General features: G+C 46.6%; 1 protein-coding gene across 1 annotated transcript; it reads right to left on the reverse strand.

Annotated features, from left to right (window-relative positions):
• Nucleotides 1-7,082: 7,082 nt before the first annotated feature.
• On the reverse strand, nt 7,083-19,848 carry LOC146759692 (obscurin-like). The gene is made up of 3 exons (XM_085509846.1): nt 19,600-19,848; nt 19,199-19,389; nt 7,083-7,265 (listed from the first exon to the last, which is right to left on the reverse strand). Exons 1-3 carry the CDS (start codon nt 19,784-19,786, stop codon nt 7,083-7,085), a joined length of 561 nt encoding a protein of 186 aa, XP_085365972.1. The 5' UTR covers nt 19,787-19,848.
• Nucleotides 19,849-72,089: the final 52,241 nt, after the last annotated feature.

Consider the following 72,089-nt stretch of genomic DNA (forward strand, 5'->3'; position numbering starts at 1 on the left):
TCCACAAGAGCAGAGTTACATTCAGTGCAGAGTGTGAGAGTCAGGTTGGTGTGGAAAAGCACTGACACGCTGGGGATGATGCAGTGCTCACATGTCTAACACTCACAGACATTACTGTCAGAAGGATGGTGCTGTGTTGTGCTTCTGCCTTTGGCAGCCCCTGGAGAAATGCTATGGCACACAGAACACCTTTGTATTGCACTGACTGCTGCCATGCAGCATGGATTTAACACACCAAATCCAGAGGAGCATGACTGCATCTAACTGCCCTGAGAAAAACTACTGTAGCTGAAGAGATGAGGAGGCAGCTGCTCATCTGCAGAACAAGCAGTACTGCCAGACATTGGGCCAGGTGAGCACCTCCTGCTGCAGCGTGATGATGACAGGGCTGGAGATGATCTGCAAAGCCAGCTTAAAAGTGGGAGACGTGAGTCAACATGGCAGGAGGACAGAGGTGTTAGGGAGCAGCCAAGGCATCAAAGAGTATCAGAAGGCTTTGAAAAGTATCACAAAGTGACAGCCAGGAAGACTGGGATATATCATGAGCAGCAACCTGGATGCTAGAGATTATTTGCTCCCATACAAAATGGTAGAGATCTTGCTGCAGACATCCCAAAGCCAGGCAAAATGGGAACCCAGAGCTCTGCCTGCACGAACCCCACAGCCATAGCATTGCAAGCTGAGCTGCCTTGCTGTTTGTTGCATTCATCCCAATCCCTGTGATTGAAGACTCAGAATGCAGTCGAGGCGATGACTGAGCATGAGAGTGACTTTATTCAATAAAAGACAGGAGGGCTTGAGAGGTCAAGGGTGAAGATGGGACTCCTCTTGTCAAGATGAGAGTGGCTCAGAGCTGGTGCTGCTGCCTGGTGCCTGGGACTGGCAGCCTGACTCTAAGTCCCCATCTAAGATGCTCAGCTTCACCTCACTGATGCTGCCCTGCTCCTGCATGGTGGTGCTGCTGCTGGGACACTCGGGCTGTGCTTGGGATGGGCAGCACTGCAAAGGCGCTGGGTCACAATCCAGGCAGGTGACTGCTGTGTCTGGCAGGCTCAGGTCAGGAGCTTCAGCAGAGCCAGGAGATATGAGAGCATGAACGTGGATGAGCCCCTTGTGTCCATCACTGTTACCATGTGGAAGGCTGTCATCCGAATTGCAGCGATTCATGCTTAATAAGAACTCTCCATTGATGGAAAGACACTGCTTGGTTTGGATCTTTGGGGTTGACAAGGGCTCGAATCACCTAGGAAGGCATAGAAACACAAGGGTTAGTTTCAAACATTTGCAAGTTGAATCATGAAAGGTTGTTGATACTTGGTAATAGAGTGGCGGCAGGAAGAAGCAAGTAGGCTTGAAGCAGCATAGCCACTGTCTTGAAAGTGATCCTCATTCAGGTCCAGCTCGTGTGTTGTTTCACTGTAATCTGCTTCTTTGGGTCTACCTAGTGGGCAGCAACACTCGAGCTGTTACTGATATCATTGAAAAGAACTGGAGACAATTGTTCTATTCCTAAGAGCTTCAAGGTGCCTAGAAGCACAAATAGAAACCAGCAGTATTTCATCACTTCACCAAAAGGAAGGTCAAACACCTGAGCTGTGAAGAGCAGTTACAGAACCTATGCATAAGATCACACCAGACATACTTTGTTCTAACAACAGTTATGGCACATAGTCCATTTCCTTCAATATTCCCAAAATGAAATGATGTGGAGCATTACAGGGAAAGAAACACTGCACACAGACACTATGACCCTGATTAGACTCAAGCAGCAGACTTAAAACAAGTCAGAGTTTTTGATTCCAGGATATTTCAGGACCTATCGTGTGAAATTCAGTTACACAACAGTGCCTAGGTGCCTGCGTTTCAAGCAACTTTCAGATCACAGCCATGTAAAATAAAAACAAATTCAGTGCAGAAATAGCAAGCCTGTACCTTAATACTCATGAGATTATCCATTTTTTACAGCACTCTGACTAAGTTCTAAAACTTGCTCATCCCAGTTCACTTCAGCAAGTTCCACCAATTCAAGCAACGCAGTTCTGAGATCCTGTGTATGTTGTGCAGATAGAATTGAACAGTGCAGAAATAATCTCTGACAGCTTTAAGAGCTCTGTTCTGCTTACAAACTCTCAGTCCAAAACTATTCTCAGTTTTAAGGAAATGAACACCTGAAGCAGTTGGATCATCTGCCATTTGCCGCATTCTGCTTCTTAGCATCATGATTAGCACAAAGGATTTTCTGCTGTCCTGCAGAGATGGACAAAGTCCTGCTTACAAATGGACCAAGTTTCAGTGTACAGCAGAGTTTGTACCAGACTAAAAAGCCACGCCATTCAATTCATGTGCTCAGGTTGTTATGCACTCCGAAAGGAAACAGAACTAACTGTTGGATTCTGAAGGCAATCTGTGGGGTCCTACATTACCTCCTGATTCTGGAAGAGGAAATTCTAATAGCAAATGCAGAACTTTGATCTTTGTAGACATGAGAAGAGCTGGCATTTAGGAACATTCATTTCAGGGAAATCAAATGATGTGTCTATATTTTTACTACAGATAGTATAGGGAGCAGCCAGTTGAAGAACCAGATACAAAAAATCCAGACCATTGGCAAGAAAATACTTCTCCTTAAATTCTGTATGCTATCATGGTACAGAATTAGGCTACAGTGCCACATAGGCCAACCAAGCGTAGAACCAATTCCACTAAATACTGGTAGACAAAGCAGCAAAAACAGGGACAATATTCAGCAGACAGGCCTTTCTACTCACAGCTCAGCATGTTCTGCCATCCGAAAAGTGTTACCAGTGGTCCCTTTCATGCCAGGATTCAAGGGTTAAGCCTCCGCGAATCCGGCCTCCTCCAGCCGGGGCCCATTTAACTACACGTTCACACCAATATGGTGAATAGCTAAATGGCGTTTTATTGTGCGTGTTAGCGGTTTAAATAAGCCGCTATCTACTTCGTCTACACCCCTTCTACATATGCATAAATCCTTCTACATATGCATAACCGAGCAGGGGAGGGCCTATCGCGTTACATCCCGAGTGTTCGTGCACGCCTAATGCAACATTTCCCCCCCCCCATGCTTAACAAAACCATGCCCCGTTACAACGCAAGCGCCGATCCTAATCCTAATATATAAAAGTGTTAGTCCTTATACAATTTAAACTTTGTTACATATTAACTATAAAGTGAGGTATACAGGTTACAAAACATGCAGAGATAAGTGGTGCAATGTCTAACAATGTTAGTGGTGTTCTAATCAGTATGTCCAAGGCATCTTTGGTTATATTATACAGTTCATCCTTCTGCGCAAAGCTTCTTGTATATCCGCTGGAACTCCATTCTCTCATTAAGCACTCTTTCCATCGTAAGTTGTAAGCAACCCCTCAAAGTCCTTGCACTTGTGCCCTTTAGAGGAAATCTATTGCAGCTCTATTCTGTAAAACAGTATGCCTGAAAGAAAAGTTCTCAGCTTTCAATTAGTTTTCCGTTTCTTCCAGACCGCCCTTTTGGGTGATGACTGCATCAGGTTTTATTCTTCTTGACGGGACCCATAAAATTTTTCCTGATTCTCTATCCTTTACTGTGGCATAACCTCTTCGTTCAAAATGATTGATTGCATAATGTGCTACGCCAATACATCCACCTGCTGGGCTACCGAGATCCTACCTCTGTGACCTTCCCCCTCCCCAAGGACACGTATCTTGTCCTTCAGGAGACAGTTGGCCCTTTCCACAATTGCTTGTCCCTGGGAATTCCCAGCGATGCCTGTTGAATGAGATATTCCCCAGTGCTCCTTGAGTAGATCTCGAGATGAAGCACGAGCCATTGTCTGTCTTGATATGTCACGGCACACCAAGGACCGCGATGGCAGTGGCCCAGTGTCGCTGAGCTGCAGGGGACTTAAATGTTAACATAATCATCATCACTCAATCAAAACCTTGACTGACAATGCACTAAACATAAGGTTACATGTAAGGTCATAATTTTTTGAGTTGACATATACACACTCATTCAAGCATTCATTTTAGACAATTCTATAAATGGAAATTTCTAAGCTAATGTATTATTACTTATCGACAACTATGAGGTGCTAAACCACCAAAAGGAGAGAGAAGGAACACAATAGTGGTGAATGTGATAGGCAGTGCCTGCAGGGCATCCCCTGCTTCAAAGTGCACTTTGCCTTTCTCACCCATCTCAGATTCTCTCCTGTTTTAATTCTTGCTAACAAACCACTATATTAGATCTCTCTACAATACAGACTACTCAGAGAAAGTTATTTACAGCTATAGTTACTTATTCCTATTGTTACTTGTTTTACCCTTAACTTTCTTCTTTTTGTTTTATTTAATTGGTAAGCTTTTCTTGTTGACCTACTCCTACTATAGTTACAAAAATCATCTATGGGTAATAATTCTTGATGCAGTATAGAGTGAGATGCACCTGTAACTGTCAGAAAACAAATATCTTTGCACTGCTGTGTGCACGTTGCATTCAGCCCACTGGGGGCAAAACTCATCCTGGGATCTTCAGGTCCTGCTCTAGTACAGCTGCCACCGTTCCTCCCAACTCCACCACCACAATTCCCCCTCCATACAATTTCCAAGCTCCATCAACAAATTTGTCCAAGTCCTCTACCCTAGTTCCCTAAATGAGTATATTATTGGGAGAAAATGAAGACATTCTTGCTGGCACTAGCAAGAGACCTTCAGAGGTGCAAACAGCTCTGCAGACATAGAGGAAGAAAACCGAAAGATTGTAACAATTCCTGCCAGACAGACCATCTTGGCATGATCACGGGATATCTAGCTTGTGCACCTGGCATGGGTGTGAGCAGATACTATATAGGCCATTGGCAAAACCCACCAAAACTGAGGCGGTTTGGAGTGAGTGGCAAGAGACCATGGGTTCATGTATGACCAAAGCTCAATCAGCTGAGCTGTCTGTGTTACTCTGAATGCAATTGGTGCTGCATTCTTATCCCTGTCTCGGGCCTCTACTACCCACACCAAATTATCACTTACTTTGTAATTCAGGTCCCAGCAGGGGTAGTGATTAACAGTAAACTAGGGGCACGTGCACTCCCAATGTTTTGCTTTTGTCCCCATTCGGAAGTAACGATTTGTTTACTTTCACAAGCAGCGGAGGAGGGGGGTAGGCAGTGGGGGGGGGCAGTGCGGGGGTTTGCGTTCTCTTGCTGGCACTTAAACTTCTCTGGCTAGAGCAGGTCACATTCGATATTTTAACTCACTGTTCTTCTGTAGCCTTTTTCCTGTTTTTTGTTTTTCACAATTCCACTATTCGTACCCTCAATTACAGTTGCACATAACATTAATAATTCCACTTCCATATAGCATTCATGTTTACACATCCCTGTAACATTAAGATTTTCATATACCATTTGCATTTAACAATCACAAAGACAGTGACAATAACCAATACAGTTTATCCTAAGCATTCTTGCTCTCCTCCAAGTTATCAGCAGGAATGGGCCTTCCCATTAACCTGATTCCAAATTCTTTAATATTATCATATTTTTTCCATGACTTTTCACTCTTTCCTTGTTAACTGAAATGAAGTGAGGGCTACAGGTTGTTGCCCATCATCACATCCTTGATTTAAAAGTTCAATACATATGTCATTTTAGCAAGCCTTCCTGCTGGAAGTGCCATGATTATTGTCCACTGATACCATTGGGCTGGAACTGACACTGAAAAACATCAGTGCAAAGGTGTTTATGATAGATTTCTTTTGTAACCACAACTAACAGATATTAGATAGGTCCCTTGGCTCATTTCATTTGGAAACACTATGGAGGAGTTACATGTGAATCATAATCAGTTTGACAAAAAGAGGTGAAAGAAAGGAATGATTATCACTGTGAAGGAAGTACCAGAAATCCAGGATAACCTGAAAAAAGGTCTGCAAACATTTCTAGGTTTTTCAAAAGCAATAAACTTCTTGGAGAAGCACAAACATCGAAAAATTACTTTCTCACTTCCCCAAGAGGTGCACACACAAAACTTTCCAAATTCCAAGATACGTTACAAGTTACTTAAACCACCAATCTTCAAGCCATAACCAAATTATGTAGTTTTAACACATCCAAGGACTGATACAACCACAACCACAACAAACAAAAGCATAGATGAAAAAAGACTTCTCAAAGTTGTTAACAGCAGTTTAACCGACTCCGACTGCCGTGGCTCTCTCATCAGCTGGTCTTGTTTCAGCTTCAGAGACTCCACTCGAGCCCAGGGCCCCCTGACAGGACCCCCCATTAACGACAAGAAGGAATGCCTCCCTTATCTTTGACCAATCCGTGACTTGGTCGCTCTTCTTCTCCCTTCCCCCTCCTCCCAGGTAGAGGCGGACCAGCAGCCCACCCTCTTGGGGAAGGGTTATGATGACTAGGAACGCCTCCGCCTCCGCCCCCGCTGATGTGGATTGGCTTCCATCTTGGTTACGCCTATCCACCCAGCCCCCCGGGGCGGAGCCACACCCACAACCCATCCCATCTCGAGGAAGGGACCCATCCTCTCGCCCCTGCTCACTCCCCTTCCCCACCCCCAAGGATGGGCGAAGGAATGCAGGTTGCTTTGGATACCGTGATGGGGCCTCCGAGGAAGGCTTCTGCTGGTCAAGAGATAAGGATGTGGAATGTGTGGAATGCTGCTGGACAGGGCCATCTGGTTGTTGTTCAGCCGGAGTGATGGCTGCGGTCGGGATGGCGCGCTCCACCTTGTCTTTGTCTTTCAGATCCTCACATCTGCAAGAGAAAAGGCTTCCCGACCCACATTCCGCAGCCCCAACCTGAATATCAGTCTTCCCCTCTTTCCGAGCCGCTTTCAGCGCCCCAAGCACCAACCCCCACGTTTTGAGCTCAGCATCTTTCTGCTCGTTCATTGTGCGTTCACAGAGCGAAAAAGTTAAAGAGTCCCACTTATTGTGGTCCAAAATCTCCCAAGGAGAGGAAAGCTCTCTCTCCTTTTCTAGGCATCTAATGACGGCCACGATGTCCTTCTTAGAAGGAACACGCTTGCCACCACGGTCTTTACAAAATTGAAGCAATACCTTTACGACTTGCTCCATAGTCGATCCGAGACGAAGAAGTTCGCTCGGCCCCGAAACCACGGTCCTACCGCCGGTAGCCTGCCGCCGACCTCACAGACTCTCTCAATCCGACGGGCATGCAGAGGATGTCCAACGCCTTGAATCCCAACGTCCTCACACGGGGCACCACTTGTTACCAGTGGTCCCTTTCACGCCAGGATTCAAGGGTTAAGCCTCCGTGAATCCGGCCTCCTCCAGCCGGGGCCCATTTAACTACACGTTCACACCAATATGGTGAATAGCTAAATGGCGTTTTATTGTGCGTGTTAGCGGTTTAAATAAGCCGCTATCTACTTCGTCTACACCCCTTCTACATATGCATAAATCCTTCTACATATGCATAACCGAGCAGGGGAGGGCCTATCGCGTTACATCCCGAGTGTTCGTGCACGCCTAATGCAACAGAAAAGCAAGGCCTCTTGTCAAGCTCAGCTATTTCCCTTCTCAGTGTATTCTAGCACCACTGATACCCACTGGTATCCTCCTGTAGAGTGCCATCATATTGTCATCATCCAAAGGGAAAACCCACACAGCAGAGCATACAGCACTACACCCATGCTCCAAATATCCGCCTGAAAAACAAAAAGACAAGCTTACAAACCTGAAGCACCTCAAATGGCTTCCTGACAGACTGGATTGTCTGCCCTTGCCAAAGCCCACATATAGCCCATGAAAAGCTGGCTCTTTCCCTCAGGAAAAAGAGCCTTATCGTCCCAGAGAAAGCATATAACCCTCATTCAATTGCCCTTTCACTCAGCTTAGAGCACTACTAAAACCAGCATCTTCACCTTAGCTCATCACACTGCTGCACTTCCTTTTACAAGGATTTCACTGGCAAAAATGAAATCAAAGCCGTCACAAGGGATTTAGCACAGTTACGTGTTACTGGCTACGAGAGCTGTCAGCACAGTCACCTGTCTGGCTTTGCTGCTGTTCTATTTATGTACAGGCACAACAAGGTTCAGACACCTCACAGTGCAGTTCTCACTTTGACTGTAAAGAAAAAGGAGGCTTGAAAAGCAGCGTGTGGAAAACAAAGAAACAAGAATTAGAACAACAGTGGGGCCATGGCACTTGTAGGAATTGCTCCGCCTTTAACAGCGATTCAAGAAGGATGAGGGCATTCCAAACCAGACCAGTTTGGACAGATTAACAACTGCAAGTAGTGGGTTCCAAAATTCCAGACATGAAATCAAAGCTGGAAAAACTCTTCACATTTTCATCTCTCAATTTTTAGTACATTGTGCATTACAACGGAAACAATTCTTCACATACAACTTGGAAGCTAAAGACAAGTCTGACAAAACAGACTGCACAGAAATGATGAATAATTAACAGAGCAAATTGCTCTTTCAAACACTTAGTAATAGAAAGAGATCTCTGAAGTTGCTGTTCTGTAGAGCACCAAAGCAGTCGCTTGAGGCAGTTCAGGATTAGCCTGAGACGAACCAGCCAGCTGTGTGAACTGAGACCAATTGCACTTTTCTAGTCTGTGGCCACTGACAGCTTCTGAGAGCTACCAAGCGATGCAACCTAGCAGAATTCAGAAGGGAAACCAAGAGAGCCTACCTGAGCTCCACTGCCTTTAAATGCTCTGTGGAGAGGGAAGGGAAAGAGGGGAAAACAAACACCGCTCTACATCCCTCTGAGCCAATAGACACTTTGCCCTGGATTAGCTCTGGTGCTGCATAAGCTGGGCTTCCACAGCATGTGTTCAGGCGGTAATCAAGGCCTGCCTGGAATAACACAAAAAATAGAGAGAAACGTTTGCTTTAACAGAGTTTATGTCTTCTGGTCATAACACTTGAGAAGCCTCAGAGGCTTCTTCTCCTGTGCATATTTTCATTCATCTTAGAGTTTGCTTTCATTCAATGTGACCTCTCTAGGCAAATATTGTCTAAGACCATGAGCATCACATAAATGTGCAGATCTCAAGCTGCTCACTTATCTAGTACCCTTCGCATGATGCTTTATTTTCCTCAGCTGATCATCTAGATTGTGTCTGTTGATTGTGCAACAACAGCCTGTTGATCTCGATTACCTGTGAGAGGCTCTAACTTTGGCCAGGAAAAATCATTTGAGGATAAGTAATTATCTGGGACTCAGTAAGTCTTCCCATGCTTTCATAACAGCAGAGATACACACACACACAAACTCGTGGAACCCCACTGCTTTGCACAATCCTGTGCACACTCACGTGTGTCATGCATTGATTTCCCAGCCAGTCCTCATAGGGTCTCTTACTTAGGACGGGAGTGTAGGGGAGCAGCCAGAAGCTGTTTGCATTCCCTGCTGTCTGCTGGGCAGCTTTGCTGGAGATGCTTGGGTTGCTTTGTTTTTCCTTGGGAGGTGGGAAGGAGCTTTGGGTTGGAGGCACATCCCGTGCCAGAGCATCCCAATGGCACGTGTGGGGCACTGATCTGCAGCAGATGAAGGGGAGGAGGTCCCAGCACAGCTCTGCACCATGCTCTGCCACACTGGGCAGCTTGTTCCTGGCTCAGCAGCGTCATCAGACAAGAAGCAGGGAAGGAAATCAAGGATGGGGGGTACCATCAAACGCAGTTAGTGCATGCCTGTGCAAGACAAACAGACCCAGAGCTTGCAGGTTGTTCCTGCTTTTGTAGCATTTGTGTGCTGTAGCTGAGCAAAAGGTTCTGCTGCTTGAATCTTCTTCTGCAAGAGCCACCTACCGGTAAATGTCTGCGGGGATGTACTCGGTGTGCACGTCTGAAGCCATTTGAGAACCTAGTCGTTCTTGCTGCAGGACCCCTGTCTTCTGTTAAAAGCTGAACGGTCCCCAGAGCACCTGTTTCCATCAGCTACCACCATCCAAAGCAGCCAGCCTTCTTACAGTCACCTGGCCCAAACATCCCTTTTGCTCTACACTTGATTCCTGCAAGAGATGGGAGCTCGGCACGCACACCATCCTTCCAACACCCCATCCCTGCAGCAAGGGATCACAGCGCTGGCACAGCTGAAACAAAAAGGGTGTGCGAGTTTCCTGTTAGCACTCAGTGTGAACCAATCTACCACTGAGCAACACCGTGAGTCCCCACTCACCTCAGCACAGGTCAACCTGTAACCCCAACCTTCCCCTATCCATGTGCACACGCACACCCATTCACCACCCTGCCTGCTTTGCACACCCCCATGCACACTCTGCATCGTGTGCCCTCCTTTGCATTCACAGACGTGTGCAAACCATCCCTGGGAACACCTACGTGCCTACACCTTCCACAAACACCCCTTTGTGTGCACCTGTGTGCAACCCAACTCCTCAGCACACGCACGCGTTTGTGCCACCCTGTCCATGCACTCACCACGTGCCCTCCAGCAACCAAGGATTGCAGAGATGCTCCAGACTGTGCCAGAGATGGAATCTCAGAGTGCTGGGACATTATTGATCACTAAGGAAAACACTTGGAAGCATATTCAATCTGCAGAAGCTGTAATTACTGGGCACAGTTAGCTTTCCTATGGCTCAGCTGGAGGAGGCGGGTGCTCTCATACATCTGAGACACTCGCACAATGTTGGGATCATTCTGATGGAAACTATGTCTTCAGATATCATGGTTAAAACCATCCAAGATGATCATGCAGAGCCTTAGCTCTTGAGCAGCACTTCCTCCCCACCCTTCACTACTCCAAGCAGCTCCAACAAACTTCTCAGAAGAAATCCAGGCCAGCACAGACCTGGCAGACCAGAACCAAGTGCAGCTTGTGGGACGGCAGTGCCCACTCCTTGCTTCCACCCTGCTCCAGCAGGTTAAGGAGTCTGAGCCTCACTGGCCTTTGACAACTCAAGACTTTCAGCACCTCATGCCAACATTTCTCACTAAGATACACCTAAGGCATTGAATTCTCTTCTCACTACCTCCTCCCAGTCCTCCCCTAGGAACAGAAACAATTCAGATTCTACAGCAAACTACAGCATCTGCACTGCAAGAGCACACTGAACCACCTGCAACAATGAAACATGGTTTTGGAGAGTGGGTATGAAAACACACCTTTAGACAGCTGTCTCCCTGTAGCCAAAAGGAAACCAAGAAGGAAAAGTCCAGCCTGAAACATGCCCATGCTACTAGCCCAGGTTTTTCACAGTCAATGCAGAATCCATCCTGTTCTTGAGGTAACAAACGACCAGTGAGTCTCCCGTTGCTCCACCCCTTCTCCTTCAAAGCCTGAAAAAGAATGAATAAACAAGCAGAAGAAACCCAGACGTACCTTTCCACACACAGAGCAGAAAGTGGAACAGCAGTTGTCTCCTTCCTGAGACATGGTGGGGAGCATCCCAGAGGAAGCCCAAGTTCTTTGCTTCTCTCCACAGGGACTTCAAGCACTCTTGGCAAGAGCTGCTTTGGTTCTTTCTTCAATTGCTTCCATCACCAGAATCTCCTTTGGAAAAGGAACCCGAATGAAAGAATCAGCAAATGAAAAAGAATGAGCAATAGCCACTTTACCAGCTTTCTTCTGACACTCAATTTAGACTCTTGACTCGGGCAAGGTCTTAAAATCAACTGGTTACAAGAACTGTCCCAAAATATATCCAGCTTCCGTACAGCTGCCATTCTTTCTGACAGCGAGTGTAATCACAGAATCATAGAATGGCCCGGGTTGGAAGGGACCTCAAGGATCATGAAGATCAATCACCTCCCTGTCCCTGCTGGCCATCCCCTCTTCTGATGGAGCCCAGGGGACCATTTGCTCTCTGAGCTGCAAGAGCACGCTGATGGCTCACGTTCTGTTTTTCATCCACCAGGACCCCCAGGTCCTTCTCTGCGGGGCTTCTCTTAAGGACTGCTCCTCCCAGTCTGTAGAAATGCCTGGGATTCCTCCAGCCCAAGTGCAAAACCTTGCACTTTGCTGTGTTCAACCTCATTAGATTCACGTAGGCCAACCTCTCGGTTGAGCTCCCTCTGAATGGCATCCCTTCCTTCCACTGCGTCAGCCGCACCACTCAGCAAACAGCAGAAGGTGCACTCCATTGCATCATTGGTGTCTCTGATAACCATGTAAAAAAGCACTGGTCCCAAGACAGACTCCTGGATGACACCACTTGTTATCGGCCTCCACCTGGACATAGAACCATGAATCACCACCCTCTGTCTGTGGCCTTTCAACCAATCCCTTATCCACCAGGTGGTCCACCTGTCAAATCCACATCCCTCCAGTTTAGAGATAAGGATGTGGTGGAGGGCAATGTCAAAGATCTTGCTCAAGTCCAGGTCAATGACATCTGTTACCTTCCTTTTGTCCACAAATGCCGTCACTCCATCATAGAAGGCCACCAGACTGGTTAGGCATGGCCTTCCCCTGCTAAAGCCACGCTGCCTGTCTTGGATCACATGCTCATTTCTTATGTGATCAAGCATGTCTTTGAGGCAGATCTGTTCTTCACCATCTACATCAGTTACACATTTGAATCAAATAATTGGTGTTCCTGTCACCAAGAAAACCTCTTTGTCTTCTACTCCTGCTGCACTTCTGTGCTTTCATCAGAAGCAAAGGAAGAGACCACCTCCTAGATCCAAATTTTAAGAAACCAACACCCAATAGGTGTCATCTGAAGTAAAATAGCAGAGAAATTAAGATGACTCTTCTGCATCCAGCTTGGATCACTCCCTCACTCAGGCACACCACCATCAGATCAAGGAGATGCTGCCTTCAGCTTAGAGACTGTATGGGAAATCACAGCTTGAACCTCTGATTAATCAGCTGAGGCAAGTATTGGGTCAGCTGCGGGAGCACAGGTGAGAGTAATCTAGCTGTGCTCCCAGAAGGGGTGGACCTCGACTCAACCTCCTCTGAGACCTCATTTAAAGGCTGACCACCACTGAGACAGCATGTCTTAGAGATTGCTCCCTAGTTGAGGCTGCCTCAGCTTTCTAGTCAAGGTATCGATATTGGTGAGTTTCCCTTTGCTAATAACCTTAGGCTATTTACCACCATCTTGGTTAATATCTTTTTATTAACCACCCTTACAGAGACCATAAGGGTTTGGGCTTCCAAACTCTCAGCAAGCATTTGGATCAGCCAGCTTCCTACCGAGGAGACCCCTGCATCACTGCTGCCTATTCTGGTACCAGACCCGCAGATGCTTCAGAGCTCATTAGCATGGACTTCCTTCCTCCCCTCAGCAGCTGCTCCTGCACTCACCTTCATTCCTACTCAGATACCGGCCGCTTCCAGCACCAGCTGACCTGCAAGACACAGAAAGGAAAGGTGGGAGTCATGCAAACGCACAAGCCCAAGGCTGTGTCACCACCACACATGGCAGCCTCGGGAAGTCAGCTGAAACTACAGCCTTTGTCAGAATGGAAACAGGCACCGTCAATTAAGTGTGACCTCTGAACTCATTGCCACCATCAGAAATAGGCACTGAAATCGCTCACTTCACTGCAGCTGGTTAACTCCAAATTCTTTTGCTTTTGGGAAAATGCGGACACGGAATTGAAGGACACCAGAAAAACGACATCTACTTCATTGTAGGTGGTTAAGCTTGGAAGCAGGACTTGAGCAAGAAATGCTTCTCAGCTCCTTGAAAGGCACTAATCCTGACCTCTGCCACAGGTGGCTGAGTGACACAAAAGTTGAGCTGCCCATTCAGAAGCACATGGAGCAGGCCATGGAGCGGTTACATACCAACACATGAACAGGCACTTTCCCATTGGAAGGGAAATCCCTTCTCCCTGCCATGCCATGCCCACATCGCTCCTCAGGGCTGCACTGACAGCACAGACAGAATTGAAACATCTTTTGTCATCATTGTGGTTTTTCACAGACCCAGACAATGAGATACTGGGTTGCTGTGTGGGTTCCCAGGTGGCACTGCCATTTCCAAGCCATTGCTTCCTAGGGGCACAGAAAGGAAAACGCCTGAACAAAATTTCACCCAGAGATTGCTATTTTACCATTCTTCCATGCAAAACAGGAGGACAGTACAGCGGATTTGTGCAGCTGCATCAACACCCTGGGTGCTAAAGGAATGCAAAGACAGAAATATCAAAACTACAAGGAGGGAAGCTATGTTTAGTAATATCTTTTCTCATTTACAACAGGCAGTTGGCACTACTAAAGGAAAATCCCAGGCCTCAGGTTCTGACAGTGCGACAATCTGTCACGGACTCAGATGTGAGTGATCCAAATGGTTTATTCCAGGTTCTAATACCACTTCTGTGAATTCACACGTTTTCTCTCTTAACTTTCCCACAGCCTTCACATGTCCACAGAACATCCCACAAACTCTCCTTTACGGCGCACGTAGGCACTCATCCCACCAGAGCCATCAGTCATTCCTAGCCATGTGCTTCTCCTCCAGTCACGGACAGTATCACACGGCCATAATGCATCTTAAATGACTTAGTTTTTCTGTTCTTTCTGGAGGTGTCCTTGGTTCCTAGCCTTACCTTCTCATGCCGTTCATCTTCCTCTGCAGCTCCTGCTCTGAAGAGTCTTCTTATGTTCCCACATGACAGGAAGAAAATGAAGACACAACCCCTGCCACCAAGGTCAGCTCTGCAGCACACGTTACCTGAGGAGCACTTGGCTACTCATGCAAACTGCACAGTGCCAGGAAGATTGTTACATGTTGCACTTCTTCTTCTCCTGGCTCAGAAATTAAATTTTCTACCTAGAAAATGGAAAACAAACAAACAAGCAAACAAAAAACAACAACAACAAAAAACACCTCACCTGACATAAAGGAGACATGATTGTTACTATGGAATTCCGGAGGGCAAGGTATTTGCCCTCTCTATGAAGAAGCTGACTGCAAAGGACTAAGAACAGCCACGATCACGTTGAGAACTTGCGGGTAAAATTCGGGACTGAACCAATAATGGGCTTCTGGAGGTGAGGGTCTGCTCCAGGCCGCCTGGTCAAGGGAGCCTGTTGATGGGCCCTGCTTACTGCAGCTACCAGAAGCACCGCGCTCACTGACTCTCAACTTGATGGGGGATTCCAGTCAGGCTGGGAAATCAGCATGGCTGGCTGCAAGCTGTCTGAGAGACTGCTGGACTGCACTGGGAATAACTTTGTGGGCCAAGCATTAAGCACACCAAGCAGAAGGGAAGGTATTGGATAGACCGACCAGAGGTCAAGCGTTGCTGGACCTGCTGCTCACCAACGCTGAGGAGATCATCAAAGGCGTCAAGGTTGGAGGCTGCCTGGGCTCCAGCGATCATGCCCTGGTTGAGTTTGTGATCTCAAGCGATGTGGGCCTGGCAAAGAGCAGGACCAGGATGCTCAACTTTAGAAGAGCAGACTTCAAGCTACTCAATGGAATGCTGGCCAAGATCCCCTGGCGCGCTGCCCTCAAAGATAAGGACGTTGAGGAGAGCTGGCTACTGTTCAAGGATGCCCTCCTGGCAGCACAAGAGGTCTCCATTCCCCTGATTAAGAAAGTGGGCAGGAGAGGTAGAAAACCGGCATGGCTCAGCAAGGACCTGCTAAGAGAACTGAGGGTGAAGAAAGGGGTGTACAAGCTCTGGAAACAAGGCTGTGTCACCCGGGAAGAATACAGGGATGCCGTCCGAACTTGCAGATGTGGGATCAGGAAAGCCAAGGCTCAGGCAGAACTGAACTTGGCGAGGGATGTGAAAAACAACAAGAAAACCTTCTACAGGTAAATTGGCCAGAAGAGACATGCCAAAATGGGCGTGCCTACTCTGGTAAATTTAAAAGGAGAAATGGCTTCAACAGATGAAGAGAAAGCTGAGGTGCTGAATGAGTTCTTCACCTCGGTCTTCACTGGTGGCCAGGATTCTAGTCTTTTTCACGTCCCTAAGTCTTGCACCCCCATACCTCCATGTGGGGACCAAGGAGGTAAATCCCTCCCCACTGTAAGGGTAGAGCAAGTCCGAGAGTGCCTCCTTAGACTGAATGAGTATAAGTCTATGGGGCCAGATGGCGTGCATCCCAGGGTCCTGAAGGAGCTGGCTGAGGTGGTTGCTGAGCCGCTCTCCATCATATTTGAGAAGTCGTGGCTGTCAGGTGAGGTCCCGGATGATTGGAGGAAGGGTCACGTCACTCCCATTTACAAGAAGGGGAGCAGGGACGACCCGGGTAACTACAGGCCGGTGAGTCTCACCTCTGTGCCTGGGAAGATTATGGAACAGATCCTCCTGGACAACATGCTTGATCGCATAAAGAACAAGCATGTGATCCGAGACAGCCAGCATGGCTTCACCAGGGGAAGGTCATGCTTAACTAATCTTGTGGCCTTCTATGATGGAGTGACGGCGTTGGTGGATGAAGGGAAGGCGACCGATGTCATTTACCTGGACCTGAGCAAGGCCTTTGACATGGTCCCCCATCACATCCTCATCTCCAAATTGGAGGGAGGTGGATTTGATGGGTGGACAACTAGATGGATAAGCAATTGGTTGAAAGGCCGCAGACAGAGGGTGGTGGTCAATGGCTCTATGTCCAGGTGGAGGCCGGTAACGAGCGGCGTCCCTCAAGGGTCTGTCTTGGGACCGGTGCTCTTTAACATCTTTACTAATGACATCGATGAGGGAATGGAGTGCACCCTCAGCAAGTTTGCTGATGACACCAAGCTGAGTGGTGCAGTCGATACGGTGGAGGGAACAGATGCCATTCAGAGGGACCTTGACAGGCTGGAAAGCTGGGCTCGGGTGAACCTAATGAGGTTCAACACGGCAAAGTGCAAGGTTTTGCACTTGGGCCGGAAGAACCCCAGGCACCTGTACAGGCTGGGAGGAGTTGTCCTTGAGAGCAGCTCGGCTGAAAAAGACCTAGGGGTCCTGATAGATGAGAAACTTAACATGAGCCAGCAGTGCGCTCTGGCAGCCCGGAAAGCAAATGGGATCCTGGGCTCCATCAGGAGAAGGGTGGTCAGCAGGGATAGGGAGGTGATCGTCCCTCTCTACTCTGCTCTTGTGAGGCCCCATCTGGAGTACTGTGTCCAGGTGTGGAGCCCTCAGTACAAAAAAGATATGGAAATTTTGGAAAGGGTCCAGAGGAGGGCCACAAAGATGATCAGGGGGCTGGAGCACCTCCCCTATGAGGACAGGCTGAGGGAGTTGGGTTTGTTCAGCCTGGAGAAGAGAAGGTTGCGAGGTGACCTCATTGCAGCCTTTCAATACCTGAAGGGAACTTACTCCCAGGAGGGGAGTAAACTCTTCGAAAGGGCTGATAATAGCAGGACTAGGGGAAATGGTTTTAAGTTGAAGGAGGGAAGATTTAGGTTGGATGTTAGGGGAAAGTTCTTTACTAGAAGGGTGGTTAGGTCCTGGAACAGGCTGCCCAGTGAGGTTGTGGATGCCCCGTCCTTGGAGGTGTTCAAGACCAGGTTGGACAGGGCCCTGGGCAACCTGATCTAGTAAATGTGTATGTTTGGTGGCCCGCTAGGCAGGGGGGTTGGAACTACATGATCCTTGAGGTCCCTTCCAACCCGGGTAATTCTGTGATTCTGTGATTCTGTGAAGGGAAGCATTACTGGACATGCTGCACAGCAGGGGTTAAGGCTGGAGGTGGTCAGGGCTGTAGTGACCATGCCCTCCTAGAGTTCCTCATCTCAAGGAATGCGGGCCTGGCAAAAAGCAAAGTCAGGACCCTGAGCTTCAGGAGAGTCAGCTGCAGGCTGTTCAAAGAATTCTTGGACGAGAGACACTGGAAAACTGTTCTTAGGGGCAAAGGGTTCAAACATCCCTTTGTGTGCACCTGTGTGCAGCCCAACTCCTCAGCACAGCCCTGTGCAAGCACACATTTGTGCCACCGCATCCACGCACTATGTGCTCACACACACTCACACAACCACATCCCTTAGTGCAGCCCTGTGCGCACACACACTCACACATGTGTAACCCCTTCCTTTCACTCCCAAAGTGCACGCACACACCGGTACCACAATGTCCTTGTGCAGCTCCAACACTCTGCACACCCCTGTGCACGTACATATATGTGCATGCTCGTCCTTGCACACATACCCACAGACCTACACACACCTGAGCAACACCACTGGTTTGTACACTCATGGACACAAATGTGTGTACAACACCATCCATGCACAAATACACACACACACGGATCCCCACTGCTTTGCACAATGCTGTGCACACTCACGTGTGTCATGCACTGATTTCCCATCCAGTCCTCGAGGGGTCACTTACTTAGGACAGGAGTGCAGGGGAGCAGCCAGAAGCTGTTTGCATTCCCTGCTGTCTGCTGGGCAGCTTTGCTGGAGATGCTTGAGTTGCTTTGCTTTTCCTTGGGAGGTGGGAAGGAGCTTTGAATTTGAGGCACATCCCGTGCCAGAGCATCCCGATGGCACAAGGGGGATCAGGGCCCCTCTATTGGTTACCTCGGTGGCTTGCAGCAACTGGAACTTTTTGCCTATTGAGAAAGCTAAAAAGTGTGAGTTCCTCCTGACCCATATCAACAAAAATCTCAACCATAAAAAAGAGACGTCTTCGTATTCAAGCAAATGACAACAGTAAGACCATGCATGTTGTTTTGTTGTATTTCCTCTGTAATCATGGGGAGGATATGAAGAAGTGGTATAATTCATCCACTCCTGCACTTCAGGCACAAGTTCCTTAGAATTGGAAGAGACCCTTAAAGGCCATCTAGCCCAGCTCCCCTGCAATAAAAAGGGACATTCACAGCTAGATCAGGTTGCTCACAGCCTGGTCATTAGTCATCCCAGAGGCAAAACACACACTGAATGATCTCTTCTTCAGTCATAAATCCTTGGAGACAACAGCATTGACACTGCATGTTACTGAAGCAGTAAAAGAAATTGCTCCTGTAACTCTCCTTGTGTTAAGTAAAATGATGATAAAAAGCAATGGAATGCTTTGGCAGGACACCAAAACCATCCTCCTTCCTTGATATCTGCTGCAATGGAACCTTCCACTGGAAGAAAGCCTCTGATGACTATTCACCCCAGAGAGGTCAGCTTTAGAAGCAGGACTGCTGCACAATAGAATGAACTGGAGCTCCTTAGCATCTCTTACATCCAGGAGGGGTGTGATCAGACCCACCTATCACCTTCAGGTGCGCTTTCTGACACCTTGTCTGACTTCACTGTCACTGTGCCAGCATCCTCAGGCTTAACCTGCTTCATTGTCAGTGTGCAGCAATTGCCAACGTTCTTGATGTCATTGTAATTGTTGGTGTAAAGGAGGTTGCCATTCAGGAACCATTCCACGTCCTCGTCATTATGGGACAGCTCGCAGGAGAAGACAGCAGAGCTCTCTTCTTCAATTTCTACATCCTGCAGGTGCTTCGTTACTTCTACATTGCGGGCTGTGGGGAAACAAGGTGAACTGTTACCACTGTTACTATAAATCATACTGGGATGTGGTAGAATGGTTGGACTAGATGATCTTTGTGTAATCATCTATGTGAAGATAATACATGTATAAAGTTAGCAGGAGAGAACGGCAGAAGTCAACCTCAAGAAGAGAAATCTGAGGTGAAATAGGACATGGAAGAGGCCACCCTCCCTGCTCATACCTTCAGCTGTCAGCATGGCCTCAGTCTCTGCAATTCCTGCCTTGCACTTGTACACACCAGCATCATCGGGCTTCAGCTTCAGAATTCTGAGCTCTACTGAATGCTTATCCCTCTTGATCTTGTACTTCTCAGAGGGCTCGATGGGTGTGCGGCCCTTGAACCATTTCACAACCTTTGGAGAAGGCATGAAGTCACAGGACAGGATGACAGAATGACGTTCCAAAGCTGTCTTGTCCTCCAACTTCCTGGTGATTTCTATATGGTAATCTGCAAAGCAGGGGTGGAAGAGAAGAAAGGATGAGGACAATTGGAAGAAGAGGAAAGTCTCTTGCGTGTATTCCATTCCAATTAATGTCAAGTTCACAATGGTTCTTTGAACGACTCTAAAGATAAAACAAACGATTGTCTATAGGGAATGCCATTGACTACATTTCTATGAAGTAATACTGTACAGTATCTACCAAATGCAAGGTCCAGCTCTTGTTCTGTGCTTATTAAATTGCTCCCAATTGTTGAGGCTTTTATTCAAATAAGAGTGAGTTGAAAATATAACAAGTACTTTAGGATGTGAATGGATAATCTTACGCTGGGGACAACAGCAGATAAAAAGCCTGCAAGTTTCTTTCAGATGAAATCAATGACAAACCGCACCAAATTTAGGTGCTACCAAACTTAAACTTGTCTAGTTCAGAAATACAATTAATTTCACCTGATTTGACTTCTTTGCTATAGCCAAGGACAAAACCTCAGCTCTGTAAATCTGAATAGTAAGCACATCACAGCTATTCAAACACATCTTTTACTGAGATGCAGCTGTCTCATCTAGTGTCCAACGACTTTGAACTGGAAATGGAGCAGACCAAAGCAGAATCTAAACATGGCTTCTACAAGGACTGATCAAATGCGGCCACCGTCAAATTCAAAGTATCTGATACAGAAGGATCACACTCACAGTCAGACAATACCTCTTTGGAGAGGTGAACTGACTGCCCTGTTCACCCCCACTTTGGAAATAACTGCACTCATTTCCTACCTGCTCCCAGCAGTGTGGGATGGTGGGATAGCATCACACTTCCCACACTAAGCATCCCACCATGTCACCTGTTCCACCTAAACCTCAGTCCCAAAACAAAAGGGGAACTCGCTTCTGAACCCTCTTCACTTCATTTCAGATGTCTTATATGCTTGATCTCCAACCCACCCCCCACTCAGGAGAAAGACCCCCCGCTTACACCCTACCATCTTGTTGCATTCTGATGTTGTCATCAGCCTTCAGCTTGTTGTCCTCTTTGTACCACTGGGTCTGAACCTCATCGTGTGAAATCTCACAGACAAAAGATGCACTCCCATATTCATTCACTTCCACATCTTCCAGTGCTTTAACAATCTTGATATCTCCAGCTGTGAAACAGTAGAGATATATTTGTCAGGGTATTTCCAGAACTGAGTGCAGCATCTTTTCCTTACACATATTTGCATAGAAAATAAGTAGGATTATGTTTTATTCTAAACCATCATCCATTCCTGAGTCATTTCTCTCTTCAACACAGTCAATGCATTATTGCCCTTGAACTTAAAGACAGACCTACTAGCTACAATGGAGCTCCCTGCAAACAGTTTTCATGGAAACCAGAATCTCATTTATTCTAAAACCTTTCAAGCAAAATTAAGGGTAGAAAAACAATAGAACTGACTGAATCTTTAAGGTCATTTAGTTCCAGTCCCCCTGCTATAGGCAGGGACACCTCCCTCCACACCAACTCTTCTCCTCAGGGTCAAGGCTTCTCTCAAATCATTCTCCTCTAAGCCTGTGCCTGTGCTTGGGATTGCCCTGACCCAGGTGCAGGGCCTTGTACTTGGCCACACTCAAGTTCATGAGGCTGCCAAGGGCCCACCTCTCCAGCCTGTCCAGGTCCCTCTGAGTAGCATCCCTTCCCTCTAGCACATCAACAGCACCGCTCAGCTTGGTGTCATCTGCAAACTTGCTGAGGCTGCATTTGATTCCACTCTCCATGTTGCCTACAAAAATGTTAAATAACACTGGTCCCAACACCACCCTCCACCTGGACACTGAGCTATTGACTGCAGCTCTCTGAGTGTGACCATCCAGACAGTTCCCTATCCTGCAACTGGTCCATCCATCAAAATCATTTTTCTCCAGTTTGGTGACCAGGATGTCATGCAGGACGGGATCAAATGCTCTGCACAAGTCCAAGTAGATGATGTCAGTTGCTCTCCCATTATCCACTGATGCTGTTACTCCATCATGAAAGGCCACCAAGTTTGTCAGACATGGCTTGACCTTGATGAAGCCATATTGGTTACCACCAATTACCTCATCTTTATTTTCCAAACTATGCCAAGGAGAACTAGACAGAACTCTACAGTGTTGTGTCACTACAAACCTGTCTGAACCATTGGCTTCTCTGCATGCTCATCACTAGTCTCTCCTTAGCTTGTGTGCCTACAAACAATGTATGGGGAATGTCAGCCACAAATCTTACCTAGGGGACATCTTTGCTTCAAAATCCTTTGAACATCACACAATCCCTTTTAACTCTCCAGGTCTGCATTTAGTTATGTCAGAATCAGGCCATATTTCTGTGCTGCTATATCCCTTTCCTTCTGAAGGGCCTGGATACAACTTGGATTAACCTCAGGAGAAGAGTTCCTGCATAGAATCATAGATTTACCCAGGTTGGAAAAGACATTGAAGATCATCAAGTCCAACCGCAGCCTAACCAGTACCCTAACTCTAAAAACCCTACACTAAATCATATCCCTGAGTACCACATCCAAAAGGCTCTTAAACACAACCAGGGATGGTGATTCAACCACCTTTCTGGGGAGCCTATTCCAGTACCTAAAATCTCTAGTATCTAAATCTCTCTAAAAGAGCACAGGTATTAATCTGACCAGAAAGGTTCCTGTTTGTTCATAAAATGAGCCTTTTCCGCTCCATCTTGCATAGGCCACTGGGCACAGGGTAGCTGGGAGACCACAGAAAAAGTGGTTCTGTGAGCAATAGGGAAACTACTGCCTAATCCAACTCCTCCAATCTCTGCGCTCTGCCAGCATGTCTAAATAGGGTGGCAGATACACACAGGAGATAAATATTTCCACTTCCCTCAGCCAACACTGCTCTGAATTTCTATGGGACACACAGTTAGATGAAAAGGCATTTGACAAAGAAGGAAATGAAAGAGTTTAATCTGCTGTGTCATTCTCTCGGTAGCCAGAATAACTAACCCTCGCCAGTGTTAGTTCAAAGAATAGGCAGATTTTATCTCCTGACATGAGCAGTAATTCAAAGAAGCTGGTATATGATCCAGTATCCTGCATATTCACTGCAGGCAGGCAAAGACATTATGAGATAAGGGAGATCTACACATCACTTGTTATGAACACCTCATAAAGATAAAACCACACACAAGAGGAGAGTTTAGGAAGAGGACCACTCTTGGACTACTTTCCAAGAGGCATCAATTAGTAACTCTCTTCGCTCATTTTTCACACTACTCCACAGTGTCCTCCTGAGCCCCCTTACTCCTGTTGCCAACTGCTGATGCAGGGAATCCTGAGGAACCAAGGATTCATAGTTGTTCCATCAGTAGTCCTTGGTCAGCTCTCCCTCCCTGCCCCTTCTGTTTTGATCCCACTAACCAAATTTTAGTTAGTCTGAAAAGAGGATGGAAACCTCCGCAGCAATTAGTTTCTAAATATCTTGCAATGGGCAGCTTGTAGGAGCCCCATCTCAATGCCCACAGCACAGGAGGCAGGACTGCTTAGCCCATGCACTAGTGCATTTACCAGCACAGATGTAAGCCCAGATCTATGCACACCAAATACAGGCTCTCAGTTTGCACAAGGAGGCATCCATGGAGCTGAAGTATTAGGCAGATATTGTGGTGGGGCAGCAGTTATTGAGACGCCAGACAGAAAGGACACAGATAACGTGGCAACTCAGCTTTACCATTATGACTGATGATGGAACATCTAATTTCACTGCTCAAAAGAGAACTTCCATATAACTGGAAAGAATGAAATTCACAGGGGAAACCACACACAGACACACACAAAAGCAATACAAAGGAGATGAAGGATGGTTCACATACTAGTGATTCACTCTGAGACGCAAGCAAATGAAAGAGTATCCCCAACCATTTGCCTCCTGAAATGCTAAGTATATAAACTCATTGCTGTGATAACTCTGCCAGACGTGAGTCATACACTGTAAAACCTTATGGGGTCAATCAGTTTAACTTCATAAATTCATTACACCAACAAAAACAGACCATCGTGTCCAGGCTGGTTCATTTCAGCTCTTCAAAGCTGTTGGTAAAACTGCCTGAGAGCTGAAATGCTTACCAGCAAAAGCTAAAAACTGTAAATCAAATGTAATAGGCTGGCTTTGTCTACTGTATAGAAATGATGCCTGAAAAAAAGAAAATAAAAAAGAACGTAAACCAGAACAAATGGAATGGCTACATAAAACAGCCAGTACTGAAACAGCAACCCAACCTGGTTGCAGAATGAGAGAGAAAATGAGAGTTCACCAAAGTCATGGGACAGGACACATGTTCATGTTCATGCTAACACTGAACCCAAGTGGCCACATGAGGACAGCATCTAGTAGGAAATCAGAAAAAAGCATCCTTTCATACGTCCCTTGGGAAGGTGGCATCTACCAGGGCACAGCAGACCCGTGTGTTCAGTAACAAGTCTGATGCTTCAGAGCCCAATGATGAGCTACAAACTGGGGTTTAACCAATGCAACACATGGAGGGAAAATCTGTCTTGAGCATAAAGAAGAAAGAGAAAGGTATCCAAAAGGACTAACCAAGAAATGCCCAAACTGCCCATGAAGCATTTCTTCCCGTGGTGCAAAATACCACAAGAGGATTTATTTGCTCTTTCAGTTAAACATAAAATGAACCTTTAGGGTAGCTGATGTCTTGTCTTAGGCTGCTCAGCATGTGGATGTTCCCTGATCTTCATATTCACACTTGTGAATAATGAGACTTCTCTTATTTCCCTGGGAAGTAATGCCCACTTTTTTACTTTGACAGAGCTCCTTCCCATCCTAGAAGGGAAAATATCAAGTCAGATCTCCATTAGTCCTTCCATCTCTGCACTCAGCAAAGGGAGCCTTCAGATCTATGCCTAATTCACCCACTCCCCTAGAATTAATGGAACTGTGCTTACTGGAACATATGCTGAAGCTTAAGCACAGTGCAGTGTTTTCAACATGAAGGAATGGCTATAGAACATGCATAAATTCTGGCTGACCTATGACAGCTTAAAGCACTGCGGAGGACTGTTAACAAGCCTGTTTGGACATCACCTTGAATAAATGACGTTATCCCCAAGTAAGGGAAGGAACAGCTGAGCACCAGGGAGGTACACAAAGTGCCAGAGCAAATTCTCACACTGTCAGGTGCAAAGAAAACTGAGATTTCACCCCAAAAACCCAGTTCACAACAAGGCTACAAAATCCCAGCTGAGAATTTCTGTGTTAGACTTGAAGCTCAAGACTGTACTGTAGTTCAACCAACAATATTTTGTGCAGCATGACCTAAAAAGTTCACAATAAAACCAAAACAAACTTCAATTTCAACTTGATAAATGAACTCAGGACATAATAACAAAGAGTGCTGATCTGGGCAAATAAAAGAGCATAAAGAAAAGAGAGCAGTGAAAAAGCTATCAAGGAAAAGCTCAGACTCGCATCCCTTGGAAGTGAAATTAAAGGCTCTCATCCATTTCCAGAGAAGTCAGAAAGGAAAATACCATTACATGCCATACCTTGAACCACTTGACGTCCATGTTGGGCCTGGACAGCTCACACTCAAATGTGACCTTGTCCTTCTCAATGACGCTACTGTCTGCCAATGGTTTGCTGATTTTCACAGGCAATTCTGAGAAGGAGAAAGAAGAATGTGGATTTAGTTGGGAACTTAGTTTTGTTCATAACCAGGTCCATGGGTGCTGTTAAATGGATCCTTCCAGATGGAAAAAACATTTCAGGTGGCCTCCTAGATTTTACCCCTTTTTGTGTTGCACGCAAGACTGAAAAAAAAAAATTACTTCTGCAAAGTTCTTCTTGTCATAAGGAAACAAATATTTGGGGAATGGCAGAACCAGGTAAAATTTTCCTTCACGTCAAGAAAGTATAAATTTCACTCTCATGCTCTTGGTGTGGTTTCTGCTATGATTATTTGGACTAATTAAGCTTCTCCCTGATGAAAGCCTAGAAGTATATCACAAGAAGGACCAACTTACCCGTGACCTTTTATTTGTCTTACTCAAGCATCTCCTCCTGACCAAAACTGACAATAAAAGATTCAGCCAGACTACAGGTTTGAGCAGCTGAGTTGTTTCTAGGATCTCCTGCAATCTCAAGCTTGGAACACACACTTGTCTTTTGACTAAGTGTCTCTTATAGTGCAGTAAAACAACAGGTTTTCACACGGCGATTCCTCATTTACCTTGATCTGAAATCATTCTCAAACCATGTGGGATCAGTCCAGGGAGAAGGGGAGGAGAGGGGAAGGGAAAGGGGAAGTCCACAGTCCTCTAAAATCAGGCTTCTTAGCCTAAAGCTCAACAGCAAATAGCAGTCCACTTCCCCACATTGCTAGACTCCGAGCATTTAAAGAACATCAGCTGACCTCATTATGAGCTCTAACATAGCCAAAGGAATTCATATATTCAAATATTCTCTTGAGTGATGAGAAATATGGAGCATAACTTCAGACTTCTGCTGTTAAACTCTCACTTCTATCATAAACCAGAGTAAGAGTTCAATGCTGTTTTAGATGGAGGACTCATATTTTAAATAACTCATCTCATTAAGGCTTGGATTCCCTACTACAATTAGTTAAATTCCAGTTTGGATCATGCTTCACCTTGGATCACTTAGGGCTTCAGCCACTTATTGGAACTAACTCAATTTGTCTACAGAGAAGCTGTTTTCTATAGCAACAATAAGCTGTGATTGCAACTGGATGTCGGGAGAGCACAAATCCCGCAGTTATCCTGTACCAACATCCTCTCCTTCCATCAGAACAGCAAGTTTTTAAACCAGACTCATGCAAGCTTGCATGACACACCTTGTGTAAAACTGTTGGCAGCCATCAGGACAGCCAGTTGCTTCCTGTATAGACACTGTTCCATCAGTTTTGGTTTTTTGTCTCGCTAGAACAACAGCCAGTGTCTGAAAACTCCCACAACTGAAGCAACCACGCTGATATACCGCAGTCACTGGAGGTGCTCAAGAGCCACGGGTATGTGGCACTGGGGACGTGGTTAGTAAGTCCAGTGAGGGTGGGCTGGGTTGGACTCAGCTATCTCAGTGGTCTTTTCCAGCCTTGGGTGCAACTTGTAAGAGGGAATGAAGCAGCAAACTGCCCAGCACTGAGCTGCATTCTTCTGACACATGGTATCAGTGAACTGCTGTATTTCCCTATCTTCTCTGGAGCTATTGATCTAACCTAACTGAAAAAGTAAGCCTGAACCTAGATATAAATCAGGATCATAGTCACCCATGGTTGCTTATATATTCAGAAAGACACTCCAGAGGGTAATTCAGCGCATCTAGAAATTAAAGTAGAAGTTCCTTAGTCAAAAATATTCCACAGCCAGATTTTCACCTCGCTACCACTACATTAAAAAGGAGAATCCAACTTGTGGTGTGGGTCATTGATGTTGTTCCGGGGGGAATTGTGGCTGTTCCATGCCCACAGGGTAGAAGACAGCCAGTCTTCCTCTAAGCCACATAAAAAGCTGCTTAGTGCTCCCAAAGCGAATGCTCACCAGTTGTTTCCAACTTGAAGGTCATCTTCTGGCCAGCAGCCTCGCAGATGTATTCTCCAGCATCTTTCTTCTCCAGCTGCTCCACAACCAGACGCCGTGTTTTGCCCACAGATTCCATTCTGAACTTTCTGGAGGAGGCAAGCAGTCTTCCATCCTTGTACCATTTTACTTCGGTTGGATCCTGTGCTACTTCACAGCTGAGGGAGGCACTTGCTGCCAGGGCAGCACTCACCTCTTTCTGCACCTGCTCCTGGTTTATAAACACAGGTTTTGGCTCTGAGGGAAGAAAAGAAAAAGTATTGACTGAGGGACCGAAATGAGACCAACTTGCAGGTTTGTATGTACAGGTTGGAACAGGTTTAGGTTACCACTTGTGCCCAAACTAATAGCCTTCACTAGAGAATATCAGCTCTTCTGTTGAAACAAAGTGTCAAATCTAGGCAAGAAAGAACCTAGGAACTGAAGGAACCAAGAGGGTCCTTGAACACCAGTCCCATGGTTGCAAGTCACTATGCAAACATATTGAACCCAAAAGAACATCTGTCCTGCAGGCAACCAAAACCTGAGTTCCTTTTACTTAAGACCCACTGTGAAACATCAAAACACATAAACATGTGATAGTCAAACCACTGGCTGCCTTTTCATGACCCAGAGCAGTACTCCTGGCTTCCTGAACAGACTCCTCATGGCCTCTACCATTGCCACAACTGTGACTGTCAAAGGCACAAAGGAAATATGCTCACCAACGCAGTCCTTTGTTCTTTGTGTGTGATTTGCAGATATCTATCTTACTTTGAGCTCTGGCAATAGTCAGCTCTACCAGGTCTCTTACTGTGAGTAGCAGACTCACCTATCCAGATGCAGCCTCCAACATAAAGGCATAGTAAAAAGGCAGTGTACTACTAGGAGAAGTTCCTGCTTCTCCTGCCATGAAAGGCTGCACGTAGAACATGCACTCCAGCCTCACTGCACATACTTATCTTAGTCAAATGTTTAGGTGAACAAGAATTACAGTTTGGGATCTCAGGCACAGGAGAGATTTGAATAATATCTTGAATATTGCTTCCACTGTACATATATTACTAATTATTGCTCTACAGACAGACTGAAACAGGTCTTTGTGTCATACTGAAACCAAATACTTTCTACAAACCCAGGCAATCAAGTCTAGGGAAAAAACCTCAGCACAGACTACAGTGATCCAGGTGCAGTATAATAGAAACTAGATTTTACTTTACTGTTCTCTGCTGTATTTCATACAACACCTGTCTTACCTGTGACATGAATCTTGAAGGTGAGTTTCTGGCCAGCAGCCTCGCAGCTGTACTCCCCTGCATCTTTCTTCTCCACCTGGCTCACCACCAGCCGACGCTGTTTGCCCTCTGACTCTACCTTGAACTTCTTGCTCGAGGTGATCAGTTTCCCCTCCTTTTATCACTTGACCTCTGTGATAAAATGTTTGCTCATTAAGACCGGGATGTGGTAGCATTGTGGTGGAGTGCTTGTTCATTAGGACCGGGATATAATGGTGGAATATGGAGGCCACAAAGGTTGCAGAACACTCTAATTTTATGGGTAGATTGTGTACTCTGCGTAGTTACAGGCAAAGCGCGCCCCGATGGATACAAAGTTCCACGGAAGGACCAACCAAGGAACGACACACCAAGTCGCACGATCACAACCGACCAATTAAAGGACAATACGCTCGGGATGGACAATACAAAAGAAGTTGCAAGGGACGGGACGGCGCGGCAGTTGGAGGAACAATAATCCCCCTGTCGCCCAGCGCTGAATTGCCTTTTAGTTTTACCCGCTACAGTTAATAAAAGTTTATAATTGGAACATTATTGGCTCATTGCTTATAAATTGATGACAACCTCCATCTTCTCCTGGGCCACCTCGCAGCTCAGCGTGGCATTTTTCTGTTGTTGCAGCCTTCACCACCTTCTGTACCTTCTCCTTGTTTGTAAATACAAATTCTGGCTCTGAAAAGAGAGAGATACATTAGTTTGGCCTCTTGAAAGAAGAGCAGGTTTTGGGGAAGGAGTCAGAAAAATGAATCAGTTCTCCCAGTCTGATGCCCCAAGAGAATGATGTGGAGAGAAGTTGTGCAATTTATGGATGCCCCATCCCTGAAAACATTCAAGTCTAGGCTGGATGGGTGTTAGAGCAACCTAGTCTCAAAGAATGTGTTCCTTTCCAGGACAGAGATTGGAACTGGATGATCCTCCAGGTCCCTTCCAACAAAAGGCATTCTGTGATGCTTCTTGTATGACTCTCATGACTCTTTCGTCCCCTAGCTGCCATTTACTTATGTCTTCAAAACATCAACTTATACAAAACATTCCTGTAGTATTCTCTCCCATGCTAAATGAGCCCTTCCAAGACAAAAACATGTTACATAGAGCACACCCCCTAGTGCTTGACACAAAGCCCCTGTTCTGAAACTTCCTGAGACGCAGCTGCATTGCAGAGTTGTTCTAGTGGTACAGGCACGTGGGAATGGAGAAGTGCAATCAGAACTTTCTTGTCTATGGCCTCATTCCCACAGCAAAAGGAAATTCCTGAAGATTTTAAAAGATGGAGCTGCCTCACAACTGTATTTAGAATAATTTGTTCAATTTCCTCATCAGAAATTAACCACCCCAAAGTTCAGCTCCAAAAATTTTAAGCATAGCAGGGAAAACTTACAAACTAATGACCGTTTTCTAAAACATTCTAGAATGAAAGGCCAAAATGTGTTCTCTCTCACCTGTGACATGAATCTTGAAGGTGAGTTTCTGGCCAGCAGCCTCGCAGCTGTACTCCCCTGCATCTTTCTTCTCTACCTGGATCACCACCAGCCGACACTGTTTGCCCTCTGACTCCACCTTGAACTTCTTGCTCGAGGTGATCAGTTTCCCCTCCTTGTACCACTTCACCTCCATCTTCTCCTGGGCCACCTCGCAGCTCAGCGTGGCATTTTGAGTCAGTGCAGCCTTCACCTCCTTTTGTACCTTGTCCTTGTTTGTAAACACGTCTTCTTTCTCTGCAGGGACATCACAACAGTCACACCATTTTGCTGTAGTCTGCTGCAGAGCTTACTCCAGTTCCCCATTTTCATTATACTTGCCCTTCACAGGGACCATCATGATGCCTCATTAAGACAGGAAAATACTTTCCCCTCTATTTTGCCTTGGGAAATGAATAGGCATATCATTTCATATCATATCATAAATCTAAACATTTTGCAGTCTGATAGCAGATTTGGACATGAGATTTAGAACACCTGCATGCACTGCTGAACCTCCTCCCTTCTCTTTGTTTCTTCTGATGTCTCTCTACATTTCCAGTAAATCAGAAGGGAATGGCCCTCTAGAACAGGTTGCCCAAGGAGACTGTGGATGCTCCATCCCTGCAGGCATTCAAGGCCAGGCTGGATGTGGTTCTGGGCAGCCTGGGCTGCTGCTTGGCAACCCTGCACATAGGAAGAAGGGGGTTGGAACTGGATGAGCACTGTGGGCCTTTGCAACCCAGGCCATTTATGAGTCTGATTAGTGGCATTTTCCACCTCATTGTGTCATTCAAATTTTGTAACCAGATCTCATCAAACACCTCCCCTTTTCTCACTCCTTGCATGCCTGGTGTGCTCTTGCACTGTAACCCTGCAGACACCAGCTGACTACAAGAGCTGCACAAGTTACCCTCCTTGCCTATTGTTTGTTGCAGTAATTCATTCCTGGATGGAAAAGCACATGTAGAAAAGTGTTGCTATGACACTAGATGACAAAGAAAGTCCTATAGCCAAAATGTTTTGCACCAGAGAGGCTGTAAGTTGATCCTCCAAATGCAAGACACACAAAATGAAGTGTTCCTTTATCTCTGGGATTCCAAGCATTTTCTCACCTCTGACTTTCACTTGGAATGTTGCTTTGTCATCTTTTGTTTCACAGCTGTAGCTCCCTTGGTCTTTCAGGGTCACATTTTTGACCATGAGCTTGCGGTGCGTCCCCTGGGAGATGATGGTTGTCCTCTGGTCCTGCTTCACCTCTATTTGATCTTTCTTCTATACGACAGCTCCGCTTGCAGCTGACACCTCACACACCAGCTCCAGGTCTTCAGAAGGACTGACTGATATTTCTGGAGTCGTTTTGGACTTGCTGACAAAATTAATGGCTTCATCTGAAGAAAAAAAGAGAAAGTGGTTTACATCCTGACTCAGGCTTATTCAGCACAGCATTAAGATACAGTTAGAACTGATTGTAATGTCTCTGCTCATTACATCTGGGGGATCAAGTTTCACCTCTGGAGGTACTCACATACAAACGTGTGCTTGATTCTCCTGTGTAAGGAAAGAGTAAGTTCTATGCAGACAGTTCTTATTTCTTCTAATCAATTCTGTATTCTGCACATGTTCTTCTGAAGCTAAAATGAAGGCAGCTAAGTAACCTGTTTGCAATACATGAACAAACCAATTCAACACCTTGTCTCTAAGCTAACAAGCAGCGTTTGATGAGCACATCAGTATTTCATGCCCTTCATTCCATCCAGACTGTATTGGCAATAACTATGCTGGTATTAACAAGGATAGCAATTACAAGCAAAATGGTAGAAATACAGAAGATATAAGGAAAAGGGAACTCACCAGAGCTGAGGCGATCCTCCCTGGTGAGCGATCTCCAAGAGATGCTGCCTCAGTGAGGGTCAGCCCTTAAATGAGGTCTCAGAGGAGGTGGAGTCGAACTCCACCCCTCCAGGGAGCACAGCTACATAACTTTCACCTGTGCTCCCACAGCTGACCCCACACTTGCCTCAGCTGATCAATCAGTGGTTCACATTGTGATCTCCCATACACTCCACCCCTTCACAACGTGAACCAATGATTAGGTGAGTTCCCCTTATTACAGAGACCCAATCACGACGCTGATACAATCTCCCGTCGCATTAGATGTTGATATTATTCAAATGATGATGATTGGATGGGTGTTTATGATCTTCCATGGGCCAGTGCTTGATAGATGTTACCGGAGACAAATCATCTTGAAGTGCAGGTCCGTCTGCGTTTCATCAGTCCAGAGTAATGGTCCTAGAGGCTTAGAATCAATCTTAAGGGGAGTAATATAGATGTTTCAAGGGTACTAGGAGGGGAAGATCCGCCCTCCAGGGCAAGATACAGGCCGTATTCTTATCTTGGGTCAATACTTCTGCTTGTACTGGATTATGTCCCGGCCTCCGATACCATACCCTCTGGCCAGATATCTGTGGCTGTATAACTATATCTGGCACCAGAGGAGGAGTCTTGATCTGCCATAGGGACATAATAGGTGTTCCTTTAGCAATAAAGGCCGGAGTATTGACCACGATGTCAGTAGGCCATGTACCTATCACCGAGGGGGTGACTGAACCTCCCACCTCCAATAATCTCCCCCAAGGTGCAAGTAGGCCACACCATTTGGGTCCTACCTGCACCTTCCAAGGCCAATTTATCTTATGGATTCCCGGTTCTAAATTCTCAGGGGCAGGGAGCAGAAGATTATTTTCAGTACCAACCTGCGGTTTTACCTTATTATCGGTGCCTGTAATTTGGATCCTAAGAGGGGAGGCCCATATAGTTTGTAACATTTTCAGGGCACTGGGTCTGCCATCCCGAGGTCTTTCATTCAGGTCCCGCACGGTTTCATATAATCTTTTTGTCCACCCCTGCAGGGACTGAGAGTCTGTTTTCAGGGCAGCCTTAAGGATACCATTATAACGTTCAATAAGGCCTGCCCCTGTTGGGTTATATGGCAGGTGGAATCGCCATTCAATGTTGTTTTCTTCTGCCCAGCGCTGTATCATCGCTCCAGTGAAGTGAGTCCCTTGGTCACTCTCGATAACTTGAGGTGTCCCGTATGCAGACATCAGTTTAGTAAGTGCCTTAATTGTGTATGCTTGATTTGCCTTTGGTACAGGATAGGCTTGCAGCAGTCCACTTACAGTGTCAACGCAGGTCAGGGCATATCTCGCCCCCTCAGACCGAGGGAGGGGCCCAATGTAGTCGACCTGCCATCTCTGAAGAGGACTATATCCTCTAGCAATGTGGGATGTTGTTTCAGGCAACGGTCTCGGTCTCATCTTTGAGCAAGCATCGCAATCCTGACATGCTTGAACGATATCAGATAGTTGTACAGGCAGCCCCCATGCTTTAGCAGCTGCCCACATTATCTTCTGTCCAGCATGCCGTAGCTTCTGATGTAACCAACGGGCAATATTTTCAGATTGTGAATTCTCAATCCATCGGATTCGGGCCAGTGTGTCAGCTTCATCATTTCCTGGTGACTGCAAGGGTTGATGACCAGAGACATGGTAGACACATACTGTCCTGTGTTTGACCGTATTCCAAATGTCTACCCACATGTCTTTACCCCAAATCGGTCGGGCGTGGATAGTCCATTCCTGGGTAGCCCATTGCGTAATCCACAGAGTGAGCCCCCGGTACACAGCCCAACTATCTGTACAGATGTTCAGGACGCCGTCACCAGGTTCTTTAGTTATAACCATCCACACGGCTCGCAATTCTGCCCATTGGCTGCTTTGACCATCCCCCTCATCAAACCAGATGGTCTCAGTAGAGGGATGGTATGCTATTGCTCGCCACTTGCTCGGGTTGCCTCTGCTGGACCCATCCGTATACCAGGCATCTTCAGGAATAGGATATCTTCCTTCCTGAACGGGACTCTTCTCTGGTGGAGCAACCATCGGTTCTTTTGATGTATCACTGTGATACGTCACTGGGCCTAGGATCTTCTGTAGTTCTTCTTTAAGTGGAGATGAAGACAGACTGCTTCTCTGGCTTAGATAGGCGACCCATCGTGCCACTGTTTGTGCTTGGGCCACCCCCGTCTTAGGAAGGTGAGTCAAATCTCTCACCCACCCCTGGATTGGTAATGAAGTCTTAACTATGACCTCTGCTGTTTGCGTTATCGGCTCTACTGCTTGTAATGCCGAATAGGCAGCCAATAACTGTTTCTCAATCATGCTATATCGTTCTTCTGCTCCGTGCCAAACCTGAGACCAGAATCCAATGGGGGTTCGAACAGAACTCTGGCGTTGCCACAGGCCCCAGCCAAAACCATCTTGAGTAACATGAACATCTAGTTCAGCTGGGAGGGTCGGATCAAATATACCCAACGCCTGAGCTTGTTTAACTGCCAGTTTTGCCTGTTGGAAAGCATCCTGTTCTATCTTTCCCCAATTCCATGATTGACCCTTCTTTGTAAGCTTGTATAATGGCCTTAATAGCTGAGCTAAATGAGGTATAAAGGAGCGCCAATACCCCAATATACCCAAACATTCTTGCAATTGTTTTGATGTTGTAGGGACTGGAAACGCTTGGACTTTATCTACTACCGCACTGGGTGGTACTTTGGTTTTCCCGGACCAAATTACTCCCAGGAATTTTACAGATAGCCCCGGACCTTGCACCTTCTGTGGGTTTATAGCCCACCCTCTTTTCTGCAGGTAAGCTATCAACAAATCTGCTGCTTGTCTCACCGCCTCTAATGAATCGGATGTTAACAGGAGGTCATCAATATAATGATATAAGTTGACATTATTTGGCTTTTCCCACTTAGCCAGATCACGTGCCACTAAATTATGACAAAAAGTGGGCGAATGTACGTACCCTTGGGGTAGGACCTGGAAAGTCCATTGCCTCCCTTCCCATGTAAATGCAAACTGATCTTGCGATTCTTCACTGATTGGAATACTGAAGAATGCATTCGCCAAATCCAAGACACAGTGATATGTTTTGATTTCCCTGCTTAGTGTGTCCATTAGGGAGGCAATATTGGGTACAGCCGCATGAACAGGTGGCGTGACCTTATTTAATTCCCTATAGTCTACTGTCATCCTCCATGTTCCATCCAGTTTTCGCACTGGCCATATTGGGGAGTTATATGGGCTATGTGCAGGCCTTATAATACCCACTCTTTCTAATTCCTGCACCGTCTTTGTTATTTCATCCTGCCCACCCGGGAGTCTGTACTGTTTCACATTAGTAATCCGGCGTGGCTTCGGCAAACAAATAGGCTCATGTTTTGCATGGCCTCTCAATATTGTCTGGATTGCCCGGATACTAATGCATCTCTGCCGCAATCGGAACTCTCCCACTGTTGTATGGAGAGCCAGACCCCACAGGATATCAATTCCTAATATATACTCTGGAATTGGGGCAATGGATACCTTGTATTCCCGTGGTGGAAGACGCCCGACCCCCAGTTTTACCCAGGTTTGGGTGACCGGAATGGTTTGTCCCCCAAAACCTCCAATCATCACTCTATTACCTTTAAATTTAGTTGGGTCTCCATATATTATAGATGTCTCTGCCCCGGTATCAACTAGGGCCATAACCTTCTGTATATTCTTTCGGGACCAGTATATCGTCAGTTCCACATAGGGCCTCCGGTCCCGTCTAGAGGCCCTAGGAGGACTGACATCCCTCGTCAAGCCATGAACTGAGCCAGATTCAAGTCTTTTACCTCCGATACCTCCGGTGTCATAACCCGAGGCACCTGAGGTGGCTTCTTTTTCCTATTTGGAACTATAAAATCTTCTAAATTCCATGTTGTTGTTGGTCGCCGCTCTATAAATCTTATCCCTGGCCTTTTGGGTTTATTCTGAAATTTTTGTTCATCCTTCAGTTGCTTCCACAACTGAAGGAGAACCTGATTGGGCTGCCCATCAATTTTTGAAAACTGAACGCCTGCCCGGAGCAGATCATTAAACATTTGTTTCCGGGATACCCTAACAGGTCCTGCCCGAGAAGTTCGCGGGGCCGATCTTCTGGCTTGCACTATTGGAAAAGCCTCGGCATCCTCAATCACCCTGATATTGCGCTTAGCTCGTAAACGCTCAGTTTCTCCGAGATCTGCTACCAATTGGGCGGCTTGTTGGACTACTGCCTCTGCGGATACTACTGGATTAAGTATGGAAACCAAGGTTCCATACATATGAGAGGGTGCTTACTGTAAAATTAGGTCCCTCATTCCCGCAGAAAATTTAACCATATCAGGGCTATCGAATGTGTCTTCGTAGATAGCCTCTCTCATACCTAATTCGCGTATATAATTTTGAAGGTCTTCCATAGAAGACCACATCCCTGTGTTTACTGGCATGTCAGTTTTATTTGTCCACACCATGCGGCAAGCAGCCATTATCCATTCTACAATTGAATGGTTTTCTTCAGGGAACTGAGTCCCAGCATACAGTCTCTGCCGAAGGGCAGGATGTACTGTTATTGTGGCCAACTTAGATACTTCGGGGCCACTAACCAGTACACTATCTGCCCCTGAATCCCATAACCGTAATAACCAAGCCGGAACACTTTCCCTTGGCCTTTGCCTAAATCGTTGCACTAGGTCCATGAGTTCAGTAGGCGTATATGGACGGGCTGTTACATGTAAAACAGATTCGGCAGGGGGCCATTGATCAGGAGGCACTCCTGCTGGTCGATCTTGAATTTTCTTTGTTTTTTGAGTTATTACTGGACGGACTTCTAGTGAGTCCGTCTCAGATGGTTTTTCTAGATCAGATTTAGTGATCTTATTTTGATTCATTTCTTCAGGATCTTGATCGTCATTAAATGAAATGTATCTAATTTGAGGGTTGGAGGAAGAAAATGACGGTTTTTTTCCTGTCAATAGATTGATCTCACCCTCCAATTTTTCAATACGGGCCTTTAACAATTCATTTTCATGTGCAATGTTGTTTGATTTTATCTCTGCCCGATTTAAAGCATTTAATAATGGCCAGGCTGCCATAGATGCAGCCATTCGCTTTTCTTTTGTAATTAAGATATCTTTTTGTAGTCCTAGAAAGTAATCAGTTAGACAATAGGCGTCCATGTTATTTGGTACTCTTAAAGGGCCCCATTGTTCAATAATTGTTGCTAATTGGTAATATGGGGACGCCTCAAAACCTGGAATTTGTCCAGGAAGGCATGTCCCTAAGGGGGTGGTCTTCTCCCCCTTGTACCAATTAAAGATTTTCCACACAAAGGACATTTTTTTTTTTCCTTATATTTCTAGATGCCAAGTCAGTGGCTCCTGCCTGGCTTGCCAAATGTATTGGCAATAACTATGCTGGTATTAACAAGGATAGCAATTACAAGTAAAATGGTAGAAATACAGAAGATATAAGGAAAAGGGAACTCACCAGAGCTGAGGTGATCCTCCCTGGTGAGCAATCTCCAAGAGATGCTGCCTCAGTGAGGGTCAGCCCTTAAATGAGGTCTCAGAGGAGGTGGAGTCGAACTCCACCCCTCCAGGGAGCACAGCTACATAACTTTCACCTGTGCTCCCACAGCTGACCCCACACTTGCCTCAGCTGATCAATCAGTGGTTCACATTGTGATCTCCCATACACAGACAGAACCTGCCTGAGGAGCAAGCTGATGGCTGTCAGCTACAGGCAGACCTAGCTTTGTACTGCATTTCTTAGAGCAACAACTGTTGCTTTCAGTCACTGAATATACCAAGGCCAATTACTATGCCAGGAACATTTATGGCATCAGTGAACAAAAAATGCGTTAAAAATTGTAATAGACAGGAGCCATTTATTCTTTTATAACTAGGTGACCAAAGAACAACAGTCCTTCTAGAGTCAAGCTGTTAAGAACTAATAGCATCAATCAATATCACATAGATAGATTACTTCCCTGCCCTAAGACCATCTTGCGACCATTTGGTGCTCCTAATTAAGCCCTCTTGATGGCATTTTGTCTGAGCCATGCGACATTTTGTGATAGGAGTTACTGCTAGTGTTCCCTTAACCCTACACCAAAGTAGGAGGTATCCATTCTCAGGGAATCATGCAGGCTTCCTCTGTATTTGATGCTCAGAGACAGCCCCAGAACTTTTTAAATCTTAGCTTAGCTCTCATCCAATAATGTTCATCAAACAGTGCAACTTGTCCTTTGGGGATGCCTTTGTTCTGCATCAACCAGTTCCAACGGAGTCTTCTTGGCTTGTTTTAGATCAGTTTTTCAACAGATAAAGCCAGGGTCTTTGAATTACAAAGTGAAATTGCAGAATGCATGATTCTCAACCAAACAGAACAGCAGGTGGGATGCAGGGTGAATACCTGAACCAACACCACCTGCAAGCAATCCTTCAATATCTTAGGAATCTCTAGCCACCCCAAATCCAGTGTTGTGCTTGATCTATCATCTCTGCTGAGTTTTTAGCTAAGCTGATGGTGAGCATCACGGTGGTGATGGGTGAGCAGTCAGACTAGAGGGTCTTAATCAACCGTAAGGATCCTGTGATCAGAGGAACGTGAATGTGCTGTTAAAGGTCACAAGCGCTGCACTGCAGCATGAGCATACACAGCGAAAGGCTTTCAGTAGAGCTTCAGTTCATAAATGAGGACTGGGTTATGGAAAATAGGCTCAAGATATAAAACAGAAAACAGATCTTAACGCCAGGTTCTGTGAATGCAACCAGCTGAATTTCACAGATATTGAATTTCAATGACAATTTCTTGTGTTATTTTACCCTCCAGCTCCACCCTGAACAGGAACATGTCAGTGACAAGCATTACTCCTCCAGGCTTGACCTAACAGTGCTTTACTTGCACTATGAGCTAATGGCTGTGCTTACAGCACCTCAGGGAGACACCTCAGAGATCACAATGTCCTTCGGGTACAGCAGGAGACACTCAACTCTCCAAATGTGGAGTTTAATTTGTCCAAAGAGGAGACAGGATTCCCATGCTAATAACTTAGGACCATTTCAGTCATAGGTTTAAAGATGATGTAAGTGCTGAGGCAATACATGAACTAGATGAATGAAGCCCAGATGTCAGGGCTCAAGTCGTGACTCCAGCCCCAGCTGGAGCTAAGGCTGTCTTGAATTCATCACAACACAGTTACATTATTTGCTCATACTGTGGATTTGCATAGGGACAACAGGAAGGTCAGAATTGCTTCAATAGAGCTATGCAATCTTTGTCCTAAATACTGGAAACCCACAGCATTGGACAAATAAAATGAATTAAGTCTGAAGTGCTTTACATGGATTGTGATCCTATGTTTGCCTCACAAACTTACCTGAGACTTTCCAATCAAAAATCAGTGTCATCTCCAATTGTGTAGATGTATGTTCCCTCGTCTTCTTTCGTTACAGCTGAAGCCACAAGCTTATGCAGTTTCCCTTTATCTTCCATTGTGAATTTCTTACTGGTCTTGATTTCTTTGCCATTTTTGTACCACTTCACCATGACATTGGCTTCAGAGGTCTCAGAAACAAATTCAGCTTGTTTTCCAGCAACGGCCCTGATTACTCCTCCACTTGTCTCTTTGATTACGAAGTTTGCCAGTGCTGAAACAAAATATGAAGACACAAAATACATATGATGGTAAAGAACTGCAGGGACATTGGTGACCATGAGGCATTCATTTATCATAAGATCAAACGTGCACGTTTAGTCCTAGTTCTAATTGCTAGATTCTAATTCAGAAGCTGGCAAATTGGCAGCTTTTATAAACCACGTGCCAGATTACCTTATCTCCACAAGTTGAAGGACATACACTGGACAGGGGACAGAGCCAAAGGAAGAAGCCCAAGGCTTCAAGAAAATGTCTAAAATAGGAAAACTGAGGAAAGAATTGGAACAAGCAAACTAGAAGGAAATCAATGGAGGGGGTATCTATTACTGCACTGTAACCCCCTGGCAAACAAATCGAGCCTAAAAGATAGAGATATCACTTAGGACTGAAAAGAAAAACAGAATTCCTTTATGGAAATTAATTGGAGTGCAAAAGTTAGATGATAAAACTGGCCCCTATTAACACACAGTGGAATAATTGACTTCAAAGATTCAAAATCTCACCACTGTCTTAGCCAAAAGTTTAAGCCTAAGGCCATGGTCCTATTTTACTGAGGGTAATTGAGCTTGTTTTCCAACTTCTTGTTAACATATCATTTTAAAACAGCGCACACAACTGAGTTGGGTCTGTTGAGACAGCGCAGTCAGAGCTGCTAAAATCAAAGTCTGGATTATGCATGCATTTGTTCTGCAGTTCCAAGAACACGCATGTATAATACAAATTCAACAACGTTCTACAGAATGCCTGTATTTAGGAGCTCGAGAGCCAGCTGAGGGACACTGGGATGACTGAGATCCTGTCAATACATTTAACTCCATCCTATCATACAGTCAAATTTCATTCATTTTTTCAGGAACTGTCTCTTATCATTGTAGTCCCATCACCACTGCTGGATGTGAGCCCAACCACACAAAAGCAGCTGCTGGTTTTCACTGCAGATACTGCAGTAAGGAGAAACAGCCTCCAGACTGGACCAGCTGAGCGTGGCCCTACCAGGATTTGCTCCAAAGGTCTTATTACCAGTAGTGCTTCCCGATGAAATACATGGGGGTCCTCCTTTGATTCCAACTCCAACCCACCCCACCATGCCCCCTGATAACATCCATCAGGGCCACATCTCGACAGCTCCTGAACACCTCCAGGGATCCCACCACCTACCTGGGCAGCCTGTGCCAGTTAATTCTATGGGCAGACCTGCCAGTATGAAATATTATGCTAACATGACAAAGAGAGAGAAGAAAAGCAAAATTAAGACTAGCTGACAAGCCTTGGCAGGAAGTTCTGCTCTCCATCAATTTAGTCCCTGTGACTCTTCACAGGTGTTTTCTACATTTGGGATCACTGCTACAAAAAGAGATGTTGACATCATCTCTTGTGGCCACCCTGACAGAAGAGCAGGAAGGCTGGGATGCTCTTTTTCCTGTCTTTCCCTTGATTTCCTCTATATCTTAGGGACGAATCACAGGACAGAACACAGAAATCAAATGGCTCTACAAAGCAGATTGGCCAGTTCAAGTCAAAACAGCCACTGAAAACACCCCAGATGCTGTCTGACAACAGCTGGACTGTCGGGGAGTCAGGTGAATGCAGTCTGCTGGCCCTGGGCAGGAAGAGGACAGCCCAGACTATCACATACCTTTCACTGAAAGCTGATAGAGCATTTTATCCCCCTCACAGATGCACTGATAACTTGCAGCATCATCCATTGAGTCGTTGTGAATTTTCAGGGTGTGTTTCTTCCCCACAATTTGCAGTTCATAATTTTCACTGGCCTTGAGCTCCTTCCCATCCTTCATCCACTCCACAGTAGCGCCTGTGTCTGAAAGCTCAGCCTGCAGTTTGGCTTCCTCACGCAGCCAAGCGCAGATCTTTTCTACATCTTTGCTCTTCTTGGTAAATCTCACTGCAGCACCTGTCAGGAGCAAAGGCCTCGTTATTTCAATTTATATCAGGCTAACGTGGTCAATGTTTGCTGCAACATCTCTGAAAAAGTATCACCTTCTGTTCCTGCACTCATCATTGTGTCAGTGCTGAGCAATTCACGATATTTCATTTGGTCTTCTTGCTGGATTTACTAAGTAAAAATCAACCAAACATCTCCTTCTACTGATTAATAATGCTCTAAACATGCTTCTGCAGAGGTTTCCACCCAATGACAAACAGGTCCTCCCATCATGAATGTTTATTTGTTCTACTTTGTCATGCAAAGCTGATTGATAGAGATATTATTGGAATGATTGCTCCCCTACTTCTAAACTATTCCAGTGCAATCAGAAAGGCTGTCTGAACCTGCAGCTGAAAGTACTGCTCTATGGTCATGCAGTGGTAAACCTGGTGACTGAATGCACTGGCCAATAGCTGTGAACTGCAGACATTCATCAGCTGGCATGCTTGCACGTTGTTGTAAGGTCAATAGTAAACATGGCATCCCCTCCAGGTACAGCTTCACCAGTTGTTAGGGGGGATTTCACAGCCAGGACTGGGTCTGAGGAAGAACATGTATGTCTTAATGCTCTTTAGATGCAAGTCTGGTATCTCATTTAGAGATGGAAGATTAAATCATAGGTACATTTCTACTTCTCCCTTTGCATGAGTGCTAGAAGAAGCACTTCTGTGCTTAAGATCTGTTACAGAAAGTTCTGCCTCTTGCACATGTGAGATATCAAAAGATAAGGATATTCATGTCTCTGTCACAGAAACAACTCGTATCACTTTAGTGGTAGCTGGAGGTTGATAGGAGATAGGAGAACTAGGAATAAAGGAAAGCCTTTGGTGTGTTAATGCACTGCTAACCTTAAAGTCAAAGGAAGCATCTTTAGGGAACCAACACAGCTGCTCAGCACACACTGACCCATTTCCATTGGGGTTTTTGTGCTTACCAAGGTGCACGCTCCCTGGGAATTCCAGAGACGGGCTCTGTCCATGCGCATTGACTGCAGACACTCGGAACTGATCATCAGCCTCTTCAGACAGATTGCTCACCGTGAACTCTGGGACGGGGACATGAGACTCGTGGCACCTCACCCAGGTGAAGCCAGTTAGTTTCTTGCATTCCACAATGTAGCCATCGACTGGAATGGGGCGGTGCCAGCGTCACTGAGGTTTCTGTTTTATTTTTCACCACGGGGTCAGTTGGGGGCTGGGTGGGAGGTTTTCTGGGAGCTGAACAGAAATAAATTTCAGAAATATTAGCATAAGGTCATGTAGGCTGGAAAAGACCTTCAAAAGACCTTCAAAATCAGCAGACTCAACTTTCAGCATGACCTACTGAGTCTCACCATTAACTACTGTGGTACCTGAGGACATACATGACAAGCTTATTCCTGCAGGTATTTACATAGTGAATATATTCACCCTCTGGTTGCTTTGGAACATTTTAGAGGTTAAAATCCCATCAGACTTTTTCACTGTGTGCAGCCACTGATACAGGCAGGAGGCTGGGAATTACCTGATGGGCTCTAGTTACAGACTACTGACACAGTAAAGGATTGATTTCATTTAATTTTGGCCATCAGAAAGTTTGGTGTCTGGTTTCAGTCACCCATCTGGACTCCAATTATAATCATATGGAGAACAGCACATTCAGGAGAACTCATCTCAATAAACCTGAATGAAATCACAGAATCATAGGATCATGGGAGGGCTTGGGTTGGAAGAAACCTTCAAGATCATTAAGTGCTAGATGCCAAAGGTCCCACTAACACAGTATTAAGCCAAAAGCTAGATGCTGGAATCAGATCTCCTGACCTTACCATCAGAAACTGAGATGTCATATTTTGCTCAGAGGTGCCTGCTTGTAGGAGGGACAGCTTCCGAGCTTTTTCTGCTCCAGGAACCAGCTCGAGCTTCAGAATTTAAACAGCAGTCAGAAATTAAACTGAGCTTTGTCACCTCCATCAAATAGAAGGAGTGGTTGGGTGGTACAGCTTTCCAAATCGCTTAGAAACTGTCACAACAATCAGATGCCTACCTTTTCTTTTTTAACTTGTTAATACATAGAGCTTAATAGCATCAGAATGCCCCAAGCACTTCAGACAACAGGACAGCTGTAAACCCTTCTTTAAGGATTCCTTTGTTTAACCACTGAGTAACTGTAATTCAGTGGTGCTGGTAGGAGAAGGGAAGTCCTAATCTTCCCAGATGGTGAACAGAGTTGATGTTCACATGCAGACTGGTGCTGCAGCAGAGCCAGAAACCACTCATTTTGGGAAACACAGCACCAAGAAAATAATGGGAATAGCTTCATAAAATCAGGAGCTTCACTCAAATTTCATGTCAGATCTATAATTCTTCCTATTTTCAGGAAGAAATGATTTCCCTTTTTCTTGTAGTTTTATTTTCTTTTCCTTTCCAGCAAGCAGCTTTGTAGCTTACAAATTGTTTTCTAATCACCTCCTGGTGTGGACAAATCACACAGGTCTGACTCCATGTTTTACACAGTTAGCATATTATATTTGTTCCACTATGGAACTGTACAGTCATAGAATGGCCTGGGTTGAAAAGGATCCCAAAAATCATCCAGTTCCAACCCCCTGCTATGTGCAGGGACGCCATCCACCAGACCAGGCTGCCCAGAGCCACATCCAGCCTGGCCTTGAATGCCTGCAGGGATGGGGCATCCACAGCCTCCTTGGGCAACCTGTTCCAGTGCGTCACCACCCTCTGAGTGAAAAACATCTTCCTAAGATCCAACCTGATCCACAACCCCTACACACCCTCAGAGCCCCCTAGAGCCCCTAGTCCTCCTATTGCCCACCACAGCCCCATATGCCCACTAGAGTCCCCCTCAACTCTCTTTACAGGCCCTGCACAGCTCTATATAACAGTCTTATAGAACTACCTCTAGTAGAAGCAATCTCCACACAGAGATCCTTTCCCAGCACACTGCGCCACGGGGGGAGCAAAACGGGGGGGGAAGCACATACACACACAGCGCCGGGGGGGCCCGTAACCGACCCCCACCCATCCTTTAAAGGGGTGGGGGGTCCGTTTTAATGGGGGGGGGGGCGAGATCACCTTCACCCCCCACCCCCCCATCCCCACCCCATCCTTTAAAAGGGGGGTGTCCATTTTGGTGTTGGGGGGCAGTGACAATCCGCCCCCCACCCCATCGTTTAAAGGAGGGGGGGTCCGAGACCACCCCCCCCACCCCATCTTTTAAGGGGGGGGGTCAGGGGCTCATGGGGGGCAGCACATCGTGCACAACATTGTGGGGGGGGCGGGGGCTTTAAAAGGGGGGGGTTACAAAAAGCATAGCTCTCAACTATAGATGGGATTGGGGGGGGCTCAATCGATGCGGGGGGGCCCTTCATGCAGGGGGGGCACAGCGTAAGTCAGCGGCTTTGAGGGGGGGTGTTGGGGCTGTTTGGCCTTTGGGGGGGTTATTGTGTGCCCCACCCCCACCACCCCCACACACAATGGGGTGTTAATGTGGGGGGGGGGGGCTTAGATTAGTTGCGTTCCCTATAGCACTGCCCCCCCCCGTCATTAACCCCCCCGCTTTATCCTTACGGCTGACCCCCCCCCGACAGCGCCCCATTCATCTTGATGGGGGGGGGGTTTGTCACACGACCCCGGCGCGGCTTACGGCACATCGTCGACCCCACCCCACCCCCCATAACCCCACCCGGGGGGGGAAGGGGCGATGTGGTGAGTGGGGGGGGGGTTCCGGAGGTGGGGGTGAGCAAAGCGCAATATGGGGGGGGGGGTCCTATAACTGGAGGGCAGCGGCTGCACAAAGAGCCCGCGGGGGTCGGAGAGCAGCACTTTGGCTGGGGGGGGTCCACGGGGTCCGGGGGTAATGCTGCCCCACCCCCTCCCCCACCCCCCACTGCCGACCCCCCCCCCGCGTTGCCCCCCCGCCCCAACGTCAGCTCCTGCGGCAGCTCCTCGTCGCTCTCCTCCTCCTCTTCCTCGTCTGGGGGGTCAATATGTGGGGGGGGGGGTCCCATCGGGCAGCGGCAGCTCCGCCGGCTCCGATTGGCTGAGCCGCAGTGCGCGGGAGCGGCTGTTGTGTGCCGGTCGGTGGAGGGGAGGCTCTTCATGGAGCTGCCCCGCAGCCAACAACAGCCTGAATGAGATCCTGGAGTCCCAGACGCTGGAGGATGAGCTGGGAAAGAGCAGAGGCTCCCCACAGAAGGGCAAATCACGTCTGATAACGTGAGTGTGGAGCACAGCCAGCCTCTTCCTCACATGTGTGGGGCTTCCATGTTCCTCTGTGCCCATTGCAATGTGCCACCCCAATCCTGCTGCCCAGCCAGGAGTGGATGGGATGAGCAGGTTGGGATGCACAGAGCAGTGCTCAGACATTGCTGGGACATTTGTGCACTGCTGTTGAGCTTCCCTTTGTGCAGCAGGGGAGAGGATGGAGGTTTACAGGTGGATGGTTGTTATTTCTATGGCATTGCACAGGTGGTAGAACCATGTCCATTCCCAAACTTATTCCAGGGCATGCGGGAATTTGTGCAGTTGTAGTTCCTGAATTGTGCTATTTAAAACCCTCCTGTAAATGGGGATGTTTTGTAATGCCTGCTGGGGCTGCAGGCAGCATTGCCTTCCTCCTTAGGGGGCAGGTTTAATCACAAGCCTCCCTATTTCCTATCACAAACGTCCTACAAACCATGTCTGGGCATTGCTGTCTCGGCCTGGATCTCAGCTCCTGAGACTGTCAGATGTGAAGCAGCAGCAGCTGGGACAGGGCTGGCTCTGTGTGCCCTCTCTGGGTCTGTGGGCACAGAGTGGGGCAGAGGGATGACTGTGAGAGGGAGGAATTGCCCAGCCACAAGAAAGAGGAAATCAGCTGAAAAGGGGAGATTTGAGAAGCACTGAGGCTGTGGCTGCTTTGACAGTAAGAAGAAACCAAGCTGTCACTGTGCAGATGGGAACTCCAGTAGGAGAGCTGTGGTGGCTTTACAGATGGCAGACAGCAGCTGGAGTGTAGAGCCAAGGGTAGGGGGGGGATCTTCCTCTTAGCAATGCCATGCAAAGAATGATGCAGACTCCTGCAGGGTCGGCTTTGCTGTGTGACCCTGGGTGGAAGCAGCTGGAAGGTCTCAGCCCTTCTGCATTATCCCAGGAGCTGGGGCAGTGCTCGGTCTCATCCCACCTCTGCTAATAGCAAATGCAGAATCCCTTATCTGAGTGCCCTTTTCTCTCATGTAGAGTCACCAACCCTGGGAAGTTGACAAAAAGTTTGGGTGTTGTGTTGAGGGATGTGATTTAACTGGGAAGTATTGGTGATGGTTGGACTGGATGATCATAAGATCATCCAGATCATAAGATCTGAGATCATAAGATCATAAGATCATCCAGGTCTTTTCCAACCTTGAAAATTCTATGGAGTTGTAGCAGATTGTGGGGGTGTAGGTGTGGTATATATATGTACACAGATGGGAATATCCGTATGGAAAAGATAGATCCATGTGTGTTCTGGGCTGCACTGAAAAAGGGGTGGCCAGCAGGAGAGGGAGGTGATTGTCCACTCCTGCTCAGCTCTTGTGAGGCCATATTTGCAGCACTGTGTCCAGGCCTGGGAAGGATGTGGAGCTGTTGGGGGGGGTCCAGAGGAGGGCCACTGTGATGATCAGAGGGCTGGAGCAGCTCTCCTATGAGGAAAGGTGGAGGGATCTGGGCTTGTTTAGCCTGGAGAATGGAAGGCTGTGGGGAGACCTCATTGTGGCCTTTGAATACTTGAAGGGAGCGTATAAACAGGAGGGGGAATGGCTGTTTATGAGGGTGGATAATGATAGGACAAGGGGGAATGGTTTAAAACTGAGACTGGGGAGGTATAGGTTGGATCTTAGGTAGATGTTTTTTGCTCAGAGGGTGGTGACACACTGGAACAGGTTGCCCAAGGAGGCTGTGGATGCCCCATTCAAGGCCTGCAGGCATTCAAGGCCAGGTTGGATGGGCTCTGTCCATGAGCATTGACTGCAGACACTTGGAACTGATCATCACCCTCTGCAGACAGATTTACAGCCCCTGCACAGCTCTATGTAACAGTCTTATAGAACTACCTCTAGTAGAAGCAATCTCCACACAGAGATCTTTTCCCAGCGCCCCTTTGTGACATCATAATGCCCCTTTGTGACATCATAACACCCTTTGTGACATCATAATGCACCTTTCTGATGCCATAATGCCCCTTTCTGACGTCATAATGACCCATTGTGATGTCTTAATGCCCCTTTGTGACGTCATAATGCCCTTTGTGATGTCATAATGCCATTTGAGACGTCATAAGGCTCCTTTGTTTTCATAATGCCTCTTTGTGACGTGATAATGCCTCTTTGTGACGTCATAATGCCCTTTGTGACGTCTTAATTCCCCTTTGTGATGTCTTAATGCTCTTTTGTGATGTCACAATACCCCTTTGTGATGTCATAACACCCCTTTATGACATCACAATGCCCCTTTCAGACGTCATAATGACCCTTTTTGACGTCATAATTCCCCTTTGTGATGTCATAATGCTACTTTGTGACGTCATAACGCCCTTTGTGACGTCATAATGCCCTTTGAGACGTCATAATGCTCCTTTGTGATGTCATAATGCTCCTTTGTGATTCATAATGCCCTTTGTGATGTCATAATGCCCTTTCTGACGTCATAATGCCCCTTTGTGGTGTCATAATGCTTCTTTGTGAGGTATCTGTGGTGCCATTGATAATGAAGTGTGATGAACTGGAAGGCTTTCAGTAGAATTGCAGCCCTAACATAAACAATGACTTGAACTCTGGAATTCTGTGTAAAATCATTAGCTAGCTTGTGGTCCGGGTCTTCAAACCAAAGGCTGTGAGGTGCTGCTCTTGTTGACGCAGGCTGTGAAAGATGACTTGAGCTCTAAGAGTAATTTCCCTTCTGCTCTTTATATGAACGTCAAATCCACAATTAGAATATTAAGAAGATAATATAAAATTTTGCGCTGCTGGACTGAGGACTTCCATTAGCTGTTAGCCATAGTTTGGAACTTGCAAAGCAATCATATTGGAGCCTTGCTGGGCAACCTGCTCCAGTGTCTCACCACACCCACAGTAAAGCATTTCTTCCTAATATCCAATCCTAATCTACCTTCTTCCCATGTAAAGCCATTTCCCCTCATTCTGTTGCTACCTGCCCTTATGAAAAGTCCCTCCCCAGCCTTCCCTGTAGGCCCTCTTCAGATACTGGAAGGCCACTCTAAGGTCTCCTTGGAGTCTTCTCCAGGCTGAAGAGCCCCATCTCTCTCAGCCTGTGCACATAGTAGAGGTGCTTTCAGCCCTCTCTGATCACCTTCATGGCCCTCCTCTGGACCTGCCTGAACATCTCCAAGTCCTTCTTGTGTTGAGGGCTCCAGAACTGCGTGCAGTGCTCCAGATGGGGTTTCAATGAGAGGAGTGTGGAGGGGCAGCACCACCTCCCTCGACCTGCTGGTCATGCTTCTGTGCTTTAAGCTTATGCTTTAAGGTCCTATATGCTTTAAGGTTTAGATAGTGCAGTCGCCTCACCTCTTCAGGTTTATCTGTGAAGGTCCCTTCCAAGTGAACCGTGCTGATCCAGACAGTTCGGATTGCTCATTAAAGTGTTTTAGTAAGTTGGGCTGGTCCTACGAAGCAGTATGACTGCAGTAAGCAGTGTACATGGTGCGCTGTGAGTACTGCACACATTCCTCTTGGCAGCTTGTGGAACAGAAACTGTGCATTGTTTGGATTGTGTAAGTATTCCTGTTGGTCTCTTGTGATGCTTACCTTCTTAGAGCACCTTTCCTCGTTTGGCTCTACATATTTTGGTACCTTACTTGTTCTGTTTGGCTTAGCAGGGAAGGTCTTCTTCTGAAGCATCCTCAGTCTTGGTCTGGGCAGCATACTTAGAAATGACATGGACGTTACATGAGTGGGTGGTCAAAGGGGGGAAGAACTCACCTTTCTGATCTGTTTCCTTTTAGAACACAGTCCTGGAGAGGATTTGCTTTCCTTGTTTCCTGGAGACTTGGATTCTTAGATGGTTTTGACTGCAGCTATTTCTGATGTTAATTCCTTTTTCTGTACTTTAGTAGCCAAGTGCAAGTGGAGTGCTTTGGGAATTGTCTGAAGTTGCCAGGTTGCGTGTGATCACATATGTAACGTGGAGTTATGTGTGGTGCCAGTGATAATTAAGTGTGATGAACTTGAAGGCTTTCAGTACAATTTCAGCCCTAATGTAAACAGTGACTTGAACTCTGGAATTCTGTGTAAAATCATTAGCTAGCTTGTGGTCCAGGTCTTGAAACCAAAGGCTATGAGGTGCTGCTCTTGTTGACGCAGGCTGTGAAAGATGACTTGAGCTCTAAGAGTAATTTCCCTTCTGCTCTTTATATGAACGTCATATCAACAATTAGAATATTAAGAACATAATATAAAAGTTGTTGCTGCTGGCCTGTGGACTTCCATTAGCTGTTAGCCATAGTTTGGAACTTGCAAACCAATCTTATTTAGACTTTAGTGGTGAAATCTTCTGATGAAATCTTCCTTCTAATTCTGCAAAAGAATCTCGGTGGAACATTTCTGTCTGAAAAGGCTCTGGCATATGAAGATGTGCCAGACTGCAGCCATGTGCCAGATGCGTTTGGATCCATGGAATTTTCTGATGTAGCTTCAGTGTTTGAAGAATCTCCACTCGATCTAAATACTCAGAAAACAAAGCAGGTGTGTGAAGATGTACAGCTAGTTTCTTACAGAAAAAATACAGCTCTTAATCTAGAAATCTGCTTCTCATTGTATCTAGTGCTTACTCCATATTTAAGTATCTAGTGGACCTTGACCAAAGGAAGATAAAGATAGAGCAAAGAAGTATGTTAAGCATAAATTTTGTTGCCTTCTACCTGTAGGCCATGGTTGGTTTGACGTGATCCCTAACTCCAGTGTTTGGTTTGCACAGAAACAGCAAGCAAGGGAACAAGTAAAGGAGTCAGTGAGGATTTTAAAACACAATGGGAAGCGATAAGGCACAGTTAATAAGATTCTGGAGTTAGGCTGGAGGTAGGCAGAGGTTGAAAGGTACCGAAAGAAATTCAATCTTACTGTGTTGGACAACAAAATCCACTGTGATATTATTCAAATTTTTAACTAAACCAAGTGATAATTCATATTTATGTTTAGATAAGCTGGTGAAGGTTAATCCTCAATGGAGAATTGAGATGAACAAATAAAAAAATGGTGCTTGACAGTCTATAAGAAACGAACTTATTCTAGGAGAGAATCAGAGTTTTCAACTGTTTTGTTCAATAGCCAAATAATGTATGATATTTTTATAAGCATTGTGTCTGACCTTCTCAGCTGTTAGAATTTCTTTGACAGTAACTTCTCCGGCTGTGATCAGAAAACCTTTTGTTCCGTCTCTGGCACCATTCGAGGCATGATACTCAACTGGGTGATATGGAATTCACACTGTCAACTCCAGTGACAAGAAAAGTGGCATCTAAGAAGCGTGCAAACACAGAGAATGTTGATGCAGAGTCAGTGTTAAGAAATGAGCTGCCCTTTGCATTTCCTGCTCCAAAGGCCTTCTTTTCGAAGAGCCAGACAGAGAAGCAAGTAGAAGGCATATCTTTTTAGGCGCCTACTTCCAAAGGTATGTTGTATCTAACAAATGGAAACCTAGAACATGTGTAGCTTAGGAATTTTTTACTTTTAATATGAATGCAGTACTTGTAGGTCCTAAAATTCTGAAAGGTTTCAGTGTGGGGTTTATTTGGTCACAGCACATACAGCTGCCATCCTGTACATCTGACAGTGCACTGCAAGCGGTTTAACCATATATCAGGGCATGGTACACGTCTGTTAATGATAGAAGTTCTCACAGTTTCACAAGGAGCATGCCTTGAGATGCATTCAGATAATGAGATAAGTGCTGTGTTCCTAAAACTAGCATGTGTCTCCACTCTCCATCGAGATTTAGTAGATAATTTCTTTAACAATTATGATGAGAGTTTTGTTTTGTTTTTATTTTTTTCTGGGCTATTATTTTGAGTGAAAGAAAAGGGTATGCTTTTATTTAAGCGAGCTTTTGATTGCATCATGCTTCTAAATTAAATGTAACCTACTGAATTCCTCATGATAGCATACGAGTACTTGCGTGTATCTGTTCTCCCTAATAGAGGGAGAAGAGACTCAGTGAACCTGGACAGTGTTACCCAGGGTTGTGAGAACAGCTAAATGATTGTTGAGAACTGGTCAACTCGTGAGCCTGAGACCTGGGATCCTCCATCCTAGGGTGGAACTTTACTGGAGCACGTGGGTGCCACAGCAACAAAAGGACTGTGTACAATAGACTGAGAGTTTGCTGAGTTTCTTGGTTTACAGAAAGCACAACTAACTCAGCAGCAAGTGACGTATTTGGGATAGGAGATGACAGCTGGACTTTGAACCTTAAGGACTGCCAAGAAAGAAGCCATCTGCTCAACCCCTGAGCTGCAAACTGCCAAGGAACTCCATACGTTGCCAGGAATGACAGGAGGGTGCCAACCATGGATACACAGCTACAGACTGATGGTAAACTTGAAACAGCTTGAAGTGAGTAAGGGATATCCAGGGTGCACTGGTGCTCAATATTCAAGAAGCCCATCAATCTACACTGGGCCAAAGGATACCAGTTTTAATATCTCATGCAGTGTTTACTGTATTGGAGGCAAAAGGGGGACATTGGCTTTCACCCCACAGAATCACAGAATCACAGAATTACCCGGGTTGGAAGGGACCTCAAGGATCATGTAGTTCCAACCCCCCTGCCTAGCAGGGCCACCAAACATACGCCTTTACTAGATCAGGTTGCCCAGGGCCCCGTCCAACCTGGTCTTGAACACCTCCAAGGACGGGGCATCCACAACCTCACTGGGCAGCCTGTTCCAGGACCTAACCACCCTTCTAGTAAAGAACTTTCCCCTAACATCCAACCTAAATCTTCCCTCCTTCAACTTAAAACCATTTCCCCTAGTCCTGCTATTATCAGCCCTTTCGAAGAGTTTACTCCCCTCCTGGGAGTAAGTTCCCTTCAGGTACTGAAAGGCTGCAATGAGGTCACCCCGCAACCTTCTCTTCTCCAGGCTGAACAAACCCAACTCCCTCAGCCTGTCCTCATAGGGGAGGTGCTCCAGCCCCCTGATCATCTTCCTGTCCCTCCTCTGGACCCTTTCCAAAATCTCCATATCTTTTTTGTACTGAGGGCTCCGCACCTGGACACAGTACTCCAGATGGGGCCTCACAAGAGCAGAGTAGAGAGGGACGATCACCTCCCTATCCCTGCTGACCACCCCTCTCCTGATGGAGCCCAGGATCCCATTTGCTTTCCGGGCTGCCAGAGCGCACTGCTGGCTCATGTTAAGTTTCTCATCTATCAGGACCCCTAGGTCTTTTTCAGCCGAGCTGCTCTCAAGGACAACTCCTCCCAGCCTGTACAGGTGCCTGGGGTTCTTCCGGCCCAAGTGCAAAACCTTGCACTTTGCTGTGTTGAACCTCATTAGGTTCACCCGAGCCCAGCTTTCCAGCCTGTCAAGGTCCCTCTGAATGGCATCTGTTCACCCCAAAGATTCCCGAAATACCAGGCCATCCTGGTAGAGCAGGGTGATATAGAAATAATTGTAACTACTATTGCCAACCCAGTATCTTTCCTTAGCGGAACTCCCCTGGTGGAGAACCAGGATGACATCACTGCTTTGAAACAACTGATGCTGCACATTACATCCAGTCGGTTGGAGCTGAAGGACGAACCCTTAGAAGATGCAGAAGACGCCTGATTTACCAGCAGCTGCAGTTTTGTGAGACAAGGAGGCTTTAAGGCAGGACATGCAGTAACTGCTACTGAGCAGGGAATGGAAGCACAACCATCAGCCATGGGGACTACCCCTCAGAAGGCTGAAATAACTGCCTTGACGAGAGCCTTAATGATATGGACAGATGCTAAATATGTGTTTGGGGTGTCACACGCTCATAGTACCATCTGAAAAGAGCAAGGATTGCTCACACACAAGGAAAAGAGCGTGATGTAAATGTACCTATGTTGTAGGGCACAGTTCTCTATCCAGGCCCAAGTCTGTGTGGGTGTCTCCTCTATCCACAAAGCTGCTCACACTGCAGGAGGCACAGGCTGAGAGGAGAGGCCAGAGCAGCTCTCCCACTGTGACACGGAGCAGCAGGATACAAGTAAAGGAAGGCCCCACAGCTGTACTGGGAAGATTCCACACAGTCATCAATTTTTCATCTGAAAGGTAAAGAGGAATTCCCTTTTCTGCCCCTATCATCATTGGTCGGGTGAGTAGCAATGATGCCCGGTGTGCTTCCATCAATGGAGCAGAATAGGCGGAAGGCTGGGGTGCAGGCTGACCTCTGCTGAGGTGAGTGGGGGCTCAGGGTGTTGCTCAGTGGTAGATTTGTTCACACTGAGTTCTAACAGGAAACTTGCTCAACATCGAAGGCCTTGCAAAAGTCTGGCTGAGTGATGTCAGTTGCTTTTCCTTTCCCTACTGATGCTGTCACTCCACTGTAGAAGGCCACCAAAGTGACCAGGCTGCATGTCTCCGTTTCCGCTGTTTCTCCATTTCCTTCTTGTTGCTCCCTGTAACCAGCAGGTTCAGCCATGCTGCTTTCCTGCCTCCTCTACTGTGTTTCGTGTGGTCGGGATGGAGCTCAGAGCTCCAGCTCTGAGTAAGGTTTTCTGAGAAAGTTACCATCTCTTTTCCATTCCTTTACCCCTAAAAACAGTTTTCCAGTGTCTCTCATGCAAGAATTCTTTGAACAGCCTGCAGCTGACTCTCCTGAAGCTCAGGATCCTGACTTTGCTTTTTGCCAGGCCTGCATTCCTTGAGATGAGGAACTCTAGGAGGGCATGGTCACTACAGCCCTGACCACCTCCAGTCTTAACCCCTGCTGTGCACCATGTCCAGTAATGCTTCCCTTCTGCTTGGTGTGCTTAATACTTGACCCACAAAGTTATTGTCAGTGCACTCCAGCAGGCTCTCAGACAGCTTGCAGCAACTGGGATTGGTGCTGGGTGGTTGCTGGGAGGTGTCTCAGCAGAAAAGCTGGGCTGGGGTGGGCGTGCTATGTCAGTCCTCATCGCAGCTGGCAGAGAGAGTTAGAGGAGGGTGATGGGTGCTGCCTGCTCTCAGTGCTACTGCACTGAATTTGGGGCACAGCAGCACACTGGTGAGTGAGCTGGGAGGGAGACGGACTGCTGCTGTGCATGGCTAGGCCAGAGCTGGAGGATTGTCAAACGTGAGTCATGCTGGTGCAGCCATTGCAGCTGCAGCAGGAGTAGAAGACAAAGAGGTTTTGTAGAGGACAGAGGGTGGTGATTCATGGTTTGATGTCCAGGTGGAGGCCGATAACAAGTGGTGTCATCCAGGAGTCTGTCTTGGGACCAGTGCTTTTTTACATGGTTATCAGAGACACCAATGATGCAATGGAGTGCACCCTCTGCTGTTTGCTGAGTGGTGCGGCTGACGCAGTGGAAGGAAGGGATGCCATTCAGAGGGAGCTCAACCGAGAGGTTGGCCTACGTGAATCTAATGAGGTTGAACACAGCAAAGTGCAAGGTTTTGCACTTGGGCTGGAGGAATCCCAGGCATTTCTACAGACTGGGAGGAGCAGTCCTTAAGAGAAGCCCCGCAGAGAAGGACCTGGGGGTCCTGGTGGATGAAAAACAGAACGTGAGCCATCAGCGTGCTCTTGCAGCTCAGAGAGCAAATGGTCCCCTGGGCTCCATCAGAAGAGGGGATGGCCAGCAGGGACAGGGAGGTGATTGATCTTCATGATCCTTGAGGTCCCTTCCAACCCGGGCCATTCTATGATTCTGTGATTACACTCGCTGTCAGAAATAACAGCAGCTGTACAGAAGCTGGATATATTTTGGGACAGTTCTTGTAACCAGCTGATTTTAAGACCTTGCCCGAATTGGGGGTCTAAATTGCATGTTAGGAGAAAGCTGGTAAAGTGGCTATTGCTCATTCTTTTTCATTTGCTGATTCTTTCATTCGGGTTCCTTTTCCAAAGGAGATTCTGGTGATGGAAGCAATTGAAGAAAGAACAAAAGCAGCTCTTGCCAAGAATGCTTGAAGTCCCTGTGGAGAGAAGCAAAGAACTTGGGCTTCCTCTGGGATGCTCCCCACCATGTCTCAGGAAGGAGACAACTGCTGTTCCACTTTCTGCTCTTTGTGTGGAAAGGTACGTCTGGGTTTTCTTCTACCTGTTTTTCTTTTTCTGGCTTTGAAGGAGAAGGGGTGGAGCAAGAGGAGACCCACTGGTCATTTGTTACCTCAAGAACAGGATGGATTCTGCATTCACTGTGAGAAACTTGGGCTAGTAGCATGGGCATGTTTCAGGCTGGACTCTTCTTTTGCTACTTGGCTTCCTTTTGGCTACAGGGAGACAGCTGTCTAAAGGTGTGTTTTCAGACCCACTCTCCAAAACCATGTTTCATTGTTGCAGGTGGTTCAGTGTGCTCTTGCAGGGTAGATGCTGTAGTTTGCTGTAGAATCTAAATGGTTTCTGTTCCTAGGGGAGGACTGAGAGGAGGTAGTGAGAAGAGAATTCAATGCCTTAGGTGTATCTTAGTGAGAAATGTTGGCATGAGGTGCTGAAAGTCTTGAGTTGTCAAAGGCCAGTGATGCTCAGACTCCTTAACCTGCTGGAGCAGGGTGGAAGCAAGGAGTGGGCACTGCCGTCACACAAGCTGCACTTGGTTCTGGTCTGCCAGGTCTGTGCTGGCCTGGATTTCTTCTGAGAAGTTTGTTGGAGCTGCTTGGAGTAGTGAAGGGTGGGGAAGAAGTGCTGCTCCAGAGCTATGAGACGTGCAGCTCCTTCTGAAGTGCTCCTGATAAGGACGGAGCGCATTTGCTGCAGCTTTCTCTGCAGATGTGCTCCTCACCTTGAAATCCTCCTGGTTTGTCCTCAGCTCCTGACCACGGCCTGTTCTCTGTTTTGCAGGCTGATAACATGCAGAAGCCGCAGCTGGTGCGTGCTATGTCATCTTTAAACGTACCAGCATTTGCGGCAGCCCATGTTATTAAGAGCCACGTCACCCAGGGGCCAGATGAGCTCTCTCTGGAGGTAAGCAGTTCCAGGCATTCCGTGTTGTCGTGCATAGAAGAGGGCAGTCCTTTCTGCTTTGTTTTCCTACCAGATTTGCTGAATCTGGGATTGATGTTTCAATCTCTTTCAGGTCAGAGATCTGGTGAGCATTGTTGATATGAGGACATATCAACAGGCTGAGCCCCTGGTGGAGAGGCAAGCGTGGCTTTGAGGTAGGCACACGTTTTTGACTAGAGAGCACAACTTCAGTAGAGTTGGGAATCTCAGCTTGGAGCTGCTCTGCCTGCAACGGATGGCTGCTGGATGCAAACAGTTGCCCTGTGTCACTGTCAGTGGACCTTCCCTTTGGCTCTGGGCTCGGGCTAATGCTCACCTGTCTTTTTGTTCTAATTACAGGTTGGGCTTTTCCCTGGTGAGTGCATGGAACTCATCAGCGGAAAAGTTCCCGTTTCCCTCCTCAATTCATTGCCAAAGCCAGGTGCGTAATTTACATTTGACAACGCGAGTTAGTCAAATAGGGTCAGAACATTACTTTCAGGGGGTTTGTTTATGCCCAAGTTCAGCAAGCTTAGAAAGAGAACTACAGTAATCTCCTTGGGCACCTCCAGGGATGGGGAAAATCCATTCTTACGTGTCCTTGTTGGGAATGTTCTTCCCGTTGTTACATGCTCTGTCGAATGCATTGCGCTCAGCTTCGTCCAACCGAGCCAGGCCTGAAATGAACTGGTTTCTTTGTTTTGTTGCGCAGAGCCAAAGAAATGGGGCAAGCTCATCAACGGCCTTTGTTCCCTGGTGAAGGCCAGCCCCGGGAGAGCAAAGCAGCCTGAGCCTCCGACATTCTCCGGATCCATGTCCTTGCTTGACATCATTGAGAGGTATTTAGCCTTCAGGACTTGAGGGCTGAGCTGTAGGAATGGAAGCATCCTCTGCTGTTTGAAACAGAGGGCGTTTCTAAGCTGTGTTTCAGCAGAAAGCAGGCAGTGCCCAGAACAGGCAACTTTTGGCCAGGGCTCGGTGCAGCTCTTCCCTCACCCTGCACCACGTCTGACAGCATGCTCTGTTTTCTCTGCAGAATGAGTTCTCCCAGTAAGAGGGCAGAGTCAGCAGCTGGCAGTTGGTGTTCCTGCTTCTGCCTGGGCAAACCATCCCCTGTGGCCAAACGCCAACTGCAGAGCAGTGCCAGGGAGCCCTCTGAAGCAGAAGTCTTGGTCCTGGCAGGTAAGGGTGCAAGTCCAGCTTACAAAACACTGCTTGTCAGCAACACAGCTAGAATTCATGCTTTCAGTGGGCTTGTACCTCCTTCTGGCGTTCAAGCCCGTCTTGATCCCTGTCTTTCCCAAATGAGTCTCTTGTCAACACAAGAGCTGGACCTGCACGTGGATCACTTTCAAGACAGTGACACTGTTGCTAGAAGCCTATTTGCTTCTGCCCACCACCACTACATAGCCAAATGTCAAGAATCTCCATGGTTCATCTTGTGAACGTTCGACACTAACTGCTGTACATCTGCTCCTTCCTAGGTGACCCGAGCCCTTGTATATCCCCAAGACGCAGGGCATGTTACGATGACGCATCTTCCATCAATGAAGAGTTGTTACTAAGCACAGAATGCTGCAGTTCAGATGAAAGCCTTCCGTATAACATCAGCTATCAAGAGAAGAAGGTCATCATCGTTGAAGCCTTCATTCATCCCATCCCTACTGAAGCTGCTGACCTGAGCCCACCAGACACCTCAGGCACCAGCCTGGACTCAATGTCTCTGCAGTGCAGCCCAGCCCAAGCACAGCCCGAGTGCCCCGACAGCAGCACCACCATGCAGGCTCAGGTCAGCATCACCGAGGAGAAGCTGAGCATCTCGCAGGGGGGCACAGAATCAGGACACGAGTCCCAGGCTCCGGGCAACAGCACGGTCTCTGAGCAGCTCTCATGATTACAAGAGAGGATGAGTCCCATCTTTCCTCCAGACCTCACACCCCCTCCTTTCTCCTATTGAATAAAGGCACGCTCGTGCTCAATCAACGCCTTGACTGAATTCCGAGTTTTCATTCGCAGAGATTGGGATGAGTGCAAGAAACTGCAAGGCAGCTCAGCTTACAACACTCTGGCTGTGGGGTTTGTGCGGCCGAGCTCTGGGTGTGTTCCCATTTTGCCTGACTTTGGGATGCCTGCAGCGAGAGCTCTGCTGCCGTTGTGTATGGCAGCAAATAGTCTCTAGCATCCTGGATGCTGCTCATGAAAACCCCAAGCTTCCTGGCTGTGGCTGTGATGCTTTTCAGGGCCTTTTGATGCTCTTTGATGCCGTGGCTGCTCCCTAACACCTCTGTCCTCCCGCCGTGTCCATTCCTGGCTCTCACCTGTGAGCTGTCCCTGCAGATCATCTCCAGCCCTGCCATCATCGTGCTGCGGCAGGAGGAACTCGCCCTGACCAACATCAGGCAGTGCTGCCTGCCTCTCTCACTCTCTAGACCAAGTGTAACTACGCTGTCATGGAGACAAATGCTTCTGTCACATCCTCCATCCCTGCAGACATTTACCGGTAGGTGGCTCTTGCAGAAGAAGATTCAAGCAGCAGAACCTTTTGCTCAGCTACAGCACACAAATGCTACAAAAGCAGGAATAACCCGCAAGCTCTGGGTCTGTTTGTCTTGCACAGGCATGCACTAACTGCGTTTGATGGTACCCCCCATCCTTGATTTCCTTCCCTGCTTCTTGTCTGATGGCGCTGCTGAGCCAGGAACAAGCTGCCCAGTGTGGCAGAGCATGGTGCAGGGCTGTGCTGGGACCTCCTCCCCTTCATCTGCTGCAGATCAGTGCCACACACGTGCCATCGAGATGCTCTGGCACGGGATGTGCCTCCAACCCAAAGCTCCTTCCCACCTCCCAAGGAAAAGCAAAGCAACCCAAGCATCTCCAGCAAAGCTGCCCAGCAGACAGCAGGGAATGCAAACAGCTTCTGGCTGCTCCCCTGCACTCCTGTCCTAAGTAATAGACCCCATGAGGACTGGCTGGGAAATCAGTGCATGACACATGTGAGTGTGCACAGGATTGTGCAAAGCAGTGGGGTTCCATGAGTTTGTGTGTGTGTGTATCTCTGCTGTTATGAAAGCATGGGAAGACTGCCTTACTGAGTCCCAGATAATTACTTATCCTCAAATGATTTTTCCTGGCCAAAGTTAGAGCCTCTCACAGGTAATCGAGACCAACAGGCTGTTGTTGCACAATCAACAGACACAATCTAGATGAATAGCTGAGGAAAATAAAGCATCATGCCAAGGGTACTAGATAAGTGAGCAGCTTGAGATCTGCACATTTATGTGATACTCATGGTCTTAGACAATATTTGCTTAGTGAGGTCACATAGAATGAAAGTAAAATAGAAGAAGTGCAATTGGTCTCAGTTCACACAGCTGGCTGGTTCGTCTCAGGCTAATCCTGAACTGCCTCAAGCGACTGCTTTGGTGCTCTACAGAACAGCAACTTCAGAGATCTCTTTCTATTACTAAGTGTTTGAAAGAGCAATTTGCTCTGTTAATTATCCATCATTTCTGTGCAGTCTGTTTTGTCAGACTTGTCTTTAGCTTCCAAGTTGTATGTGAAGAATTGTTTCCGTTGTAATGCACAATGTACTAAAAATTGAGAGATGAAAATGTGAAGAGTTTTTCCAGCTTTGATTTCATGTCTGGAATTTTGGAACCCACTACTTGCAGTTGTTAATCTGTCCAAACTGGTCTGGTTTGGGATGCCCTCATCCTTCTTGAATCGCTGTTAAAGGCGGAGCAATTCCTACAAGTGCCATGGCCCCACTGTTGTTCTAATTCTTGTTTCTTTGTTTTCCACACACTGCTTTTCAAGCCTCCTTTTTCTTTACAGTCAAAGTGAGAACTGCACTGTGAGGTGTCTGAACCTTGTTCTGCCTCTACATAAATAGAACAGCAGCAAAGCCTGACAGGTGACTGTGCTGACAGCTCTCGTAGCCAGTAACATGTAACTGTGCTAAATCCCTTGTGACGGCTTTGATTTCATTTTTGCCAGTGAAATCCTTGTAAAAGGAACTGCAGCAGTGTGATGAGCTAAGGTGAAGATGCTGGTTTTAGTAGTGCTCTAAGCTGAGTGAAAGGGCAATTGAATGAGGGTTATATGCTTTCTCTGGGACGATAAGGCTCTTTTTCCTGAGGGAAAGAGCCAGCTTTTCATGGGCTATATGTGGGCTTTGGCAAGGGCAGACAATCCAGTCTGTCAGGAAGCCATTTGAGGTGCTTCAGGTTTGTAAGCTTGTCTTTTTGTTTTTCAGGCGGATATTTGGAGCATGGGTGTAGTGCTGTATGCTCTGCTGTGTGGGTTTTTCCTTTGGATGATGACAATATGATGGCACTCTACAGGAGGATACCAGTGGGTATCAGTGGTGCTAGAATACACTGAGAAGGGAAATAGCTGAGCTTGACAAGAGGCCTTGCTTTTCGGATGGCAGAACATGCTGAGCTGTGAGTAGAAAGGCCTGTCTGCTGAATATTGTCCCTGTTTTTGCTGCTTTGTCTACCAGTATTTTGTGGATTTGGTTCTACGCTTGGTTGGCCTATGTGGCACTGTAGCCTAATTCTGTACCATGATAGCATACAGAATTTAAGGAGAAGTATTTTCCTGCCAATGGGCTGGATTTTTTTGTATCTGGTTCTTCAACTGGCTGCTCCCTATACTATCTGTAGTAAAAATATAGACACATCATTTGATTTCCCTGAAATGAATGTTCCTAAATGCCAGCTCTTCTCATGTCTACAAAGATCAAAGTTCTGCATTTGCTATTAGAATTTCCTCTTCCAGAATCAGGAGGTAATGTAGGACCCCACAGATTGCCTTCAGAATCCAACAGTTAGTTCTGTTTCCTTTCGGAGTGCATAACAACCTGAGCACATGAATTGAATGACGTGGCTTGTTAGTCTGGTACAAACTCTGCTGTACACTGAAACCTGGTCCATTTGTAAGCAGGACTTTGTCCATCTCTGCAGGACAGCAGAAAACCCTTTGTGCTAATCACGATGCCAAGAAGCAGAATGCGGCAAATGGCAGATGATCCAACTGCTTCAGGTGTTCATTTCCTTAAAACTGTGAATAGTTTTGGACTGAGAGTTTGTAAGCAGAACAGAGCTCTTAAAGCTGTCAGAGATTATTTCTGCACTGTTCAGTTCTATCTGCCTAATATACACCGGATCTCAGAACTGCATTGCTTGAACTGGTGGAACTTGTTGAAGTGAACTGGGATGAGCAAGTTTTAGAACTTAGTCAGAATGCAGTAAAAAATGGATAATCTCATGAGTATTAAGGTACAGGCTTGCTATTTCTGCACTGAATTTGTTTTTATTTTACATGGCTGTGATCTGAAAGTTGCTTGAAACGCAGGCACCTAGGCACTGTTGTGTAACTGAATTTCACACGATAGGTCCTGAAATATCCTGGAATCAAAAACTCTGACTTGTTTTAAGTCTGCTGCTTGAGTCTAATCAGGGTCATAGTGTCTGTGTGCAGTGTTTCTTTCCCTGTAATGCTCCACATCATTTCATTTTGGGAATATTGAAGGAAATGGACTATGTGCCATAACTGTTGTTAGAACAAAGTATGTCTGGTGTGATCTTATGCATAGGTTCTGTAACTGCTCTTCACAGCTCAGGTGTTTGACCTTCCTTTTGGTGAAGTGATGAAATACTGCTGGTTTCTATTTGTGCTTCTAGGCACCTTGAAGCTCTTAGGAATAGAACAATTGTCTCCAGTTCTTTTCAATGATATCAGTAACAGCTCGAGTGTTGCTGCCCACTAGGTAGACCCAAAGAAGCAGATTACAGTGAAACAACACACGAGCTGGACCTGAATGAGGATCACTTTCAAGACAGTGGCTATGCTGCTTCAAGCCTACTTGCTTCTTCCTGCCGCCACTCTATTACCAAGTATCAACAACCTTTCATGATTCAACTTGCAAATGTTTGAAACTAACCCTTGTGTTTCTATGCCTTCCTAGGTGATTCGAGCCCTTGTCAACCCCAAAGATCCAAACCAAGCAGTGTCTTTCCATCAATGGAGAGTTCTTATTAAGCATGAATCGCTGCAATTCGGATGACAGCCTTCCACATGGTAACAGTGATGGACACAAGGGGCTCATCCACGTTCATGCTCTCATATCTCCTGGCTCTGCTGAAGCTCCTGACCTGAGCCTGCCAGACACAGCAGTCACCTGCCTGGATTGTGACCCAGCGCCTTTGCAGTGCTGCCCATCCCAAGCACAGCCCGAGTGTCCCAGCAGCAGCACCACCATGCAGGAGCAGGGCAGCATCAGTGAGGTGAAGCTGAGCACCTTAGATGGGGACTTAGAGTCAGGCTGCCAGTCCCAGGCACCAGGCAGCAGCACCAGCTCTGAGCCACTCTCATCTTGACAAGAGGAGTCCCATCTTCACCCTTGACCTCTCAAGCCCTCCTGTCTTTTATTGAATAAAGTCACTCTCATGCTCAGTCATCGCCTCGACTGCATTCTGAGTCTTCAATCACAGGGATTGGGATGAATGCAACAAACAGCAAGGCAGCTCAGCTTGCAATGCTATGGCTGTGGGGTTCGTGCAGGCAGAGCTCTGGGTTCCCATTTTGCCTGGCTTTGGGATGTCTGCAGCAAGATCTCTACCATTTTGTATGGGAGCAAATAATCTCTAGCATCCAGGTTGCTGCTCATGATATATCCCAGTCTTCCTGGCTGTCACTTTGTGATACTTTTCAAAGCCTTCTGATACTCTTTGATGCCTTGGCTGCTCCCTAACACCTCTGTCCTCCTGCCATGTTGACTCACGTCTCCCACTTTTAAGCTGGCTTTGCAGATCATCTCCAGCCCTGTCATCATCACGCTGCAGCAGGAGGTGCTCACCTGGCCCAATGTCTGGCAGTACTGCTTGTTCTGCAGATGAGCAGCTGCCTCCTCATCTCTTCAGCTACAGTAGTTTTTCTCAGGGCAGTTAGATGCAGTCATGCTCCTCTGGATTTGGTGTGTTAAATCCATGCTGCATGGCAGCAGTCAGTGCAATACAAAGGTGTTCTGTGTGCCATAGCATTTCTCCAGGGGCTGCCAAAGGTAGAAGCACAACACAGCACCATCCTTCTGACAGTAATGTCTGTGAGTGTTAGACATGTGAGCACTGCATCATCCCCAGCGTGTCAGTGCTTTTCCACACCAACCTGACTCTCACACTCTGCACTGAATGTAACTCTGCTCTTGTGGAGACAAATGCTTTCTGTCACATCCTCCATCCTTGCAACCATTTGCCGGTAGGCAGCTCTTGCAGAAGAATCAAGCAGCAGAACCTTGTGCTCACCCTACAGCATGCAAATGCTATGAAAGCAGAAATAACCTGGCATGCTCTGGGTCTGCAAGGCTGCACAGATGGGAGAGGTAGATTGTGTTTTTGCAGTGGAAGTTTCCAGTATTTTCAGTACATAGTGTAGGCCCTAACTGAATGTATAACCCTCTTGTAAAACAGCTGTATAAGTAGTTTTTCCACCAAGAAAGTTGCTGAACAGAATTAAGTTCAGACTGGGGGCATTCTGACATGGGGAGAATTGAGACAAGCACAAGATAAATACAGGGTGGGTAGAGCCCAGCACAGGACAGAATGAATGTACTGACTTTTGGAAACATTGCCCTTCTCTGTCCGCAGAAAAGTACAAGGCAGACCTAAAAACAAGAGGTTGGTAATTGACCTTCTATGGAAATGAATCCTAGCCACAGTCTCGAGGAGTCTGTGAGCCTGAGATGCTCAACCAATGAGAGCCATGAGAGCATCACCTGCAGTGGGTTTAGGGCAAAGAACAGAATTGATTTCACTGACTGGTGTGCAGTTTCTCCCTTGCCAATAGGGGATGTGCGCGCAGTATTGCAATAATGAATAAGCACTGCTGCTATCGCTGCCATCTTTGCCTAACTAGAAATCTTTGACTTTGAGAGTTTCTCACACAAGGGGAGAGGGTAAGAAAGTAAAGAGGCACAGAAAACTAAGGGAAACTGCTCTTCTTTATCTTATCTATAAAAATTGATACGATGCTGTTGTGCATTTTTTTTAATTTTATTTTTAATTTTTTGCTAATGTCAGTTAGATTGTTTTAAAATATCCACACACCAAAATCTGACTACCAAGCAAATGTAATGAAAATGAAATGAAGGTGAGTTAGTGGAAAGCACAAGGCCATATTATATTAGGCTCCAGCAAATTTACAGGCAGTCACTGCACGAAGAGGTAGATCTGAGTTGCACATTATATGATTCCCACAAAGATTAAGGAAATCTGAAGCTTTCAATATATTTTTTTAATTCTTTTTTCATTTCATTTTTAAACACCTGACCCAGACCCCAACCCTCACAGGAGCTGTAAAGATAACAGCATTAACCAGCAATGTAACTCTAATCCTAACCCTTACCCTGATTCTAAAATCGTCCCTAACTCCAAATGCAACAACAAAAATGATGCTAGAAGTTTGTAGCAAAAGGAACCTTAACCCTGATCATAATCCAAAAAAAAAATCATTATGGTAACAATAATCTTTACCTTAAGAGTAATATTAATCAGAGCCCAGATGATGCCTGCATCCAATCAGAAGCATGCTTTGCATTATTTAAGAGTTGTATTTTTTCCAATGAACTCTCTCTATTATCACGTTTATAAAGTAACAGAGTCTGTTCTTTTTCTCCTGACACTGTGCCTTACTCCTGACATCCCCTGGAAATGACCCAGATAGGGCACCATCAAAGTAATGCTAATAGTAATGTCAGTCCTAAGGGTATCTCTAGCCTCAGTGTTAATGGGACGCTAACAACAATCCCAACAGCCTTAAACATTCTGGTGGTGTGAAAGAGGTGCTGCCTTGCACATGCTGGGCAGTCCCATTGCCTGTTAAATGCAGGCGGCAGCGTAGAAACATGATGCCCGTGGTCAGAATGCCCTGTGGCAGATCCTGGCACCGGAGAACTGACCGGAGAACCATGAGAGAACTGACAACAAATCACGCAACATCAGAACCGACCCAGTGGTTATTTACAAGCCTTGGGAGACCCAGACAGGATCTCAGAGTGGTGAATGTAGGTACAGAAGTTGTTACTACTCTGTTTTCTTCTAAAAGAAGTGGTTTTTTTTCATCTCAGAAGTTGGGGGGGGGGGGGGGGGGGCAGGAAAGGGATATCAATTTAATTACTCATTAATTTATTGACAGACATTCACGTTTGCTACGTTTGGAGAAGTTTTTATTTGTTTGCTGTGGTTTGATTTTTTTTTTTCTTTTTTTTTTCCCCCTTCCCTCCTCTTCCATCTTTGTGTTCTTCCCCTATAATCAAAAGAACGGATCCCCAGGGTCTGTCCCGCAGACGTTCTTTCCGTGGTCTCTGCTGCCACCTGCTGGCCAATAAGCGGAACTGCCACTGTTGGGCGTTTGGTGCCGCAGGAAGCACAACGCAGATCTGAGTTCTGACCGGTCTACGCAGCAAATCCGCCAATCTTTATTGCGATAAGCCCTCCAGACAAGAGCATAAAGTCTTTGCCTGAGGGCAGGGTTAGTAGTAATGGATGTCAGTTTTGAAATTTCCAGTCCATTCACCATAGCACTTTCTGCCTCCATGTCCCATAACCAGAGCAGCTATGCTGGCATGCTCTCTTGGTTTCTGTCTAAACCACTGTACTATATCCATCAGTTCAGCTGCTGTATTATGGGCAGCAGGGTTTGGGGGGTGGACACTGGTCAGGGCACTCCCACCAGCCTATCCTGCATTTTTTTTTTTTTTTTTTTTTCATTTTTGGGTTACAATCAGTCAGATCTCAAATAGATCTAGTCCAAATGGAACCTCAAAATCTGACCTTTTAGTGCCTTCATTTACAGAGTCCATTTTATACAGATTCCCTTGTACAGGGCCCCCATGGTCCTCCATACAGTTGTTACTGATCTTCCATAGGAGAATGATTGAATTAGGTTTTTTCCCATCAAAACTGCCACCTGTCTTTCCAATTTTTCAACACTATCATTCAATAGCTGATTTGCATCAGCCTGAGCCTCTTCAGTTATGTTCAGACAGTTCAAGGCCATTAAAAGTGGCCATGCCACCATGAACACAGCTAACTGTCATTCTCAAGTTGTAAGTATGTCTTTGCTAAGACCATGGAAATACTCAGTCAGGTGGGCCAGGGACTCATGGACCCTCCCTCCGTCCCACACAGGGCCCCATTTTTCAATGACAGAAGCAGTGCTGCATTTTGAGGATCCTAGGAATCCCAGGACATGCCCTGACAAAAGGTCATTCAAAGGGGTAGTCTTTCCCCATCCAAACAACTCCATGATATTCACAGAATCACAGAATTGTAGGGGTTGGAAGGGACCTCCAGAGACCACTGAGTCCAGTCCCCCTGCCAAAGCAGGTTCCCTACACCACAAAAGAGGTACGAAGAGGTAGATCTGAGTTGCACATTATATGATTCCCACAAAGATTAAGGAAATCTGAAGCTTTCAATATATTTTTTTAATTCTTTTTTCATTTCATTTTTTAAACACCTGACCCAGACCCCAACCCTCACAGGAGCTGTAAAGATAACAGCATTAACCTGCAATGTAACTCTAATCCTAACCCTTACCCTGATTCTACAGGGGACTGTCTGAAACGGACATCAATTCAATTACTCATTTATTTATTGACAGACATTCAAGTTTGCTACGTTTGGAGAAGTTTTTATTTGTTTGCTGTGGTTTGGTTTTTTCTTTTTTTCTTTTTTTTTTCCCCCTTCCCTCCTCTTCCATCTTTGTGTTCTTCCCCTATAATCAAAAGAGAACGGATCCCCAGGGTCTGTCCCGCAGACGTTCTTTCCGTGGTCTCTGCTGCCACCTGCTGGCCAATACACGGAACTGCCACTGTTGGGCGTTTGGTGCCACAGGAAGCACAACGCAGATCTGAGTTCTGACCGGTCTACGCAGCAAATCCGCCAATCTTTATTGTGATAAGCCCTCCACATGGCATTGCGCATGCACTCGAACACGCAACAGGCATAGATTTCTCTTAACTCCTTGAGGAGCAGGCAAGCAGAACAACTGAGCGCACCACTGCTTGTGATTGGGCCACCCCCATCATAGAGATGTGTGTTAGATCTTTTACCCACCCCTGGACTGGCCTTGTTGTTTAACGATAACCTCTGAAATCTGAGCTACTGGTTCTACCACCTGTAGTGTAGAATAGGTAGCCAATAAATGCTTTTCAACTGTGATGTATCTTTATTCTGCTCCATGCCAAACCTGTGGCCAAAACCTCATAGGGGTTCACAAAGAACTCTGGCTCTGCCAGAGCCCCCATCCAGACCCTTCTTGAGTTACATTCACATCTAGTTTGGCTGAAAAGGTTGGACTATAAATACTCAGTGCTTGGGCCTGTTTAACAGATATTTTTTCCTGATTATGCTGTCCATCGATCTTTTTAAACTGAACTCCTGCTCTAATCTGGTCTTTAAACATTTGTTGTCTCAAGACCCTAATGGGTCCAGACTGGATTACCTTAGGGGCTGGACGCCTAAGTCATGGCAGCAGATGGTTCTCTGCCTTTCTCAGACCTTTCCACCACCATTCAGAGCCTGCATCTGGCCGTAGGCACTCTTGTCTCCCCATCACTTGGGCAGCCTGTTGTATTACAGCACCTGAGGGCCACTGGGGGGTTCAGTATGGATAACATAGACCCATACTGATGTAAAGGTGATGGCTGTAGGATGAGATCCCTCGTTCCTGATGAAAAATTTATTGACTGGGCTCTCAAAATCATCTTCATAGATTGCCTCTTTCATGCCTAATTCTCTAATATAATTTTGTTAGTCCTCCATAGAGGACCACAGGCTGATATTTAATGGTATGTCATTCTTATTTGGCCATGTTATATGACACACAGCCATAAATCATTCACTGATCAAATGGCTATCCTCATTATGTTGGACAGAGCATACAGTCTTTGCCTGAGGGCAGGGTGAGTAGTAATGGATGTCAGTTTTGAAATTTCCAGTCCATTCACCACAGCGCTTTCTGCCTCCATGTCCCATAACCAGAGCAGCTATGCTGGCATGCTCTCTTGGTTTCTGTCTAAACCACTGTACTATATCCATCAGTTCAGCTGCTGTATTATGGGCAGCAGGGTTTGGGGGGTGGACACTGGTCAGGGCACTCCCACCAGCCTATCCTGCATTTTTTTTTTTTTTTTTTTCATTTTTGGGTTACAATCAGTCAGATCTCAAATAGATCTAGTCCAAATGGAACCTCAAAATCTGACCTTTTAGTGCCTTCATTTACAGAGTCCATTTTATACAGATTCCCTTGTACAGGGTCCCCATGGTCTTCCAGAGAGATGTTCCTGATCTTCCATAGGAGAATGATTGAATTAGGTTTTTTCCCCATCAAAACTGCCACCTGTCTTTCCAGTTTTTCAACACTATCATTCAATAGCTGATTTGCATCAGCCTGAGCCTCTTCAGTTATGTTCAGACAGTTCAAGGCCATTAAAAGTGGCCATGCCACCATGAACACAGCTAACTGTCATTCTCAAGTTGTAAGTATGTCTTTGCTAAGACCATGGAAATACTCAGTCAGGTGGGCCAGGGACTCATGGACCCTCCCTCCGTCCCACACAGGGCCCCATTTTTCAGTGACAGAAGCAGTGCTGCATTTTGAGGATCCTAGGAATCCCAGGACATGCCCTGACAAAAGGTCATTCAAAGGGGTAGTCTTTCCCCATCCAAACAACTCCATGATATTCACAGAATCACAGAATTGTAGGGGTTGGAAGGGACCTCCAGAGACCACTGAGTCCAGCCCCCTGCCAAAGCAGGTTCCCTACACCACGTTGCACAGCTCAGCATCCAGGCAGGTCTTGAATATCTCCAGAGAAGGAGATTCCACAACCACCCTAGGCAGCCTGTTCCAGTGCTCTGTCACTCTCACCGTAAAGAAGTTATTGCACACATTAGTGCAGAACTTCCTATGGTGCAGTTTCTGTCTGTTTCCCCTTGTCCCGTCTCCACACACTGCTGAAAAGAGTCTGGCCTCAACACTTTGCCCCCCACACCTCAAATATTTATAGAACCTGGATCCTGTCCCCTCTCAGCCTTCTTTTCTCAAGGCTAAACAGACCCAGTTCCCTCAGTCTCTCCTCATTGGGGAGATGCTCCAGGCCCTTCACCATCTTAGTGGCCCTCTGCTGGACTCTTTCTAAGAGATCCCTGTCTTTTTTTTACTGGGGAGCCCAGAACTGGACACAATATTCCAGATGAGGCCTCACCAGGGCAGAGTAGAGGGGGAGGATCACCTCCTTCGACCTGCTGGACACGCTCTTTTTAATGCACCCCAGGATGCCATTGGCTTTTTTGGCTACAAGGGCACACTGCTGGCTCATGGTTAATCTGTCGTCCACCAGGACGCCCAGGTCCCTCTCAGCAGAGCTCCTCCCCAGCAGCTCTTCCCCCAGCCTGTACTGGTGCATGCAATTATTTCTCCCTAGGTGCAAGACTCTACACTTGCTTTTGTTAAACCTCATCCGGTTTCTTACTGCCCGGCTCTCCAGCCTGTCCAGGTCTCGCTGAATGGCAGCACAGCCTTCAGGTGTGTCAGCCAATCCTCCCAACTTCGTGTCATCAGCAAACTTGCTGAGGGTGGTCATTGATGAAGATGTTGAACAAGACCGGACTGAGCACAGACCCCTGGGGGATGCCGCTCGTTACAGGCCCTCAGCCAGACACTGCACCACCAACGACAACACTCTGCACTCTGCCAGTCAGCCAGTTCTCGACCCACTTCACTGTCCAATCACCTATCCCATACTTCCTCAGCTTTGTTATAAGGATGTCATGGGAGACTGTATCAGTTATAGAGGTTATAGAGTTCAATTCCTGTAGTCAATTTGGCGGCCCAGGTGGGACCAGCTCTGTTCGCTGCAGGACCAGCTGAGAGGGAGACACTTTTGGCGCACCCTGAGATTTCTCTGAAGGACTCCCTTCCTCACCTGATCACTGCAGGGACAGACAAGGACCACCCATAGGTGGACCAGGTATGTGTATGGTAAGTGGAGCCCATATGTCTTGAGGAGACATCCTACACAGTTTACAGCCATACGTGCTGCTCCCAGGGAGGTGAGCTCATGGCTTTGGTTGCCAGCTGGGGTAGGAAGACTCCTTGGGTGAGTTCCTATGAAAGGGAACTGTATGCCATATGAATGGAAACAAGAACAAGTACTCTCTCCCAGGTGGGTGACAATAGGAGGGACCTAGGTTGGTCTCTCCTACGGGTATGGGATATAGTGGATAGCCTGTCAAATGGTAGCCTGGGTCTCCAAGTTGTAATCACGGGGGTTATAGGTTGTATGTTCAATATTATCATCTGCTTTAAGTGTTTGGTACCGTGTGTCAAGCCGACTCTGGGAAAAACATTAACGTTTGCAACTGGTCGACCAGAGTATGAGTGTTATTAAGATTCCAGCTAGAAAACGTTGTCAGCATTGTGTAGTATGAATAAACCATGGTTTTTGATCTAAATGTCAGAGTGAGTGTGGTGTGAGTGAGACACAGAACAGCTGCAGGGTGAGTGCCGAGTCCCGATCCATGTTTCCTTCCTCCTGTGAGGGAAATGGCCAGACACGGACAAAGTGAAAGACTGTGTTGTGTGTCCACTCATAAGTACTTTCTGCTTGTATGTAAGAAGACAGGAGTTTGTACTCTGTAGATTAGTAAGATTGTCCTGAGGAGAGGTGTACATTCCACCCGACCAATGAGTGTCAACCCATTTATGTAATACTATGTACTGCTTGCGAGGAAGTGTGTGAGGGAGGTGGTTCAATCAGTGCTGGTTCTGTGGCACAGTGTTTATAACTGAAGAATACAGACTGTATTAAGGGAGTTTATGTGAACTGAAGAACTGTACGTTTTGACAAACTGTTTTGATGGTATAAGAAAGTGTAATTGTTAATGATATATGAAAGTGTAGTTGAGGGAATGTGGAAGTGTATCTGAGCATAGAAATAGAGGAAGCATTTACAGAGGAAAAAGGATTAAAGTGAGTTTACCTGCATTGACATGAGAGCAACACCCTGCCAGACCGCTGCCCTGTGAGCTGAGCAGAGCAGAGCAGAGACACAGTCCCCATGTATCAGGTAGTGTTATTCTGCTTACCAAAAGAATGAGTTCACTACAGAAGAGGCAAATCTTCCCCTCTGCTCCATCTGTGGCATACTCTGGAGTTCAAGGCATTGCAAAGCTATGGCACATCTA

This window comes from Coturnix japonica, chromosome 9 (genome assembly GCF_054131305.1).
Source record: "Coturnix japonica strain WE chromosome 9, WE-NBRP24, whole genome shotgun sequence".
Classification (NCBI taxonomy): Eukaryota; Metazoa; Chordata; class Aves; order Galliformes; family Phasianidae; genus Coturnix; species Coturnix japonica.

Excerpts from the sequence above, each read along its gene's own strand:
- LOC146759692 (XM_085509846.1), bottom strand. The coding sequence starts at position 19,786 with ATGCCTTCTCCAAAGGTTGTGAAATGGTTCAAGGGCCGCACACCCATC. Across the intron at positions 19,390-19,599 it reads GGCCATGCTGACAGCTGAAG|CCCGCAATGTAGAAGTAACG; the intron begins GTATGAGCAGGG and ends GTTTCCCCACAG. Across the intron at positions 7,266-19,198 it reads GCACACTGACAATGAAGCAG|GGACCACTGGTAACAAGTGG; the intron begins GTTAAGCCTGAG and ends CTGGCGTGAAAG.